Source organism: Rhea pennata, chromosome 5, assembly GCF_028389875.1.
Source record: "Rhea pennata isolate bPtePen1 chromosome 5, bPtePen1.pri, whole genome shotgun sequence".
Classification (NCBI taxonomy): Eukaryota; Metazoa; Chordata; class Aves; order Rheiformes; family Rheidae; genus Rhea; species Rhea pennata.
This window is the reverse complement of record NC_084667.1, coordinates 60459090-60530944: the sequence shown is the minus strand read 5'-3', so window position 1 is coordinate 60530944 and position 71855 is coordinate 60459090. Positions and strand designations below refer to the sequence as shown.

The window sequence follows — 71855 nt, the reverse complement described above, 5'->3', positions numbered from 1 at the left end:
AGCTGATGACATGATTTATTCTTCTGCATACCCCGATCTAAAAAACAAACTCAGTTCTACTGAAATCCGTCAAATTTTAATGTTTGAGATGAAAGAAGTCAAATTTGCTCAGTTAAAAGCAAATGCTTGACTTGTAAATTAACAAATGTGTGGGATTAACAGTGAACTCCTGGGGAGAGTAACACAAAATTTTTTGGGGTTACTGTATGCAGTCTCAGTCACCTGTGAGTCACCTGGCATTGAGTACTGATAAAGGAGGGAATGAACCATTTACTTAGTAATCAGTATCAGTATCTTACTACAGCTCCTTCTTCCTCAGAGCTCTTCCAGTATAAGCAATCTGCCTGGCAGTGCTTACCTTTGCAATTTCACTGAAAAACTTTCAGGAATTTGCCTTCTTAGATTAAAAAAATGCAATGCTTTTTACTTCAGGGCAACTAACAGGAGCTAAATACAGCCTTTAGCTAAAACAGTGCACGTTAGATTTACTGCAGGATAAATTCAGCAAAATTGTACTGTCAGAACTATGTTTTTACCAAAGATTAGTTTGTTCACAGCTTTGATAAAATCAGTACAAAAGCATGTGAAAAACTATTCTCTGAGAGTAGTAATGAATGATTTATTTGGACAAGGTGGCATGTGAAAAAAAACACATAGTGATTCAGAATTTCATACGTATTTTCATGAAAGGCATGAATGCAGCAGAGGGTGTACTTATTGAGTGTGCAGATGGCACAAAGCTGGAAGCAGCAAGAAACGTGCTGCAATAGGAGTAGAAATGTTATATGGTTGCAAAAGATGGCAAACATCACACCGAGATGGATAAACAACCTATAAAATACAGGAAGCAGTCCTTTCACTCTCCTCAGCTCTGCTGAACCCCTAAACTGGAGTACAGAGTCCAGATTTGGCACTGCACTGTGAGGAAGATGAGATCCAATTGGAGACAATCCAGATGAAAGTCAAAGTATGTGAACACCGGTCTGGAAAACAGGCCCTGTGATGAGCAGTTGAAAGGCTGGCGTTGTTTAGTCTAGGAAAAGCAGACCAAAAGTGACACTATAACAGCTGCCAAATATGTAAAAGGCTGCTGCAAATAAAAAAGAAGTAATGTATTTTCTCTAATTGTGGTGGACAGGATACAACGAAAAAAAGGTTGCATCTTTTATGAGACTAAGCAATTGATCTGATAGATGTGAACAAACTTTAAGATCCTTTATTCAGGCTTGAAACAGAAGCTGTGAATAAGCCCAGCTTTGCTGTAACACTGCCTCTAAGGATGTTTACAGTTTTGCGTAGAAGCAGTACGTCCAGGGGGCTGTGGAATCCTTCTCTGTATCCTTGGATGTTTTTAAGAACAGATCAGGCAAATGTGTTTTAACATTAACTATTCTGACTTAAAACAACTTTATTAACTGTGTAAGTCCCAATGCTGTAGGTCTTTTCTGAAGACTTTTGCCCACACACTCAAAAACATACATATCCACTTGTTTAGATGCCTAGCTGTAATACTTAGATAAGACTTAAAAAGCTGGTCAGCTGCCACTTAATTCTGTAAGTTCTTATATTTTTGTGGATGGGAACAGGCAATTTATCCCACAAGTCAACTACACTTAGAGGCAGCTTGTTATACTGAACTGCAAGAGGGATTCTCGCATCAGGTGCTCTGCTTGGTTAGCAGGTCTACCAGGCAGGCAGGGATGGCCCCATAAATTGTACCTGGGTATCGCCACTGAATGGTGAGGAGTTGAGGCTCTCAAATGTGGTGTGACAGACACTCGTTCAAATCTGTGTTTTTCCCCAGCTAGAAACATGAACAAGATCTAGCACGAGGCCTCTAATATCTGACTTATGTAGTGTCTTTCTCTGCCCAATAAATAACAAAACAGATACCAAAATCTAAGGCTTCTTTGTATGCTTTCAGCTGTTTGAGTAAGTAATATGCACAAAATTTAGATGTTATGATGACAGTTGAGAGATTTAAAAACATATTTAAACTGAATGAGTTCAATTTGAGTCACCTCTTCAGCTGATATAATCAGTTGAAGATTCTGCAGAAGGATATGTATTTTAAGAGGTTAAAGGAACACTGCAGTAGAGTTATACTCCTTTATATCTGAGAGAGCGTGGCCTGAAGTCTGCCGAGTTCCTGCTAAAGAACTGTGGCAAACTCACTGAACTCAGGGGAGTGGGACTGAATTCATTGCTTAGCAGTTTTATATTGGCAGATGCAATTAAGAAGCTTTTTTTTTTTTTCCCTCATCACCTTACTTAGAATATTAAGAGTCAGATAGCCTGTCTTTGCAATTGTACCTGAAAGCAATGCTGCTAAAAATCAAGAATGCATTCAGAATCACTGCAGTAGGAGCTGTCACTTGGGATCTTATTTATTAGAACATGATTTTAAAATGCAACAAATAAGCCTCACAGATTCAGGCACGTTTGTTTAGCTCTGTTTACTAAGATAAACAAATACAAAAATGAAGTACATACTGGAGTACAAATACAGTATGTTCCTATATTAAACAATATTTCATTAACAGCATTCAAGCTTCTATTTCAAGTTTCATATAATACTAAGTAAATTCTACATTAAAAGTTGTACTTGTCTGTATTATATGTTTTTTTTAACATTATTACATACTTTAAAAAAGCAAACCAAAGCCAAGCAACACAGCAGTGGCCCAATAACCTTTTAACAAAACAACAATTGTTTCTTATTTCCCCATTGAACTAAGGAATTTTATCCTTTCCATGCTGCTCTTGAAGACTTGAAGCTTTCACTATCACAAGACCAATTTATGCTGATGACATTTCATTATATATCAGTTTGTTACTAACAGCCAGATGATTAAGTCCTGTGTAAGTATAGACAGAACTTTGCCAAAGAAAAGCTCTTGTATTTGACCCTGAATTAATCAACATAAGAAACAGGTCTGGGGAACTGCTTTACTAGTTTTATGTGTAAAGATGGCAGTTATATTGTGGGACTGCTCTACTGTTAGTCAAAATTTATTTGCTATTCATCTTTTAATAGCATTTCGTTTTCTGCTATAGTTACGATATTCATACCAGGTACATAAATTTTCACCAAATATTTAAAACAGCTTTCTGTGCACGTTTTCACATTTTGTTCTTATGAGGTTTTGTTTTGTTGTTCACTCTACTCATCAGCAACATGTTCAAATGTGTATTAGAGTAAGATCTTTTTTTTTTCCATTTGGTTAAAGAAAGCCAAATACTTTATCATCTCCTAAAATATCATATAGGACAGTCTTTGCAGCTGGTAAAATTCTCTTCAAGAATTTATATGCCCTGTAATAGAAACTGCTGCAACAGAAGCTGAGGAAAATAAAGCAGAATAGCTGTTTAATCCATTACAAAGCATGACAAAATCTTAATGTAAACATACATGTAACCACTTATGTTCAAAGATGTTCAGGAACAGCTCGATGGTATCTGAGCTCTTGGAATCAACAGGAGCCTAGCATCAATCTTTTTATTTATTTATTTATTTATTTGGAAATCCTACCTTGATTTAAACTTCATTCACAGTAAAGCTTTTTTAATATGTGCAGCCAAGTAGCATATTGATCTGTCCTCTTAATCTGGACATTTAAGTTTTGGTAACAGTTTCTGACCGTGCCTCATTCTTAATAGTTTTCAATAGCTGCAATCTTTTCCTTAAAATCGGTTCATAATGATGTGTACTTCTGCTTTCACATCTTCTTTTCACTACGGACAGTGAGATTATTGCCTGTACGAGGAGACTGCTGCTGTGTGCTGTCTGCAGCGTATCTGTCAACTGCAGAGAAATGATCCTCAGGCAACTGGAAAAACCAGTTGTCTAAGAGAGCGTATGACTGGAGTTAAGGTCAGAGATTCAAAGACATAGGACTGAGGCCTTAAAGATTTGTGTGCAAGATTACCTCTGTGCACTATGTATTACTAACTCTAAGGCAGATGCCTAAAAAGTTAAATATGTATGTAATCATTGTGGAACCAGGCTGTTCCTGTATAATCCTGTAGGCACAAGCTAATAAGGTTCCACTAAATTTACTCTTTTCCTTATCTCCTTCAGAAAATAAATAAAAAGTTACTTAATTTGCTAAATATATGATTCCCCCTTCCTCAAATATCTCTGGTTTATACATAGACTGAAAAAGTTAAAAATGATGCGTTCCGATCTCATGTTAGGTCAGACCTGGTTTCCTCTATAGCTTATGTCACCATATCCTGATGCAGATAAAAATAGATAGATTAAATGCCTGATTTTCATGTCACTAGTGCAACAACTAGGCTCAGTTTCTAAAATAACTTTTGGAAAATAAACCAAAGTCTAAATTCTCGCTCTCATTTTTAAGTTTATATTCCACGAATTAAATCCATCTTCTCAGAGAAAAAAAAAAAAATACTATAGTCCCTTCTGAACTGGGTGTTGGAAATACAGAAGATTATTATGGTTTGATGCTTTCTTTTTACAGGGTTGATCACCTTTAATCCTTATATCTGCTGAATGTTGCTTTATAATTTTATTTTACCATATATAAATTACTTTTCTATATTTACGACAAAAAGGTTTATTGTTTTAATTTTCAGCTTTACATTAAGCATGTTATAACTGCAAAATAGGTAAAACATTCTCAGTACAGGTTGTTCAGCAGTATTGAAAACTTTGTTTTGATCAGTTTTCAATATATTTATCTATATTTAAAAACATGCTTCTAAAGACCAGTAACTGTTAAACAGAGTTAGCCTGTTTCAGTTACTGGGAAAGACAACCATTTGTTTCGACGACAGTAACGATGAAAAACAAGCACAAGCTTCATAACCAGTATAATATTTCCATAAACTCCACTCATATTTACTTAATGCCTTTCCTGCAATTGTCCTCTGAAGAACCGAGAATCATAACTAAATGTTGTTGACACAAATCTTCATGAAAAGTGAGTGTTAGTTATTTATCAAAGTGTAACTCTAAAATGTTCACATGCAAATGTTAACACCAGGAGTGCTTCCCACCAGCATGGCCCAGCACAGTAGAAGCTTTTAAGCATTTATGTCCGTCTGCACTGTTCTTCAGCAAAGCACAGACTATCATTTAAGCACACATGTATCTGCTTTAAGGAATCAGAAGGAATCAGGAAAGAGCAAAAAACATTGGTAATAGTAACACATGACTCAACTTGCCTACTACAGTGCCACAAGGCAGCTTAAAGCTCAGAAACATGGAACCTTTCTACGTCCGTAGAAGCCTACAAACAACTATTCAGAGCAATATCAGGATATCATCCACCTCTAAGCAAAATGCTAGTAACTTGCTCATTAGGAGTGATTTTTTTTCTAACATCCCTATCATGATCTCTTTTGAATATTCACATAAACTTGAAAATTGATAACCTACTCTCCTATCTTACAATATTTTTCACGACCTGCTTGGCAGCTACAGCAACCACTGCTAAATCACTCTCATTGTGTTACATCATCCTTAACCAAACAGATAAATTCCTCCTGATTACCAAAAGGCAGATTAATAAATCCAGAATTAGTTTTTGTTAAATGTACTGATATTTCCATACTCTCCCTTTAGTCTCTTTGCTTCTTCACCTTTAAGTTGCTTTTTCCTTTTCTCAGACTTTGCAGCTTGTTCTTTTCTTTTTTGATTTTCCTGCATTCAGACAAAATGACAAATAGAAAGTTAAATAAGAAGAATTACTGGAGGAAAAGCTGGTTAAGGCACTCTCAATTTGCAATAAGTAATTATTGTAAATACACCTTATGCACCCTTGCAATGACATTTTTCAGCTGCAGGGGCTTGAGAGCAAAAACCAGAACAAAGTTTCCTGATTGATGCCTTTGGCCTTCTCCATGGCACAATGTTAACAGCAAATTAGTTCATTAGCTTTACCTGTAAGGTTTCAGCTATGAACTGAAATGTATTCTTAGTTAATCCCTGTGACCACACAACACGGTATTAGTTTAACTTAATTAGCATTCTAGATATTTACTCAATAACAACTTTAATATTATATGATTTGTATTCAGGGATTTCTACCAGAAACTTCAGGAACTCGTCACTGTGCTGAACAGCAATCAACAGTTCCTCTTCAGGCTCCCATTAAATTTGCCAGCTGTATTTCTGCACTGTTGTTCAGCAGCAGTCCAAGCTGTATATCTGTTGGTGCCAATCATACAGCTATCAGGATGGCACAAGCCCTGTTGGGACTTATGCAGTCAGACAGGACTCTGGTTTCATTAAACCTGCTGATACTGGGATGCTGTGGTTAATGGAGGAAGAGAAAGAAACTGAATGATTACTCTCAGTAAAGGAAGTCCTACATTCAATGGAGGAATATTTCTGCATTTAGACAAGTAGTGCAGTTGGAGGAGGAGGCAATTTTGAATGACCAGGCTGACAGTAGCAGAACATCAAGATGACAAATGCTATTTTCTTAAAAGCTTATGCAATCCTCGTTCCAGAGCTGCAATCATCAATAGAACGTTGCCATCTCCCCCTGGAAGTCTGACTGCTTCTGACTGCAACCAGTCAGCCACTGAACTGTGGGTTGTAGGAAGATCACTTATTGGGCTTCTTGCCATAGAGTTTTGTGATGTTGTGAGGAAGGTGCTGCTGCATCATATAAAATTTAATAATATTCAGGTGGATATTGATGATTTGGTGCAAAGAGGTTTCTTCATGAGACATGTATGATCTCCTTTGCAGATTTTAGCAGCAGCAAAAGATTTGGTTGTTTGCTGTGGATCATCTTCCACTATTTCCATGAGATGGGCTGATGAAGTCCCAGGAATCATGCGTGAATTTCTTAGAGCTTTTACTGAATGTAAAATATCCTCAGAAAGACTTCCAGACAAATTAAATAAACTTGTGAACATAAATAGAAATAGTCTCTCAGAATTATAGCAGTATTATGGGCTCCAGGTTATGGAAAGTCCCTTTCACTGGATGCCTGGAGAAGGAGAGAAAAGTGGTGCATTATCCCTGACAAAGACAGAAAATAATTCATCTGCCCTGAACAGAGAGTGCTTCTGAAGGAATGAGATACACGTGGTGAAGTCTTATGAAGAGGCTAAAAGCCTTGCATCGTTGTATGCCTCCTATGTGCTTGCCTGATAAATTCCTGCTGTGTTTTAGCATAATATCTTTGAGATATTATGGATGTTGAGAGATTTTTAAAACTGCAGGTCCTGGTAGAATTTTACATTGCACAAGAAATAAAGGAGGCAAATTCAGGGATATATTGTTCTGCTACTTGAGCAGAACACAATGTGACGAAAACAACCCAAAACCTGTTAGGAGTAGATCTATGGATTGAGCAAGCTTAAATTGAATTTTTCAGAGAGAAAAAAAAATATAGCTAGTGATCTGACAAAAGCCCGATGCTAACTGGGTTTCTTCAGCACAAGAAAGTGCACTAAGGCAGAGTGGTAGCAAGGCAGAGGAATGAACATTCACAATTCTGCATCTCTAGGGTTACTAAAGGTAGCTGTAAGAATTACACTAAATGAAATAGGGGTGTCAGTTTTGACTTGTGCTTTGCATTCTGTGGGACATTAGATACTTCCTTGATCTTTGAATTAAAAGATGCTCCCTAAAAATTTTTTACCCCCACATTGTCTAAAGAACGTCTCATTCCAACACCCTGCTGGGGAGCTGGTGCTCCGGTTCAGTTATCCAAGGGAGCACACCAGGGAACTGCCCCTTCACAGAGCTGGCTGCATGGCCTTTGTGAAGAACTAATACTTCCTAAAGCAAATTTTGTGTAGCAATTTTTTTCTCCTTTTTCTAAGATTAGACTGCCTCTTTGTAGGGAGCTCCCCTCTCTGAATAGCTGTAACTGCTAAGGGAAAATCAAATGTCCCCCCCCCATGCTCTATAATTACACAGTGTTTCTTTTCCATGCAGTTTTAGAACTCAGTGTATCTCCAATTTTGTACTGAATCTTTGAGCTGGGAAGCTGTTTTCTCCCCATCTCCTTCCTCCTGCCATCTACTTCTTTAATTCTTTTGATATGTGGAAATGCATAAAGCCCTGGGTAAAGATCAGCTCCTTTTCACTGTGGCAGTTGTGGGGGTCACCTGGGTGTTTGAAGGACATTTTTTCTCATCAGATAGATGGGGAGGAATGCAGGGTGCACATTGGCAGTTTCATTTGTGTAGGTCAGTCTTCATTATTGGAAGGATAAGAAACCAGAAAGAATCTTCAGGGGAAGGGGGGGGGAGAAATCAAAATTTCCTTGGGTAAACCTGGAAACATGAAGCACCATGATTTATCAAAATAATTTCCTTGCTTACTTAATGTGAGAGTGGAAAGACAACATTAACTTTTTCATTAGTACCATCAGAGTTGCTTTACACAGAATACTCAAAAGAAAAGCAGCATCTAAGCCAAATGACACTATGAAGAGATGATGAAAGCATCTGAATAAAATCTAAACAACAGAGTAATAAAAATGCTTAAACTTTTCAGCATGTTTTGAGCACATACAATATCTTTACTACAGTCATAGAAAGTAGAGAAAGATAGGAAAGATATATAGGCCTGATGGAGTTAACAGATATGCAGATGAAATGGTTAACAGCTATGGTATTTTTGAGGTAAGGTGCTAATGAGAAATTGAACCAAAAATAGGATGAAAGGGAGTTTATGTGTTGGGTAGAGGAAAAGCAGCTTTCTTGCAATTTTTCAGCTTGGCTTTGCTTGGTGAACAAGCAGCACCTGAAAAAAGTAGTTCAAATCTCCTTCTGGAGCAATATGGGGATACACTACATAACCTTTATCAGGATTGCATCTTTCAAATAACTTTGGTTGCTAGAGTTGCCCTTCACATGAATTTTTCAGTGTGGCTCTGCACAGATGTTTGTTGATCCATGATGTTCCTGACTCTCTCAATCCTTCACTTCCTGCCTGGATTTTGAGGAACTTTAAGGGTCAAGTGTATTGCCAAAGGATCTATAGTTTGTCAGATTTTTTTCCCTCGCCTATAGCACTATCCCATCATTTCTGTGCCTGGATACCCATACTGCCTGCAAAACTGTAACCCACGTATCTCATAGGAGGGCCAAGTAGTGGGAATATTACAGGATATCTTTTTCGTCTTTTGTCTTCAAATGCTTCCACAGAAACTTCTTTATTTTAACCTGAAACTATGATCTGCTGTGAAGCACCCATCTGTCTCCCTTGCCCTGACATTGCCCAGCACAAATGTCTGCAGAAGGCAAATCCAGTCTTGGGCTCTGCAGGAGTCAGCACAGGAGTAGGTTGCTGTTGCTTTAAAGGAAATGCGTGAAGCCATTACTACCTGGCATTAAGATAACGATAGAGAAAGTACATTACTTCAGGCATGAAGTATGCAGTAGAGGATATTAAGTGGAGGAAGTTTAGTAATTAGGAGGAGCTATTCTACACAACTGATATGGACAAGTTGCTCTTTTCTTAATCCTTGTTGCAATGAGTGTTATTTCATGAGACCTTAAAGGGATAAATATCATTTCTTGGGAAGTAGTTTTGTGGGGGACATAAAACATGCTGATTTGAACTAACTACTGCAATGAAATACCCACATGTAAACATATCTTCAGATCAGGCTTTGCCTATTGTAAGGCCTTCACTCCTTCTATAAAGCCTGTTAGATTGCTCATTCTATCACACACCACTAGCTTCTATTCTATTGACACTGGATTAGTAATTTTACAGTGGCATCAACATCTTGGAAAGTTCTTAATTCTCTGTAGCAAAAAAACAAAAAAAAAAATACATCTTGAATTTGCCCATGTGCTCATTTCTTGCTGTTGACTGCAAGCAGATAAGCAATTACTTCCATTTGCTCCTGGAGCCAGGGTTTAGGTAGCCCAGCTTGGAACAAAACAAAACAAAACAAAAAAACAAAAACAAACAAACAAACAAAGACATCCTTATATGTTAAGAAAAACGCAATCTCACTATATTTTTAAAAAGTCAAATGCAAACCACCTGTAAGGCCTTGAGGAAGAGCTCCTTGAAGGTTCTCATTGTGATAAATAGATCTTCCAAGGACATTTTTTTTCGATCTTCACACAGATAATCAGCAAGTTCTTCCTTCTTCTTTTCAATGTTGGCAAACTCCTTCTCCAGGTCCTTTGAAGCACTGATACTGCCCTGAGACACAGTTTACAATACAATTTATACACATTAAGTAACCTGTTCTGAGCTGCCCAGAAGACTTGAGCTAGTTAATGCAGAGTAATCCTTTTTTAAAAAAAACTGACAGTTAAGATTGGGTCAAAATGTGCAATCCCTTTTTCTAAATTAAACTGTTTGCATTTCCCACCCCTTTTGTTTGGGCCCAAAGTAACTCATTTTATGTTGCCGCTTTCATCAAACATCCATGTGGAAATTTCACTCTGCTTGGGATGGCTGATCAAGAGATTCATGGCACCAGGATTAGCTCCGTTTATCTTTAGTTATATGACCCTGTTTTGAGAAGGGGAAAAGCTAGAATCTAAAGAATATTTGGAAATATATGCAGAAAAATCAGGTTGTAAATTTGGTCACCTCCCCGCCAAAGAACAGCTAGTCAAAACATGTAACTGTACTGCACTATACCCATTTATAGTTGCATCCTACATTTGCTTTTTAAGGCCTTCCTTTCTTTTGCCCACACGGAGAGCTGACTGATTCTCATCTGTTTCCTTTTCACAATACCACATTACAGGCGTGGAAAAAAACTGGGACGCTTCTTCCACTGAGGTGCAGAGGGAGTGTGGTTATGACCTGCTTCCCCCAGAGCTCTGTTTTCGTTTGCAGCCTGCAGTCTCAGTGCAGGAGGAGAGAGATTTAAAGTGTTTGAGAGAAGGAATGGGAACTGTCTCACACCCATTCTACCTACTTGAACAGATTTTCCATGCTGTATTTTTAAATCATCTGTCGACAACAGTAAACGCTTCTCTATTTCCAACAATTTCTTCATATTGGCACCTGCTTCAGCTTGCATAACTTCAAAGTGGATTCTGAAAGACCCACAAAAGGGAAAGGAAATTAAAGCAGCAAGTCTTTTGTTTTCTTTAAGTTAAACAATTATAAACGATATTATCTCTGCAAATGAATATAGGATTAGTTGTCCAATCCAGACCTTGGCTTTACAAGTAATTCTCCTCCACGTTAACCCATTTTAAAGCTGCTCAAACTCCATCTGAGGAAGATGCCCCAATTGCTTTGCTTTTTTTTTTTTTTTTTTTTTTAACACCAAGCACCCACTACCTGCATGGGTAGACTGTGGAAAAATCTCACTGTTATAGTATTTATAATGCTTCTTCAAGATTTTGACATATTTTTATTCATAGACAATTAACATTCGTCCCTCGTGTGCCAATACTGTCTTTACTTAATAGTTCTTTTCCCTCCTTGCTGTTTTTCTCCCTGATCTATTTATAGTCAGAAACTGTATTTCTTCTCAGACTTCATTTAGTTCACATGGAGGCCCAAACACGTATGCTGCATAACCAACACATTTTACTGTTCTGACAGTCTCTTTGCGGAGACACAAATCCAGACAAAAAGTACTGGATCAGCAATACATGACTTGGTGTTTTATGCTGCATCCAGATGTGAGCAGCATTAAAAGGGTCCCTTGCAGGCTCTGCATTGTAAACAACTCTCCCAAGGCTGACTAGCAAAACAATTTTATAAGTTTGAGGGCTTGACTAAACTAGAGGGCAATTACTTTATAAAAAAGAGTATATTAACAACCAGAAAGATTTAGATTCAGAGAAATGTATTTCTATTATCACACAAACCCAGAGAGAAATACAGATTTCAGCACACCATTCATCTTAAATTCTGCACAGATAGCTCATGAAAGCTGTAATGCTTTCTGTTGCATTACTGAATCAACATACTTTTTACATTTAATTAATTTTAAGCAGCTGCTTAAAAATATCGGTACATCTCCAGATTTGCAGTTTACCCAGATTCTAGTTACAAGGAAAATTAAAACATTGTAAGGTTCCAAAGAACTCATAAAAGATTAAAAAATGCTAATTCTGAGTTATAAGATTGGGTTCCTGACTAATTTAGCACATCCTCATGTAATTTTTCTGACCTAACTAGGATGAGTTGGTGTTAAATTCATGAGGCTTTCAGGCACATGGAAGGAAGTCTGCAGGAACAGACCTTTTCTTTCCACCCACGTACAGACTGTGCTAATACTTAACTCAGGGCCGCATGAGGTCCCTTGATCGCTAGTAAATTGTCCCAGTTGCTCCCTCCTCACAACAGGTCTGCACAGGTACCTCCTGATGGGCTTACTCACACATATGACTGAGAAATTTAAGGGAAGATGTTGTTTCTATTGCAATCTGTGGGAGAAGAATCTGGTCTTTGAAAATGGAGGAGTTAACTCCTTGTAAAGAGGAGAAAATCCCACTGAGCTACATACGAGAGGCTTTAACCAAATGGCTTTGTAAATCTCAGAACCATGTGGTCTTGGAAGGGAACGTCTCCCACGCAGCGGAGAAGTCCTGTGACCTTATTATGCCACCATAAAATGACTCTGCTCCTGCTTGGTTCTAAGGAGATTGGCAACTGATACATGACAAAACCAAACAATAATGTCCTACCCTGCTGCCTTGGAAACAAAGTCAAGATCGTTGGGAAGCTGCAACAAATCTGTGTGGCTTCTTTCAACCTCCTAAAATTAAAGTGAAAAAGCAGTTATTTTGTACAATCAGTGAAAAAGTATAGAAGTTTTTCAAAACAGTATCAGGACAGAAATATTAACACTTCAGTTTTGCTTCTTATAAACTGTAGGGTAAGTTTAGCCTTTAGTAAGGAGCAAATATGTTAAGCGAACCTGAGAAAGGAAACCTAATATTAACTGTCTCAACATGTTACTTCATATGTGTTTGATCCTTTTTGCCCAGAAAGCAGTGGCAAATTTCTCACTGTATTTATAGGCATGGAGGCTCGCTCTCCAGATGTGTGTGGTGGCATGCTACTGGAGTTAAAGGACCTTCATTTCAGGGGAACGTATGTTGATGCCAATGCACACAAGACTAACTTAACAGCTATGTCATACCTCCAAAATATGGTGAAGTAGAGTAACATGGCTTTGGTTTGCCTTTGTCTCAGTTAGTCTGAGCAAGGCACTAATTTTAAAACCTCCAGCATCTCCAATGTGATGCCCCTGGAAGGTACAGAAAAGAGAGTTCTTTGTTTCAGTTTCCAAGTCCTGCATTTATATTTTTTGCTATGTTCAGAAATATACCAATTAAAAAGAAAAATTTACTTACATAGTTCAGAAAGTTTCCAACTTTGAGAATCAACTGACAGAAGATTGGCAGTCGGTGACTAGTGAGAAGGGCTGAAGAATAAAAAGGGACATTTTCAATAAATTAAATTAAGTATTCTGAAATAGGATGTTCCTTAGGTCTGACAGCAGTGTTAAAACAATTCTCATCCAAGATTATGTAAAGTCAGTATTATTACGAATTTGAAAATATACGAGCACAAAAATGGTTCCTGTATACTGTGAACAGAAATAAGTAAGATGAACAAAAGTGCAACGAGTAAGTTTCTGTTGGGGTCTCTTTCTTAAACTATGTAGAAAAACTAATTTTCTCATCAAGTTTAGGGTATACACATGTCATCACTGCAAGCACTCATGAGGGAGAACTACACATGAGAAAATATTTAAACTTGTAAGGTCAATAGCCACTGTTTTCAGCACATATTATTACAAGTTAAAAAACGTGAAGGTCCTCTTGCTTTGTAGTCTTCATTAACAAGAATAACAAGAAGCTGTGCATTTTGACAGCAGAAACTGGAATACGAACAACGTTATTGGCAGAGCTAGAACAGAATTCTCACCGAAATGCTGGCCCACAGTGCTGCGGGCAGAATGAGACTGCAGAAAGCTGTTGATTGGGACACAGAGCCAAGAGCAACTATAGCATTGATGTTAAATAACCATGTATAGCCAAATTTTATACATAAATATACATAAAAATGTTGCAATTGAACTGGTCAATAGGAGGTCAATGACTGCTTTAAATTATTGATCTGAAGCTGTAACTCAAGAGCTAGTTTATGAAAGAATTGAGTTAAACTAAAACTGTAGCTAATCTTGTGTGGATGGATTTTATGGAACTCTGATGTGTATCATCAGGGATTATCTGTTTCATAAGGCTCTCTGTTAGGTCCTTCTGGCTGGCTCCATCACAGAGCTATGACCAACATAGCCTGGAGGAAGAACCGTAACAGATTCATTGTTATGGACAAAAGTCTCTGCTGCACACATGAATTCAACTTAGATTCAGACAAAATCTTGGACTGGCATATAGAACCTTTCCCTCTTCTGTATAGGGGACTACTGGTAGGAGTGAGCCAACATGTCTGTTTTATTTAGCTTGATAAAAGCTCCACTTCAGAGCAGAATAGCACAAATTGCAGCTTTGCAGGATGAACTCCAGAAACAGAATCTGTAGCCAGGATTTTAATATTCACTACATATTCAACAATTAAAGGTTAATTTTGATTAGGTTATAGAATATGCTGTTATTGATTCTATTTAAATAGAAGTTTCCCGTGCCTGAGCACTTGACATACACATATCACTGTTGTACTTACTTTCACAGGCTCTCCTGATTGCTTGTGCTTTTGGCCACAGAGTATCCAGCAGAATTTTTGTTTCCTCACAAATCAGCATACATTCAATCCGCAACTGGTAGCTAAACAAAGTCAGGAAAAAAAAAATACTTGCCTGATTAATTGACTCATATTCAGTGTCCAGCGAAAGAATTACCCATTTTAGGCAAAGAGCAGCACCAGCATTGTTATGTTCTCTTTAATGCTCTGACATGAGAGAGTTCTCTCTGAACTGGATTATAAATAAATCAAATACTTAGACATTTCCAAAGATGTCCTAGAAACAAACATAATCTCCTCTTTCAGGAAGCAATGTAGCAATCAAATCTGGTTTTGCCTTCCTTGCATAATGAGGCAATAATTTTTGACAATTCCTGGGTAGCACAAAGCAGGGCTTTTGTTCTTCCTTCTAACTTCTAAAACAGAAATTCTGACTATTTTGCAGTGATGTTTTTTAATAGTATCATTATGGAGCCTCATCATGGATCAATGTTGTGGAAAAGCCATGAAAACATTTTATAAAGTGTTTTTAAAGCTAGTTATAGCTTTGAGAATATTAAAAGCCACATTTTCTCCACCACATTTTACCCTGAAAAAAGTGTCTCTGGCTGCAGGATAGGCAAATAATGAAATTTCTTGGAAACTATTCCTATGATTTACAACATATCACTGTATTCTTTTGAAGAACACAGGTTTCTTTCTGTGTGCCTCATCTGGTTAGGTAAAAATTTGGGAGGTGCCCAAAGCACAGATACTAAAGTAATTCACTTAATGGTTTGTGGGCTGTCTTTTACAAACTGAAATCTCTAAAACAGGGATGGAGAGTATCGGCAGCCCAGAGGCAGGATTCAGTCTGCAACACCATGCAGATAGTAACTGCACAAAAGTCAGCAGTTTTCTCACTACAGCTTACTAATACCTGGGTGAATTTAACAACAGCTTGCCAAAGGTATCTGAAAGCCTTTTGGGACTTTGGGAAGGAAAGGTGTCTCAAGCATCAGTAGAGGGTTGGCAGCTCTACAAATAGCAATCACATGGCTTATCCTGAGGACTGAATGTTAGGAACATCTTTCTAGTACAGGAAACAGAGGACTTAATTCTTATGGATAACCCCTGTAAGAAACACACACCCACAAGTAGAAGTTGAAGCAAACTTCACTTACCTAGGAACTTCCAGGAGATGGAGATAAAATTGATCTGTATTTGCTAGTTCTGATTTTTCTTCTTTGCAAGATTTCAGGCTGTTTATCTAAAGAGGAATAAAATAGTAAAAACCCTGCACAGGTATTTCTAATGCCCTTGTTGCTTCTCATAGAGATGAAATCAGCTTTTCTGAACTTGCGGTATGCATAGGCAATGGGGTTGAGGCAGATGAACCATAAATTACACAAACAAACTGGTTTGCAAGGGCAAACTTGTAAGTTTTGCTGCAACTGGGAGGTCATCCTAGTACATGTATTTGTACAGCATGATAAATCCCTGATCTATAGGCAGGACTTCAGCATGCTATGGTGCACCCAAGTCAGGCAACCCCTTTAGAAAGATATGTCCCTACACCTCTAACTGAAACCTGCTCTGAAAAGCTCTTTATTCAGCCAGGTTCACAAATGCTGATATACTACATCCATTTAATTAAAATAACAGGAATGAAAAGCAGGATTTGGCCCCTTGGTGAGTCTCACAGTGTGTTGTTGCCTAATCTTTGTGTCACGAGGCCACAGTTCTCCTGGAGAAGAGTTCCCACCACTCTATCCTAGGAGGCCATTGACTAAGATGATACACAGGCATGTGGGATCTAGTCACAATGTCTTGCCCTATGAGTGCAAGTGTTTGAAGCTGAGCACTGGGCACACTCTAGATCCAGTAGAGTCAACATGCATAATAAATACCTCATGGTTTTCAGGCAGCAGTTTAAGTAGCTGTTTTAGTATCTCAGCATCAAACTTGGACCCATCCCCTTTGTGAATCATATCAGCGATCTCTTTATTGGAGCTGTGGGAAAGAGAGAAATACCAAGGAGCAGCAGTGTAAGGAGAGGTGACATGGCAAACACAGGAGAGCACAGTCCCACAGCTAGCACTGCAGGAATAAAGAACGTTATTCACACTACACTTGCCTCCCATTGCTTTCAAGATCTCAGTCCTCAGCACAGTGCAATGAAAAAGCAGAGTCTTGGAAGCCTAAAGCAACTATTATAAAAACTTAGATGTGTTTTCTGAGTTTTATGCATCGTTATGCAACAAACCCAGAGGCTTCCCCTTTTAGTGTGGGCATCCAGTGGCACTGAGGAGAGATTTACACCTGACTTTCTACACTGCTTTCAGCAAAGCCAAGGCTAAAACTGATGGCTTTCCTCCTACTGAGAGACATTTAGGAAAATCCCAGACACTTTTACCTCAGATCTTCACCTAAAATTCTGGCAGACAACATATCTTTGAAAGGAACCCAGACGGCTCTAGCTGGGGCTCTGGAAACATCAGCTCCCTGCAGCTACGCGTGCTGAGAGAGGAGGCAGCTCGGTACAGAGCAGTGTCACCGTGCGAAAGGGGAAGCGGGGCTCAGCTGCTGGATCCCGCGGTCTCTAGCTGCTCTCAGGAGAGCTTAACTGCTGCCCAGGGAATCAGGCGGAGAGGAAAAAATAGCAGCCAGCCTACACAGAGCTATTCCACACCATAAAGCAGAGTGTGCAATGGAAAAAGAGGAGGAAAAGGCGGCAGGGGGGGAACCCCTCAGACTGATTCTAATTTATTCGTAACACAAAAGAATCTCTAGGCTGAGTTTTCTTTCTGAAGCCTTTATAACATGAGACATTGCACTAAGGGCAGGGAGAGAGCAAAAAAACTCGTCTTCATACTGCAATAGTTCCAGGGAATGTCAAGATACTTTGTGAAGATACTTTGCCAAGAATTACTATGGATTCACTTCTTTTGCCTTTTTTTTTCTTTTTTTTTTTCCTGTGGGGGTTGTGACTTGGTGGATTTCCCTTTGTTTAATTACATGAACTATTCCCTCTTTATAGACAATTTGTGAATAAAAACTATATACAATTTTGGATCTGAACTCCTGGAGATGTCTCTTTAAAATTAACTAACCACAAAAGTCACTTGGATTTTCCAAGTAATGCTTACTGCATGCAATTGATACTTATGTCAACAATACCCAAGAGAAATACTTTTCTACATGATTTTGTTGTTATTTATAAATATTGCCTCTTTAGGAATTAATGTTGATCCATTTTAGGTTTAGTAACCATTTCCAACACAGTATTAATTCCCTGGGAAGAGCCCGGCACTGCCACATCTTCTTAGTTAAAAAAAAAATTGTCTTCCTGCTAAAGATAGACAGCAGTTGTAAAATCTCTGCTGAAAATATTTCATGTATTTATTTAAAGTGTTTGTGTTTATTCAGATGATATGCTGAATCAGAGGCTGCTCTCCAAAACTTACCACTTAAATTGCTTCAGAAATATATTCAGAAGAAGACTTTTCTTTAGATCTAGGAATGTGATCTGTTAAAGAAGAAAAGGTAAGAAAAAAAAAAGCAGTCAGCTAGAAGTGCATTTGCGTTGATTTTAACAGAAACTTGAGAGCTTTTGTGCATTTGTTGGTCAGATTAATATTTCTTCAGTAATAACATTATCAACACTATTCATGACTCAAACTTGGAGCAATTTACAAAAGTATTTGTCATTAGACTGGTTTTAGGAAGAGAGACAGAGACAAAGGCACAGAAAAGGGAATTGATTTGTCTAGAATATTTCAATTTATAAGAATTAGCACTGAAATTCCCACATCCTCCCTTTATAAGTCTAAGACTTGTCCCTCAGCAGAGGGAATTTAACATGTTTAATCCTCTACCCGTCTAATCGGTGCTTTTTTTGTGGCAGTTTTAGGCACTAGATAGCAAAACATCCTTGCAAAAAAGCAAAACTTTATTATGAAAGACTGACAACAATGAAGAGTGATTAAGCTTTATTTCCTAAGAACTTTGACAGGCTCTACAAAAAGTGAGAAATCCAGATACCTCTTTTGATTTCTTTATTTTTGGCCCTGTTTTCTCCTTAGGTGCAGCTGGTGGAACACAGAAAAGTAGCTCCAAGCTGGCGTAGTCAGGTTCTATGAGCTCCTCGCTGCCACCCACCACCGCAGCCCACATGGAGCGGCTTTCTGAAAGAGAATGATGCTTCAAGATGGGCTACAGAGACAGAGAAATACTTTCAAGTGGTGCAACTTGCGGAAAAGAAAACATTTAGAGGATGAATGAAATACAAGGCTCATTAGCCCTGGACAAATGTTAATTATTTAAGAGTGGCAGCTCCCACAGACAGCATCCCAAAGGGTTGAAGGCTAATTAAACCCGGAAAACTACCACCACATGTGGTTTACTGAGCTGAAGGCAGCAGATGAACTTAATGGGCTGCTCCAACTTCTTTTTGCTGTTGCCGATGGTCTACATATTGCACAATTGTGGTACCTACACAGGGGATGTTGCTTCCAATTAGGTAAACATCGCTCCCTGCAAGAGATAAGGACTCCCAAGCCCAGCAACACTGCCACAGTCATTAGGAATCATCTAAATACCACATGGCACTTCAAAACATGAAGTTATCTATAACACCAGAATTTTTAACAAAGCATATCACTTCTTCTTCCTTCAGGAGAGATTTCGGGAGAGACTGTCACTGAAGACACTGGGAATTAATCTGAATTTGTATCTCATCATAAGGAAGCAGACAGTGGCTCAAACTGCTTTTTACACACTTGTTTGTGTATTTTATCATAGCAGTAAGTTCTTCCAATACTCATTCAAAAAAAAATTATTTTTGTAAGAACCCCTCTAATGTCCTGTTCTGCCATTTTCTTGGCAGCGAGCATGATGAAAAACTCCCACAAGATATGTGGTGTGTGAACAGAGTTTATAAAAACTGCAGCAGAAATGGAAACTGAGTTCAGAGTTTTATGTGAGGGACCTATTCCTTGCAAAAAGTTCAACAGGCCTTCCATATCCCTTTGGCAAGCCACATGTGAGCCACAGATCTTAGTTTTATTTTGCAGCAGTGTGAAAATCACTGATGATGAACTGTGAGTTCATTTAGGAGGAACCACAGAGCATTACTATTCAATAGGTTTTTCCACTCAATGGATTTCAGAGTGTTTTGTAAACCTTAATTACTGCAGATTCATAACAACATTTTAACAAATCAGAGTGAGAGGCTGAGTGGCTAAAGAAAGGTCACTTCTGGCAGCAGAAGACAAATCTGGACCCTTAGTTCTGTGCTTTATCCAAACTATTATTTCCTCCACTTATTAGCCATGGCCAAGACTTTTCAAATTTATTACTAATGACTAATTTTTTGTAGGACTGAGAGAGAGCAATAGGACCATCTGTGCAGCCTGACTTACCCAGTCAAGGTCTAACCCCCAAAATTACAGTTTTTGTTTAGATGTGAAGTAAACGAACCAGCCAGCCCAGTGTTAAAAGCACGTACGTCTCACCACATCAGAGGGGAGCTTCTGCCAGTGAAACACCTTCATCCTCAGTGTTGGTGTCTTTGCCTTCTTGGGGTAGGGCCGCCCGGTGCATCCACAGGCAAGATGGTTGCAGTCGGGATTACTGCACAGTGGAGGTGGTGGCAATGGCAAGGTGTTTATGCCAGGCATTGGAAGGGGCGGCGGGAGCATCTTGTGTCCAGGGGGCAGGGGTGGAGGGGCTGGCAGCAATGGTTGTGGAGCCACCACAGCGGACTGTTTTGGGGAGGGTGGAGAAACACCTTGCTGGGAAGATAACGTGTTCCCTGGAGACTGCTGTGGCTTCTCAGGAAAGCAGGGTGTTGGAGAAAGGCTCAGATTCACTCTAGCATTCTCCTCTTCCAGGTCCATGTCAACTTGAATGCATTTGTTCACTTTCTGAACAGATCTCCTGGGCACTGAATTATGACGAATGGGACACTTCTTGCGTGGTAGTGAGTTCTTCATGGCTTCCCTGGTCCTGTTTTCCTGCTCTACAAGAAAATGGTGAGGTGCATGGATTAGCGAGGTCACTCCCCAGCTGCCAGCTCTTGCTATTTCCCACAAAAAATACAAAAATAACAGTAAGCTTCCATTTAGGGCCAACAGGAGAAACATTTCTATTTACATAGAAAACAAGTGACATTGCACAGTGGTTTGGGCTGGATATGTCAGGAACAAGGCCTCACCATACGGCTCCTTTTTGATTTCCTCTTGCTCCTTCTACCTTTTTGTTGTGACATATAAAGGAAGAAAAAACAAATGCTCTCAGCACTGTAAATCTCTACCTGCCTTCTGGTTGTCTCCCCCCCAACAGTGTCGCTCAGCCATTCAGCCAGATACTTCTTTTAAAGGGGTAAGTGAATTCCCACTGTGGAGGTAGCTACATTTGTTGCTGCCTGAAGGCAGCTTCTCAGACAGCCTGGAAACAGTTACTCATTCCTGAGCCCTGAAGAGCCACATTACCACAGCTTTCTTTGACTGCAGGAGGGTGGGATTTTGAGAGAAACTTTGACCTAGTAAATTAAACAAGCTACAGCTGAGGAAAACTCAGGTTGGGCTGCTCGGGAGCTTATGACCACACAGGGAAATGACAAGTAAGCTTAAAAATAACTAAGATGGTTTTACTTTGTCTTTCAATCAAATTTTCATATAGGATAAATCCTTACTCTTGTGCTGAAGCTGTACCATTTCTCTTAGAGCTTCTTGCAAAAGAATATGTTATATGAAGGGGCTGCAGACACAGTCCTCAACTTGGACAAATGTCCAATTTTAAACAAAGTCAACGGAGTTGATGCAAGTCAACAGAGGCACTTGCAGGCTCGGGAGTTGGTTGTGATTGCTTGACAGAGTAAAGCTTTCTTTTGCAAAAACTTCCATCTCTTATGGACAGAAGACATCCTAGGACATTTAATCTCTGTGGCTATGGTTGATGCTCAGCTAACTTCCATAGCAATCTTCTACAGTGGTAATAACACTGCATGTTAAACAGGGAATAATGAGCAAACTATCAAAATGCTACAAGCAGTACACATTATGTAGCCTTTTTAAAGATCTCAGGGAGGCAGCAACAGAGACCCACTTCATCCCAGCCCTTGCTCAAGCCTTTAACAAAACATACATTAGTAGTACCAGTGGCTTTAGCAGCATAAGCTGTATGGGTACTTTTAGTTTCATGCTGAGTGGAGAACCAGAGACTTATTACATATATACCATTCTTATGTTCCCAAAGGACTAAATTAATACTTACGAGATGGAGTTTTGTCTGCTTAAGTTGTTAAGGAAGTTGCATTAAAACCTACAATTGATGCATCTCTTTTCCACAGTACTCCTTTAAAACATCTATAATTTGATTCTTTTTGTCTTTAAAACTGAGCAGTTTGTTCTGATGATAGTGTCTAGTTCTTAGGATAACCACAGTTAAACTGTGAGCCAATGGCTCCAAGGCAAATTAAAGACATAAAAATTTGGTTTGTGTTTTTAATCTTAATTTAGTAAAAAAAAAGCTTACATGAAATATTAAATCAAAAGAAAATAACACTTGATGTACATACAAAATGGAACCAGTTAAAATTTGTGCTTAAAATAGCTAAACCAAAGACCTGTAATGGGAAATGAGTATTAACTGTACTTGCTGTTTACTTGAATTAATTTGTTTTCACTTTCCATAAATATTTTTTCATACAAATAAGCACTAACATTTTCCCAAAGGTAAAGTAGGCTTACATTTAATTTATGTAAACAACTTAATGTATCCCCTTCAGGACTCCACAATCTTTGTGCTAAACTTGTACAGATGTTTGTAATTACCCTAGCAGGAGAAGTGAGAGATTCAGCACTGTGAAAGAGCCTAATGAGGAATAATCCACTTTTTGCTAGAAATATTAGGAGTAAAATGAGCTGATAAAAAATTCTTATTAGAAATAATCATGTGCATTTTCTTCTGCTTATGTGAGTTAATTAAGCTGTTGTGGGAATCAGTAAAAGCCTATTAATTAGGAAGCTTTTTTTTTAAAAAAATCAAAGAGCTCTTGTAAATTGCTATAGGGTTTGCATAAAGGGAAAATCTTCTTCTTAAATCCTAATGAAATAAGAATACATAAGAATACTTCACAAGAAACATAGCTAATATGCTTTGAATGATAAATAGTTTTATAATTATGTACCTTCAAAGATTGTACCTTTGAGACTATGCAGCGAAATCCATCTCAAATAAATTTGAGACTATGCAGGGAAGATTAAGGCTGTGGTATAACTTCAAGGCAGCTTTAACTTACATTGCTGATAGTGTTCAAATGAACTTGTGGGTATATTAAAGAAAAAAATCTCTGCATGAAACTTCTTCCTAGAATATGCAAAAATACATCTCTGGCAAGAGAATTATACCTTAATACAACCAAACAGGGACTGGCTTGCTAATGACAGGTCGGAGAGCGAGGTAACGGGCTTGTACCATTCGGGCAAGGCAGGGAACAGCAGCCGACTCCATGGGCTAGCCCGGCTCTGAGGATCCAGTTGGGAGTCAATGAACCTCCAATTAACTACAGAGTTGTTTCCACTACTCTGCTACTCTCCTTTTTGTTTTACTATAAAAGCTACTAATATTCAAGGGTTGCCACAATACAGACTTTCTTCCTATATTTATTGATGCACTGAAAATAGACCTACTTCTCACTAGCCTAGAAACGCACGCTGCATTTTGATTACGTAGGATTTATATATAAATATAATGTACATACAAAAGAATTACATATATATAAGACCACATAAGCATTATCATTTTTTGTTTCTAGTGTTGCTGGTGGGCTAATGTGGACTTATGTCATTTCATTTGTAGCTGGAAGTGCATTTATTAGTCGTTCTTGTACTGGAAACGGGTTTCAGGGAACACTTCAGAAAACCTGGCACTTCACCTTGTGTGCTATTTCCAAAGCTTTTTTGAAAAACTGAATTACGAATTATGTTCCTAGGAAGTTTCAAGGTAACTATCAAAAATGTAGGAATGTAAGATGTATAATAAAGCGTAATAAGATGGCTGTTTGCTAAATGGCTAGAAATGGGTGTATAAATCACTCAGGAGGAGGGTTAGTCACTCAATCACATAGATAAATGATTTCTAACCAGAAGAAAGCGATTATTTGTTAGCCCCCAAAAGCCGCACTTGCTACTATTTGAAGTCAGGCTTCTATTTGCATTAAAAACCTGTGTTGGCTTTTCAACAAGTGTCACTTTCTTTTTGTTATTTATGATTGTGCCAAAGATTGAAAATAAGTTGAAGAAATCAAAGTTCTCTGTCCTTCCTTGAAAAAGCGATTTTTATTTAACTCCATTTTGCCATAAGGTTTACCCTCCTCCTTTCAGATACATTCATATGGGTTTCAGGGGCTTTCTGCAGTCAGGGTTTCAGAGAGGTATTAGGGGAATTACAGTTCTTTAAAAGTTACACTCTTCCATTTACAGTAGCAGCCATATATTACAAAGTCACAAAAGAGAAAGAAAGTGATTTCTTGCTTGCTATTAACAGCATTTCTCTTGTGATGTTTTTCATCAACAGTTGTCAAAGTGTTTTGTTTGGATACGATTGCTCCTGTTTTACAGGTGGGGAATCTGAGGCACAGACAAATGACATGCCCAAAGCCATTCGGGAAGTCGGTGGCAAAAACAGGATAATCCCAGTAACCCAAGTCTTTCTGTCCCAGTTTAGTGCTCTGGCGATCGGAAAGCTATTTAATGTTTGCAATCCTGCCAGTAACCTTCTTCCTCCGTACTAAGATTCAGCTACTGCTGTGCCTCAGTTCTCTCATACCAAATTATTGAAAGCAGATGGAAAACGAGGCAGCAGGGCTTGCCTTCTGCTCTGGTGATGTCTGGAGCGCAGATGTGAAGTCTACGTGATTAATGCTTGTGGGCTAGACCCTAGGGATGGTGTTACAGAAAAAGCATTCAAGAGAACTATCTGCACTTTACAGCAGCTGGAGATAAGGCAGGAGCCTTGGGACCTGCTGCAGGTGGAGTTTGAGCCAGTAGAAACTGTGAGGGGGCTAATGTGGAGGGGAGACTGCTGCTAAGACTACTACTAGCTGGCAGTAGCGGTCTTAGGTGGTCTTTGTGCACCTGCAGCAGAGCGGTGAGGCAGATCAGCTTTAAGAAGCCACGTGGTGGTGAGTGTAGAAATGGGGAGGGAGTGTGCAGGGTAGGAGGCTTGGAGAAGAGAGGTCTTAGGACTGACAGAGGGCTATGTAGAGGATAGAGATGAGCTTCAAAGCTGGAACATAGGATAAGGCTGTGTTGAGGAAACTTGATGTTTTTCTGTGTTTATCCTTTGCAAGCTGCTGCCTGAGATGTGGGAGATTGTCCCTTATTCTGAGATCAATATGGTACACTCCTTTCCTCCTGGTAGACTGTGAATGTTCTCCTTCAGTGGAAAACCTACCTTAGGAAACGCAAGGGATTCAATCAGAACTGCACAACCATCACGGAGCTACTGGGCATGAAAGGATGTGAATGATAATGAGCAAATAACTAGCACACTAGAAGGCTGGCTACACAGGACACATGACACTATACATGTTCATAAAATATATCCCTGTATTTCAGCTATACTCTTCAAAACGGAAAGGAATTTCTGCAATTATTTTAATTGGAGTCTGTATATCTGAAGGGATTAGTGACAGGATATACTAGCTTTTATCTTTGGATGTTTATTAGGTTTGAGTCAGGTCATGGTTTGGAAGAGCTTATCATGCGCTAGTTGTCATTTGACTATCTTTAGGTTCTTTTACTACAGAGCTACATTGCCATTGCCAGTCTTGCTAACAGTAGTTATTCTGGGAGATTGTCGCTGCCGTTACAGATATCTGAGCAGACCTGTTCACCATTACTGTCTCAGTTTTTCCCTCTGTAGTCACTGTTCTAGGCATGGCAAAACTGTTTTTCACAGCTTGTCCATAGCTTGAATGTGATGTGACTGAACAAAACATGGGTTGTGATGGAGTTTGTCTTTGGCAGTTCTCAGATGAATTTGCTCCCAGATGCAGTAGGTGAACATAACCTCCATGACTAACGTGTTCACCTGTATTTCATTACTGTGACTGTTAACAAAATATATATTTATAGAGATAGAATTTGCATGGTACTAATTTTATTATTGCTAAGCTTGTATGTTGCACTCAAAGTCTGCACTGCGTACAGAAAACCAGAAATATATAGATCTAGACTTTATGTTTGGACAAATGAAAATTGGTTAATTTTCCTGAAAGGCCTTCCTAGTTTTTTTCCTTTAATTTGAGTTTTATCCTGCCTGCTCCCAAACAGAACAGAGGTATTTCTCAGCATCTGCAGCTATACTGAACGTAAATGAGGACCAAGTAGTACATTGTAGGTGAAAGGCTTTGGCATGGTTTTGGAGGTGCAGAAGTCCAGATGTGCTCTAAGCACAGCGCACAGGTACCTGCACCAGGGCTTGAGGCTGAGCTCAAGCATCGCAGTGCTGGAGCAGCTGATGCATGAGCTAACATTCCTGCAGATCTCACTACAGACTAGTAACCTCCACCAGAGGGTCAACTAAGATTCACCAGCCTGTCTGACAATCTCTGCTCCAAGGATATTTCTATTTTAAGGGCTCGATCCTGCAAAGACCTACGGTGGCTTGACTTTATGTTCACTGGAGGATACACTGACATTGGTGGGCTCCAGAGTACTGTAGCTAAGTCTTTGCATGATCAGGGCCTTCAACAAGAGCCAGGGTACAACAGCAGGAGGAAGCACCTCCACCACGGACACAGTGTGAGTGAAAATTAGAGCACCAGCTTTCTCTAACAGAGTGGAGGTCTCTTTGGTTTGTTTCTTTTCACTTAAGGAAAAAGATTTTTAACTGTGCAGTAAAATGGTATTAATAAGCAATTCTGGTTGGAATCCAGAATTAGAACATAGCTTAATTGTAAGGTTTATTCTATTGAAGAGAAACCATTAAAACAATTTGGGCCCTCATCATCCCCACAAAAGAAAGGAAAGGTGTCAATTACTTTGATTTCTTTTATTCTAAATTTTGAAATATTTTCATTATTGAAATATATATATAAAAAAAAAACTAAACAAAACAAAGAAAATCCCAAACCTGAAAATCTCTCCTCTTAAACATACCCAATTTCTGGTGAAGTGTTTGGAAAAGGCTTTTGCTCATTTCTTCCATAGTTTGGTTTTATCATATAGCCGATGTTTAATTAGGAATATGCAGTTATTTGACAGCTAGAAACTTGTGTTGTTCCCAGGCTTGTTTACATTGTGTACTCCACATGCATTTCCTGTAATATACTGCAAGAATGTTTTTTGAGATGCAAACTCACTATTGGCTTAAATGAGCACAGACCAGTTGAAGGAGCTGCAAGTGTCATTGTTTTTACCAGCAATTAGTTTGTACTTAAAACTATTATTACTGAAAAGTCTTCAGAATCATGAGCTTTACTTTAAAGTTACAAATGGACCATATCCTAGTTGGACATCTTCCTTTGACCTGCTCTGATTCTGCCCTCCTGTTCTTGTTAAATAATCTCTGTAATGGAAGCAGAGTTGCTTTTAAGTAATAATTCTAAGTAAGTGCTGTGCTTTGACCTGCTTATCAAGATGTCATTGTATAGATAATTTAATATAGTTTTCACAGATGATTACAGAACAAAGACCCAGCAGTGGCTCAAAATAACCCAGTTCTCAGCAAGCTCTTGATGGCAGTGGAAAGACAATGCCAAATGCAGTTTCTTTGAAGGCCAAGCTAAGAATGCAGAGAAATAAAATCCCTGGCCCTGTGAAAAGGGTTTTTCTCTTCAGATGCAAATGGGAGTAGCTGAAAGACCAGAGGGAGATGTGGACACCTGCTGCAGTATCTGAAGAAATCAGCCTACCTGGAGTATCAGCAGGTAAGGCTCCCCACGTAACACCAGGGTAGCTTGTTTGTTCCCTAGTCCTAAATCTCAAAATACTTTTGTTCCTTTGGTAAAACAGCAGTGTGGGCTGGAGGAGGCTAGCTGCTAGGTTCTTGATGGAAACACGGAGGTTGGAAAGCTGCTGGGTAAACTTCTTTGACGGTCAGATTTTTGTAGCCTGGGCTCTGATTTAAGAGTAGGAAAAATGGAGTAATGAGAGGGAAAGGACTGATACTTGGGTGATGTATTCTGAGACTGGAAAAAAAGAGAAAAGGGTAGACCTGTAAACGTGATAGTGTTAGTACTGCAAATTAAACCTGGACGACTCACGCAGTTCTGCAGGAAGCGGTGGGTCTCTGCCCACCTCCGCTAGTGGGCATCTGATTTCAGCCACAGTGGGGCTGTGCTGTCCCCCCGGGATCTTGGGAACTGAACCTGCAACACGCCTAGTCTAAACTAATCTTTGCTTTTGTTAACCGAATTCTCAATATACTTGTAACAATGCTGTTGTTAAAAGTTATTAGTGATTTAATTCGTGGTTTAACACCTAACTTAGTCCAGCAAAGTTTTCAGTAAACGGATTACAAGTCCTATAAAGCAAAGCAAAATAAGCTTTAGCCTGAACATTAGTCTAGACACAGTGAGTTACCATATAAAGGCATAGTTATTAAATGTAATAATCTCTTTCACTTGATTCATGTTTCAGCATAGTATCACACCATAGACTCAACATACAGAATTTTAAATTGACAGCTATGTACAAAACTATGATACAAAGTTATTACAAAACTTAATGGAGAACTAAAGCTCTGAATTTTTAAAACACAATACTGCACATTCCCAGTTTTAAAGCAACAGTAACGTGAAACTACCCGTTCTGCAGTTTGAACACAAAGACGTTTAAGTGCAAGCAGCTGAGCAAGATATTCAAACCCAGAGATTTATTAAAGGATGAGCTGAAAATGTAGCTAATAGAGCCCCCTGGAAAACCTCTTTCTACTGCTTTAATAACAGGAACTTGGGCCCTGATTCTCCAAAGATTTATGCATGTATCTGTATGTGAGGCTACTGAAAGACTACTGATATGCTTACATTTAATTGCACATAAGCATAGGTGAAAAACAGACGCTGTTTATATGGCCATATGTTTAATAAAATACATGTACTTTATTTCTATGACTGATCGCCCTTGCTTTAAACAATTGAGAGGGAAAATACATTTGTCTGAGCTGTATCTTGGATCTGCTCCAATATAAATCCTCAGTGGGCGATGAGGGAGCAGCTTTGACCTGTGACAGTGCAACAAGTGCTTAACTCATATCCTTAATTTAGTTGAGGCACTGCTAGTTTAAAAATTTCTCAGAGGGCCAAATGCTGCAGCGCTTTCTTGGGCAATGCTCAACTATCGTTTCAAGAGGAGCCTGCCCTAAAAGCAAGCTGAAAGATTTGGCTTGAAGGAGAGTTTGTCTGAGATCTGACCCCTGCAACCCTCCGCACAGAGTCCCCACATCTCAACGGGCGTCGCTCGCAGCACCAGGCCTTGGCAGAGGTCACATAAGGCACGGGCTGAAGGTGCTCAAGTCTCTAGGGAGGTGCTTTGGGCCTTCAGGAAGGGATTAAAAGCCTGCGTGAGGAGAAGCTTTGCATCCAGTTACAGCAAAGGTGACCGCGAGTGGTGTTTGGGTCCCGCAGAACTTCACTTCCGAGAGACTGGCAGCATTGGGGGGGTTTGTTAGCATTTCACTGGGTCTCGATTATTTCTTCTGCCTTGCTGTGACACCTGCAGGAAGAGAGGGAAATACAATGTATTCACAACTATAAAAACGAAGCTGTGTGGTTTTCGATGTGTGCGTATCAAATGGTCAGGGTGCTATTTGGGAAACCAGCATCAGATAAGTTAAAAATAGTAGATCTAAATTTTTATTTACTTAATAAAAATCTTGCATTCATTTACAGAATTGATTCTAATGAAAGAGTTTAGCCAACTTAACTTTACAGCTAGGCACTAGTTCAGTCCAATAATACGAATCTTGTGTTTTCCGAGTAGAATGTTGCAATATGCTTCTACATTTTACATTACTAAACTTACTACATTTAGAAGCTGATTCTGTTATCTTTGAAAGAGGAACTGGCATCTTTTGCCAGTGGTTTATGCACAGGTGTCATTGTAAACCATTGTGAAATGAAATCTTTATGTGGCATTTCATGCAGTTGTGGGGCATCTGCCCAGCTTGCATATTATCTGTAAGGGCAAGCACAGCTGGGTCCTGGCTGCAGGGAAGAGAGATTCACAGGGCACGAAGGAAATCTCCTGCTAAGATAAATGATGAAAAATTGTAGTGCTGAGTTCAGCCCTGCTCCTGTGCCCATGTATAGTCTCCCAGCTGCTCAGAGGTGCTTCTTGAGGGAGATAGGACTGCCAGGAGACAGGGCTGTATACTGTCATTTTAAGGTCCTGTCCCATGTAATAACTGAATGAAATACCATTTCTAATGACAGACATGAAGGCAAAGGCCATACAGGAAGACAAGCATTAGCCTGATTACATTCCCATGGTCCATTAAAACACAGCCCACAGATGACACCGAGGCTGCAGAAGGGGAGGTGAAACATCTGCTTCTCTAGAATTAAATTGAAACAAAACCCCAAAATGATTCTTGCAGATTTGAAAGGGCTGCGTGTCCCTGTCCTCCCCATGCTGGAGCACTCGAGGGCGCTGCTGGCAGGATATGGCTGCAGCTGGGTGTTGCATCTCAAGACTGCACTTAACTGCTGCCTTCCTGCCTGAAGTTTACTCAGACACTTCACAGAGGTACTGGTTCTCAATGCATCCCTCTCTGTTGCTTTCCTGTGTAGTCAAAGGAGGATTCAAAGCAACTTGTGTCTGTGTTTTTTTTTCTTTCCCAGATGGTATGATTCTTATATGATTCTTTTTCAAGCCTGCATGGAATCCCTCTGCATAAGACATAAATATTCTTACCTCTGCCTCATGGCTACTATTTTCTGCTCTTGCTGTGAATCTTCATTAGGATTCTTAAACAAAATAACTTCCCTTTCCCTCTCAATGTAAATTTTCATTGAGGCATGAAAGAGCCCAAGAGGAGGCCAGGAGTAGCCTGGAGTGCGACTACCCACAACGGAGCTGATTTTCTGTTGCCAGAGGTCAGGCTGCAAGTGCAGGATAAAACTAAGCCTACATGGAAATCCCGCTGGGCTTCATCCGTTCCAGCCTCCCAAGAGGGGACGGAGGCAGGGGGGCCCCAAGCTGCAAGGGAGCAGCGCGGCCCCGTTTGGCTCACGTACCCAGACACGGGGGGATGCTGAGGAGTAAACACATTCCTTTCGTGAAATGAGACCCGGAGAGATTTGGCATTATTGATTCATTTCATAAGAGAGGCCTATCAGAATGGAAAGGGCAACAAGTAGCTATGCGATTTCAGTACAGTGGACATTTTCTTTCTGTTCCTTGCTTTTCTTTCAACTTGCTATAAATATAGGCAAACTTTCATAAAAGTCATGTAGGCAGAACTCCCAAAGTTTTCTTGTGATGAGCGACTGCATGTTCCCAACATCACAGAAGGATGCAAGGGATGTGATACTCGTGTTCTTACTTGAAACCGAGTTTACATGGTTTGCTCCAATTAACTACTTCATGTGTCAAATCGGGATTCTGACATTGAATTTGGCTTTGAGCTGGAGCTAGTATCTTGCCCCAAACAGTATTTCTCCCCAGATCCACTGTTTTATTTCATATGCCAAGTACTCGCATTTGAACAGTGCTACAGCATGTGGCTACCCTGAAAGCAAACCAAACATCTTTTGCAAGAAGTGTGTACTGAAATTGCATCTTTATAGTTTTTAGGAAGAAACTGGATCAAAGCAAAGATTTTGTTTATCACATGAAGCTGGATTCACTTGGTTAGAATAACACTTTTAATTATCTGCAGGGAAAGGCAGGTTGGCTGCTACTGACATGGAAGACAGACACGTGGGATATGACCCTGCGTCGTGGGGAGAGCAGCACTGACTCCACTCAACGCAAGATCAGCCCCTTGGTAAGTAAGAATCAGAGTAACAAATTTGTTTTAAACATATTTGTGATTAGACACAAAGACAAAAAGCTTAGCTGATACGCCAAGAACTGATTAAGTTTGTCCCAATGCAATGGTTAGTTTACAAAAAAATGCCTTTGTAAGTTTACATACCTCATTGTACCACACAACCTTTTTTTGTTTTATTATCTCCAGTATCAGTGTCAATCTCTGCTTTTAAATGAAAGAGAGACACTAAATATATACGATCATGGCAAGGCAAATATAACAACAGGGAACTTCTTAGGATAAGCCCATTATGTAGTAATAGAGAGGTCCTTAAAATGCAGCCCTGGGTGCCTAGGGAGCTATGCTCATTGCCGATGTCAGGAACGCCTGGTGAGGGCTGGGAGTGTGGGGTTTACCCTCTGCTGCAGCTTCCTCTACTGTCTCCTGGGAAGGGCAGAGTGAGGAATTCCTTCCATTCCTCCCCACTTCTGCCGTTTTGGGGAATGGAGGAGCTACGGGGCAAAGAGAGCACCTGAAGCTGTCAGGGAAGGGGGAATTGGGGTTAGGTGGGAAATAAAAAGAGATTTAGGAGAAATTTATCCCCATTTCAGAAAAGCTTCAGGAGAACAAAAGTTTGGGAACCACTGCTCTGGGAAACCACTTATATTTTTGGCTTGTTTTTAAGAAGAAAAAAAAATGGCTCATTTAGAAACATAAATGATTATAGCCCTGAGGCATAGCAGCACTATAGGCATAAGCCCCTTTGCAGTAGATGCTCAGATCATGTTGTCTTCCTCAGCAGTAGGTATTCAAACCCTCCTTTCCTTTTTCCTCTACCTTCTTTGGAAGGAAAAATTCCTTCTTCCACCACTTGCCTGCTATTTGCTTGATCCCAGGATCTTGCAGAAAACAGGCTTTGGACAGTATATTGTATCTATCAAAAGGCTGACAGAACCAAGGGTCTTCTCTATGAGTTAGCTCCTCTATTTTGGGATAAAATATCCACCCAAGGTTGGCTCCAGCTCTGTTGAGTCTGAGGGACTTGGAAATACTTTCTAGGATTTGGGACGGGCTGTGCATGCTGGAAGAGAGCATGGGCGGGCTCCATCTTTCCTATTGGCCATAGTTCCTGCTGGAAGGGAGTAATGAGCATAGGGAAGGTGTGACCTGCTCTTTCCTGAATGAGTGGGCAGCCCATGACACGGGATCAATTCAGTTTGCTGAATACAGTCCTTTTTGCACAAGCGTCAGCAAGACACTATTTTTACTTGTTGGCTTTGTACCTCCATCTTACAGATCAAAGGCCTGATGCTAAGAAGAAGCTCCCTGAAGTACACTTGGGGCATGTTTTCCACTTACTGCAGGCAAAAAGCTTTTGCAACAAGGCTTATGATGGAAAAAATATCACAGCAGTGCTGATGTTGCTGGCATTACGTGTTCATAAAGAGTAGAGAGGGGTGTCATCACTGATTAAGCACCCAGTATTAACTGCTTTTAATCACTGCTCTGGAGTCTAATGGAGCTTTTGTTTGTACATAACCATGGCTTATAGCTATCTTTAGTGCATTTGACAGATGTGCTTACTGCCATTTTTAGTGCATATGTGTAATGGGCTTTTTAATTATTGATTCATCATTACCCTTTTATAAACAACTTATAAATGCCAAAAGAATGAATAATGCTTGCTTTCTTTTTAAACCTTTTTCATATTAAAAAAAAAGAATAACAACTCCATTAAACAGAATTGTTCTGGAGGCAAGTGGCCTTCTGTGGACAGCACTGGACCTCTAAATGGGGAGGAACAGATATATACAAACATACTAGGAAGTCCCCCTGATTTAATTCAGTCCCAGAAGGCTATAAAATATATAAATAAATATATATCATATATATTATATAATATTTTTATATATTAAATATAATAATATATACTTATATATATAATAATATATATAATATATAAATATATAAAATAGGCTACCTGTGTAGCTTTTGCTGTGCCTCTTCTTCTTTTTACGTTTTCCAGATGCTCTTTGCTTTTCCCTATCACTGTAAGTTTGTCCAGGGGGAAGCGTTGCAGAACAGGAAGAATCAGTAGCTGGCTCCTCCGAGAAAGACTTCTCTTGAGAGGTGTCCAACAGTGAGTCTGTACCAGGGTCTTCATTTTCCTTTGCCTTCTCTTTTGACTCTGCCTGATGTGCTTCATCAAAGGGAGTGGACTGTGTACTGCCAGGATCTACTCCGTTCTTGTTTAGCTGGGGATTGTTTGGCTGGATTATCTGCTCCTTAGCTGGCCTGACGTTCTCTGAGCCATCAGGATGGGATTCATTGTCCTGGTCTTCTGAGGTGGACCCATTGAGCTGGTCTCTCTGAACAGTGCTCAAACTGCTGCTCATAAACTTTATTCCACTGCCTATATTGGTGACAGAGAAGGTGAAGGTGCTACTCTTCGCGCTCTCCTGGAGGCTTGCCAAACTGTCTGCCTGCTGCGTGCCTGCTCCTTGCTTGGGCTGACCGGCCCCATCAACTTCCATCAAGCTTACAGATGGGCCTTCAGTTTGGCACTCCGGTGGCAAATTTTCTTCAGTATTTTGTTTAGGTAAGGCCTGGTTTGAAGCTGAGGCATTTGCAACACCTTTTCCTGTCTCTGTTAGCACAGTGGTTGAAGGGGGAATGCTTTCTGAGGGATGACCATTGCTGCTTTGCTTTTTCTTATCATTGATGTGTATTCCTGCTGCTTGTGGATCTTTAGTGCTCTTTCCTTTAAACAAAAAACACATGATCAGGCACAGCTGCAGAATTACAGTTGAAATCAGCCGAGGTGTTTCTGTCACTGGGACACAAACTTGCAGTTGCCTGCACAGGGTACATTGAACCGAAAGCAGCTATGCACAGGCAGGACCATTTTATCATAGAGCCAAGGATGAACTGCTTACTTAACACAGTGACATCTCCTCTTACACCCTATGCGGTCACCTCAGTTGGACTCCAAGGCTCCAGTGCGGCAAAGCACCCGCTCCATTTTCAGCAGGTGTTTGTGTGTCATTGCCGCTAACTGGCTGGCTTCCGTGGAAGTCAATGGAGCTGCAAGACAGGTGCCTGAAAGCCTACGGCAGAAACAGGGAACCAGCTTGCAAGGTCCTGAACCACCTGGGACCCCTGGCTTGATTTGCAAGAGGACTTCAAAAACCCCTTCCCTTCCCCCATCACTCAGGCCTTTTCCAGCCTAATCTTGCCCTTGCAGAGCATCTCAAGATAGCCACAGCGCACAGACCAGGCCCTATGGGGGCCCAGTGTTCCTGTCCTCATCTAATGTGCATTGAATGTTGGTGCTGAGGTCACAAGCTCCCCCCCCCCCCCAAACACACACACACACACAAAAGCTGAAATCCTCTTAGGGTGTCTCTCAGCAAGTACTTGAAAGTCTTGGGATGTGGATCCTTTTGCAAATGGGGTTTTGTAGTCCTTACACCCAAATGTGGACTTGTGGCATGGTACGGTGATCTCCAGAACACTGACAAGCTGTGTTATGAGACTCAGTGGCATGAGGGACTTCATGTGGGGATGACACCACTGTGAGGAGGACACCAATAGGGGTCTAGAAGCATCAGAGTCCCATCAGCATGGTGCAGTAGCTGAGCCATGGGCCATGCCTCTCAGAGGGTTTATCAGTGTGGGCACAAGGCCACGCTGTGACAAATGTATTGCTGCTAATTCAGGAGCAGGCCTGGCAACAGCACAGGACTCTCTGCTCTGCTTCTCCATTGCACTGGTTGTGGAGCCTCCTCAAATAAAATGCCCCAAATATTAATGCTGGAAAGTTCTTGCATGTGTTTTTGGCTCAAGCTCAGAGGCAGATGGGAATGAATAGCTGCAGGCAAAGTCAAGTGCATGTCCTTACCAGGCTGTGTCTCCTCTGGGCTCTCTGCTGGCAAGGTTTTAGGAAGTGCATCTGTCTCATTTCTGTTCTTTGTCTTCCTCAGTGTGAACCCTTTCCTTATGTCGGCCAGCAGTGCATCAATGACACACACGTCCTCCTGTTTCACCACTCCCTTCTTAACTGGGATAGAGAGATGAGTGTTAACAACATGCCCCATGAGCCAGGGCCCAAGGCCTCTGACTCTACCCTGCCCGTACACAGGTACAGTGATGCTATCCTGCCTCTTCTGCCTGCTACCTGCTGCCCTGGTGCAAATGACATTGGTGCAAAAGCACCCGGGTGAAACCTGGCTGTGGACCAGCCCCTGGGACAGGGCCATAGGTCTTGCAGGAAAAAAAAGCCACAACCACGCTCCAGGATTCATAAGACCTAGGGTGCACTTTGGCTTTGTCCCTTACCTGAGTGCCTTGGGCGGTCGCTCAGGGCATGCCATAGCAGCCACCGCAGCTTTTCTGAGTTGAAGTCAGAGGGTTTAGCCTAAAGCCCCAGCCACTACAGACTGGCACATACTCTTCCCTGACCTGTGCCTAGTGATGTCTGCTGTGCCATGACCTTGAAATACATCCTATTTGCTATCCACGTTGGTGGAGCTGTTTTTCTTTCTTTTTTTTTTTTTTTTCTTCCTCTCTCTCTCTCTCTCTTTTTTAAATAGGAACAAAATGATCTTAATTTTTCCTTCCTCTTAGCTTCTTTTAGTTTTATTTTTCATACGTGCCTTTCATTTTCAGCCACAGAAAGGCAGATTTAAGCTACCTGCAATATTTTTGGAACTTCTGCAACCTCTGATAAACTGGAGTAAGCTACTTAAGTGCTTTGGGGATTTTTGAGGAAAAAGTCAAGTGTCCTTTGCTAGATTTGGGATTCAAAAGCTTTGTTAGAAACTGAAAAAGTTCAAATAACTGAAATGTTTCAATCTGAGATTTTTCCTTCTTTGTTCAGTTAGAAAAATAAACTTCTTGGCCTATCTATAACTGTGGAAAGGTAATTCTTAGCTTTGGCTGTAAGACACCTGAATGTCTTCAGTAAGCCAGCACCTGGAAACCCACAGAATAAACTACCACTCCTGGTCTATTAAAACAAGAAAAGATAACAGTTTCTATCAGCTGTCCCAGCCAGTTTGGCATGACATGAACATCTCTCTCTGATGAAACCCTTTCAGATACTTACTGACTTTTCCATTTTCTCCCTTCTGTCTCTTTGCCTCGTCTTCTTCCAGTTGTTTCTTCCTCTTCTCCGCTTTTGCAGCTTGCTCCTTTCTGTCCTTGTTTTCCTGCAGTTAGGTAACAGGGAGCATGAGAAGGTTGGCTAAATATTTGGTAGAAAACCCAATGAAGAGAAAGATGATCTCCTCAGTAAATAAAAATGGATCCTAAGATTATGTACTGTCTTTCCAAGAGGGTTGAGGGAGACTACCGGCTTGTCCAGGACTCTGCCCATTCCTAATAGCAGGTGGCAGCAGTGATCTGTGCAAATCCTCTGAATAGCTGAGGCAAATGTGTAAGCTACTGAAGCAGTGATTTGCTTCAGACTTGTGGCCTTTTAACCACATCCCCTTTTTACTTCTCCTTTCTAAGCTTGTTTGCTCAAGTTGAAGGTAAGCATTAAGTTTTATAATCTTGATACTCTAAAACCTATGCACTTGACTCCAAAGCAACTTTATGAATCTGAAGCCAAAGTAGCATGAAAAATCATAAATCTCCAGAGTGTGGCTCTGAAATGCTGTTGTGAATCTGGACCTTCCTGAGCAAAGGCAATGGAGCTGGTTCTGGCTCTGCCTTTAAGCCCTGGGCACCACCTTGAGAGTGTAACCACTGGGTCTCTCCTGTTACAGGGTTGATACAAGGCAGAGAAAGGCTTTGGCAGGAAGGAATCAGTGGGGAATACTCTGCTGGGGTCTAGCCTTTTATACCCAGTCTGATGCTGTGCAGATGCCTTGGGGCTCAGACATCTATTCACTGGGTGACCTAATGCTACCTACTGAAAGAAGGGATCTGTAACCAGCACCCTTCCCTTGCAGGGCCCAGGTGCCCATCCCACCCCCATCTATCTGAGCAGAGACAGGCATCAGTCTTGGTGTGCACATCGTGTGCACAAATGCCAACCTTCAGTGCTCGGATGAAGAGGTCTCTGAAGGTCTTCATGGTGATAAATACGTCTTCTAGAGACAATTTGCTTGGATCTTCACAGAGATAATTTGCAAGTTCTTCTCTCTTCCTTTCAATGGTTTCAAATTCCTCTTCCAGCTTTCTGGAGGCATCAATGCTATCCTGAAATGCATTTAGTATACACAGTAAAACGCCATCCAGAAGATAATGAGTGAAGGGCAATTAAATAAAAAAATGATGGCAATGTAAGAACTCGGAGCAGGGCTCTAGGGCCCTGCTTTTTAACTGTAGCAGATCTTATGCAGCACGAAGAAACTGAGATGGTGTTTGCAGCTAGTGATTGAGTTGTGCTAGTTTACAGGGGTGGCACTAGGAGGACATGGAAAGCTTAATGTAAAACTTAATCCCCAGAGAAGGGATTTCCTCTGGTGACCCACACGGAGGGTGAACATGTTGCCTCATACAGAGTAAGGAGTTTCACAACAGAGTGCAGAGAGCAGCCCAGGCAGCTCCTTAAGAAATGGCTTACCAAAAAATACCTGGTTCTGGCAGGAGGTGGCAAATTAACATAAATGGATTGTGTGCATTACAGCCTACTTCTAAATCTGAGGGCATATCTGGTGACAAAATTTTTCAGCCTCTCATGAACCTCCTTAGCCACAGAGAGCGTACATTGGCTCTCTGTGTGCATGTGTGTGTGTGTTTGAGGTGGAAGATACATGGGAACTCCGTTCACTGACCTTGATAGGTTTCTCATACTGTTGTTTCACATCGTCGTTTGATGATGAGATCTTTCGCTGAAGCTCCAGCAGCTTCTTTAAATTGGCACTAGACTCCGAGTGTATAATATCAAGATTAATTCTGAAAAAAACACAGAACTCCTTCATTAGTTCACTCTGTAACATCCTCAGCCAACTGAAGACAGAACTTGTCTGAGCTGCTGGCTTGGTTGTTCCTTTCTTTCCCACCACTTCACTAACTGTAGAGCTGTCTGAATCTTAATCTCTGAACTCTTTATGCAGCCTGAGCTCATGAAAATGATACTTCCTCCAGGGTACTTATGAAAAGAGGGACATGTCTATCTACAACTTCAGGTACTGAGTAGATGGATGCCATAAAAAGTTCACCCATTCAAAGGGTTATTCTCCACCTTCATGCTCCCCTCAGTGCTTGACATTAGCTTAGTTTCTCAGAACATGCTGGTTAAACATACTTCAGAAATGCTTCTGGGTAGCTGGACTTAAGAAGTTCCTGCTAATGCAAAAGCAGTGCAGTGTTTGGAAAGACCTGTGAGGTAGCATTAACTGAATGCACTGCAATTTCACCCGAGTGTTGTCAGCTGTAGAAGAACTATTGTATATTATAGTTGTTTCAGCATTCCTCAGCCAAATAAAGATGCTATCTCATTAATGTGCTATACCAGCTGTGTGTGTCCTAATTTCTGATACATTATTGATGTGTATGGGATTTTTTTTTATTTGAAGGAAATAAGATTGTTTTACCCTGCTGCTTTTGAAACATATTCAAGGTCCTTTGGCAGTTCCAGTAGGTCTATGTGGCTGTTTTCTACTTCCTGAAGCAAGAGAAAGAAATGTTATTTACTGTATGCCATTAGCTGAGACAGGAAGCCAGGTGGGAAGAGAAATGGGCAGAAGTGCTGAGGAAGGATGCCTAGCCTACATCCTGCTACTGCTTCCCTCTGTAGTCTGCTTTGCCTTGCAGAACAAAACAGGACTGCACATTCAGAGAGGTAAGACTCTCTTTTATAACTCCCAGGTTATAAAAGCACATATGAGTACTGAAAGATTAGAATTACTCACTGTTCAAAGCAAAGCTGACCTGCCACTATGCTCTGTTCTTATCTTACTGGGGATTTCTTATGCTTGACCACGCATAACTGGAATTGAGAGAGCAAAATATGGAGAAAAAGGAAAAAAAAGCCCAGCAATACAGCGAATAAGAAAACCACGGGGGCTTGGTGGGGATCATGAAAAGGTGGAGTACAGTCTGGTGGAAAAAGCAGAGGCAGTGAAAAGGCAGAGAGGTCGAAGCGGCACAGATCAGCCAAGATAGTGTTGGTAGCCACATGTTCTGTGGTTTGCAGCTGATGATGTGCACAGATTGCAGAAATATGAAAAGAGCAAGTTCCAGCAGTTGTGGTGAAAGATGCTAGAGAGAAGCAGGACAAAAGTCTTTACACACCGAGCTCCCTTTCAGCTGAATAGTGCCCACAAGTAGCCTCTGATAGCCTAGATGAATTGAGTGCTCTGTTTGCAACACTGTAGCTTGCCAGGGAGGATATGAATACAAGTATGATACAACAACCAAAAGCAGAGTAGGAGAAAAGGCTCATCTGTGATAAAATCCTCCCCCTTCCCTATTGCCCAGGACTTGGCAGTGGTACCTCCAGAATATGGTGGAGCAGCGTAATGCGCGTTTGGTTTGCTTTGGTTTCTGTTAGTTTGAGTAAAGTGCTGATTTTAAACCCATCAGCATCACCCGTGTGACTTCCCTACAAGACAGAAAGAAAGCAAATATAACTCCTGTGTCCATCCAAATTACAACCCTAAAGGAGAAGAATAATCCACATATCATTATGACTCAGGAGGAGGACAGGACTAAAGAAATCCTTACGTAGTTCAGAAAGTTTCCCACTTTGAGAATCAGTTGACAAAACAGTGGCAGACGATGACTATTCAGAAGATCTGAAAAACAAAAAGGCCCTTTAACTAAAAGCTTCTGTCAAACCATAATGTTTCCTAAACTGGATTAAAATTGGAATTCAGAATTCCACCAAACTAAATCTGGATTTTTCAGGTTTGCAGCCCAATGACTCAGCCAGAAGAGAAACTCACTCTAAATAAACTCAATTTCATTAGCTAGGCTTCATATAAGTTTTGATGACCTTTGTTTGTCTCTTTCTTTAAATTTGTTCTCTCATTCCTAATGGAAAATAATCTGGAGTTGGTCTCTTCTTTCCTTCTAAGTCATTAACTTGCTGCCTTCTGTGGAAGAATCCCAGATTTATATTGGTATTGGTGAGGATAATTGAGCTAAAATTTTAATCCTAGAAAACCCTGAGAGCCTATTCAACTGTGTAGTGAAACCAGTTCTGACAACTCTGTGAACACCTGCCAGCTGATAAAACCAGATACGCTCGCCTTGTTCTTGTTCTTGCATGGACAAGGTGTTTATCAGTGCATGAAGGATACCATCCCCGTCCTTGCTTTTAAGACAAAAAAGTTGCGGTGGAACAGTTTCACACACATTTAGCTTTGAGGCAGGAACAGCTCTAAGAGGACAAGTGGACTGCTTGGAAGAAACTTTTTGGGGAAGTTTCGATTAATCCCAGCAAGCAATTGTAACACCAGCTGGAGAAACCCATCTTAGAGTTTGGTGGAACCAGCTCTTTAGGACAGGTGGTGCTTGACAGTGCCAAGAAGCGAGTAGGGTGCTCCCTCCGCTGCTGTTGGAGGGCTGGAACCAGTTCCCGGAGAGGCACCTCTGTGCATGCTTCCCTCAGGCAAAGCCTTACTTCCACTAGGTGCATGATCTTGAGAATGAACCATTCAAAATGATTTTATACATCTTTTCCCTGTGCCAGCTGAATTTTCCATTCTGCTCTTTCATATCTGCCTAGCTTTAACGAACTCTGCTGAATATGACCAGAAGCTTTTGCCATGGGAAGCAAAGACCTATTGTATAATTACTCCACGTATTCAGATGCTTCCATCACTACAGAATTTGAGCATCAGCCATTTATAGCCCAAAATAACAACCTTTTTCTCTTCTGGTTCCATTTGTAGTCAGGGAAAACTAAAGTTTTCTGCTTTCTGGGGAGGTTAGGGGTATGCTTTTGTGGCAGCAGAGGAAATCGCTGCATGAGGATCTTCATGTGACAAATAACACTGGATGAATTAGCTATAACAGGGCCAGTTTTGCAGTCTAAATTCGGCTCCTTGAAAGGACTAATGAGCTTCCCATGCTTCACTGTTAAAAGTGTTTCAGAAGAACACAGCTGCTGCAGAAAAACAGGACTGAGGGTGAGGAAAAGTGATTTCCAGCCCTACAAAGGGCTCTGACCACCAGTGGAGATACCTAGAGCCACATCCTGTATTCTGTAGTGAACCAGTGACCAGGCTGCAGCAGGAGGGGAGCTGTGGTGCTGAGTAGCCTCATTGCAAAGCTCTGTATGTAGGAGAGGTTTTCTGGTACATGGCAGTTTACTGTTCTAAATAAGATAAACAAATAAGGTCAGCTCACTTACCTTCACAGGCTCTCCGGATGACTCCAGCTTTTGGCTGAATCATGTCCAGCACAACACTGGTCTCTTCACAGATCAGCATACATTCAATCCGTAGCTGGTAGCTAAAGAAAGAGATTGATTAAAAATTTCAAGGTATTGTGATCTTGGCCGGCGTGGCAGCCTTCTTCCTACATCTCCTGGAAGTGTGGCAACTCTACAACATTGCTATCTACCGTGTCCACATCAAACCTATGCCTTGTGGCTTGGGCAGGGAGGCACAATTTTGCATGGGAACCAGTTACTGCGATGTAGTTTCTGTTGAAGCACAGAGAGTTTCTGTTGAGACTAACCACAGTGTGAGACTGGATTTTCCCTTCTCAGCATTGCCTTAGACCCCCCACATGACTTTCAGTAAGTTACATAGCTTCTTTGGGGAGATCTGGCCCTAGATGTGGGTCAGCTTCTGCTATTTCAGAAGGAGAGAAGATGCTGGAGAAACAGTAGCCTTTCATCCAAGGGTAACAGGGAAGGGATGACCTGAAGATGGAGAGAGGAATCCACTAGATACATCAATCAGTACCTGTCTGTGAGGTTCCTATAAGGAAAATTAAAACTGCAAACCTAGAAAAAGATTGAGCTAAAGTTTGTGGTTAATTCCCTTACCTGGGAATCTGAAGGAGGAGGAGATAAAACTGATCTGCGTTTGCTAGCTTTAATTTCTCTTCTTTGAAGGCCTTCAGGTTTTCTATCTAGTTAGAAATAAAGAATCAAGACTGCAGGACTGCACTGCATTTACAACTCTGTGAATTAAGCAAACCATATCTCTGTCCTGACCTCATGCTTTTCAGGCAGCAGCTTGAGCAATTGTTTCAGAACCTCGACATCAAACTTGGTCCTGTCCCCATTTTGGATCATGGCAGCCACTTCTTCATTGGAGCTGCAGGGATGAGGAGCAGAGTCAGCAGTCACCCAAAGGCCCTTGTTCCACAATCACATGCTACTGACATATGTATCCATGCAAGTGCTCCATGCTTTGCCTAACGAGGGCCACAGTAATCCAAGAGGAAGCCTGTCACAGTGATTAACTGTGGACTTGGAAGATCCACACTCAAATCCTTACTATGCCCAATGTTTTGTTTTTGCCCTGGCCAAATGACTCAGGACCAGAGATTAGTCCTGCAATTTAGATGCTTGTCCCTACATACCTGATTGTCTTAAAAAAAGATCCAATTCTTAAGTTCTGTGTTGGCTCTGTTATCAGTAGAGGTTTGCTCCATAAAGGTCTTTTACAACCTAAATTACCCTATGATTCTGTTTCGTAACTTCTCTGTAAAACGAGATGTAAAGCCTTTTCTAGCTTACAGGAATGTTGTATGTAAAAACTCAAATAAACCCTCAGACCCAGTGTTTTAAAAACAGTATATTATAAGCTGGGAAAGGTTCAGACATTTCAGTAACACAGATTACAAAGGCACAATGGCTGGAATAGATTTTGTGACCTTAAAGACACGAGGCAAAAGCTGTTCAAAGTTTTGGCAACTACCATGAAAACTGGCCATATCTTACCATTTAAACTGCTTCAAAAATATGTTCAAATTGAGACTTTTCTTGGAGTCCAAAAATGTGATCTTCATTAAAGAAAAAGAAGATATTTGATATTAGATGAGCTGTCTGTGGTGATCTTTACTGTATAGAATGAGAACGACCCCCTCACCTCCTTTGGTTCTGCCTTCACTGGTGCAGCCGTTTTCTCCTTGGGGGTTGGTTGTGGAAAGCAAAACAGTTGCTCTATGCTTGTATAATTGGGCTCTATGGCGTCCTCACTGCTGCTACCCACTGAAGCCCACATCGAGTGACTTTCTGAAAAAGACAAGGTATCAAGAGAGTTTACAGGGACAGCCAAAAGCTCCTGACTTTGGGGGCAATATGAGTTGCTAAATCTCAGAAAATGAATGAAATAGTTAAGGACCTTCAAACTCAGTAATAGTGCCAGAATCATTAGGAACAATCTAAACAGTGTACTGTGCCCTTCAGAATGTGAAAATACTCACATTTACTGCTTCACCAGCTAGAGGACACTACTATGTGCTAGGAAGGAAAAAGGCATCTATCCTGGTGGTACTTTGGTACGTACTTGTATGTCTGGTACTTTAAGTCAAAATGTGCTGACAAGAAAATGAAGGAAGAGGCAGACAGAGGTTATAAAACCTCCATCCCCTTGCTAAAACCGCATTCTCCTCCACAACTGGGTTAGCAAATTGGGTTAGCATGAGAAGGGCCTCAGCCATTTCTTTCCTGGTCCAACATATAGTGTTATTTTGGTTCCTTGCATGCCAGCAGAGTGATCAGACACAACCTGGCCATTTTCTAAAAGTGGAACATTCTTAAATTTTTCATTTTGTAATCTAGGCTCCTTATGGAATGCTGGATATAGAGCTACTCGAATTAATGAACTAATCCTGCCGCACTTTTAAAAAGTCTTTTCTTTGAGCATCTCCTAGGTGTGGCTGTAGAAATCTCTACTGCAATAATCCCAACAATGAACTGCCCTTTTGGTTAAAAATGTATTTAGACCTTACCTATACCACCTTCCATAGGATGGTGGCATTGTCTAGGTCAGGGCTGACATTCCCTGCCCTTGCTTTTTCTCACATTTCAGGCTCTTTTTTGGATCCATTAGGAGAGGGAAATGTGACCCACAGATTGAGAAACAAGTCAATATTTCTCGTGGCTCAACTCTTTCAGTGTCCTTCCTGAGTTGTGACTTATGTTGCTTCTCCAAGACCTCTGCTGTCTTTCTCACCATAGCAACTTTCCAGAGTGTTGACCCTGATCTGCACTCTTAGTCATGACTTTCATATACCCAGATGCAAGTATATATGAACTGGGGAACAGATAATTTTGAACCCAGATCAGAGCCTGTTGAAAACCCAAATACAGGGTATGTCATGAAGGATTAGGGGAATCTTCTCATCCATCCCTCTGCTTTTAATTTAAAAGGATTTTAGTTCTAAACAAGCTATTCCAAACTACTAATCTAGCTGGAATGGTCATTAAATATCAGTAGGTTAATGCTATTTTTTTTTTGTTAAGCTTCACAGGTCAGATGTATTAGAAATCACAGCAGCTCTGTGTCTACATGGAGTCAAATAGATTTGACACAGCCAGAGAAAGTGGGAAACTGTTTTGCCCTTGGGTCATCCAAAAAGCAGCTGTGACTTTATGCCAGGGCACTCACCTCTCACTACATTGGAGGGCAGCTTCTGCCAGTTCAGCTTCTTCATTCTCAACGTTGGCGTCTTCACTGTCTTGCGAACAGGCCTGCTGGAGCCAAACTGGCAGCTCAATTGGGTGGCCACAACAGCTTGTATTTGATCTCCTGGGATGGCTGCCATGCCAGGCAGGAGTGGCGGGGGTGGTGGGATGCCCCCCATGCCAGGCAGTGGTGGAGGGGGTGGGACACCCCCCATGCCAGGCAGTGGTGGAGGGGGTGGGACGCCCCCCATGCCAGGCAGTGGTGGAGGGGGTGGGATGCCCCCCATGCCAGGCAGTGGTGGAGGGGGTGGGACGCCCCCCATGCCAGGCAGTGGTGGAGGGGGTGGGATGCCCCCCGTGCCAGGCAGTGGTGGAGGGGGTGGGATGGCTCCCATGCCAGGCAGTGGTGGAGGGGGTGGGATGCCCCCCATTCCAGGCAGTGGTGGAGGGGGTGGGATGGCTCCCATGCCAGGCAGTGGTGGAGGGGGTGGAGGCATGCCTAGGAGTGGAGGGGCTGGAGGCAGATCCATCATGGGGCACGCAGGGGACATGGCTGCCATGCCTAAGAGTGGTGGAGGGGGTGGTGGTGAGGGAGGTGCTGGGGCAGGAACAGCGGTGGGCACAGGGGTAAATGTCTCTGGCGAAGCTGAGCAGGATGAGAGCTGGGAGGACATAATCTCTTCTGCAGCGGGTGGCCCTGATGGAGGTGATGGTGCCTTGGAGGGGTTAGTTGATTTCACAGGGCTCTGAACTGTGCTCGAACACACTTCCAATTCAGTCTGAACACCTTCATTTGTATTCCTGGACAGCTGGTTTTCACCTCCCTTTTGCTTGTTTGGATGTTTCTTGATAGATAACAACCTCTCGATAACTTCTTCAACTGTGTTCTCCTGAACTAAAAAAAAAAGTGAGTGTCAGTGGAGAAGATGGGGCTCAAAGGTTGGTTCATGCTATCCAACCCCTTCATCTCCCCAGGCACCACATTTGGATCTACAGAACTCACTCCCTGGAGTCACTTCACAAAACTGTGCTTTTTCCTTCCATGAAATTTGCTTCCCAGGGTCCCAGCCCAGCTCAAAGCCCATAAACACTGTTTTGAGCATGACTGCCAGCAAGGTTAGCCAGCATCAGCAGCAGGATGCCAACAGAAAGTCCCACTGACTCCCACCACCCAAAGTCCATTGGAATGTCAGGGCTTAACCATCGAAGTGAGGCAGTGAATCCTAAACTGACTGCTAAATATGGACTGCTCTCACTGGCATCTACAGATCCGTGGCTTCACATCAAGACTTGACCTCATGTCGTACGAGAGTTTTGTTTCTGCTTCTGTTCAGCTCTTAGGATGCCCCATAGCTTTTTTCCTGTGCATTTGGGAAGGACTTTTGCAGGTATTGGACAGGGGAGAGAAAAAAAGATGTTAGTGCAAGGCTGGAATTATGTGCCACTCTTATGTCAGTCTTACTGTCATTTGCGAGCAAAATGGCTCTGTTCACTACAGCATCCAGGGACTCCCACAGCAAGAGGCTAGAGTGGTGAGATGGTTCCAGGTGCAGAAGGCTCTGGAGGATGGACAATAGCTGGACGGAGACTGGAGAGCGGCTCACCTGGAAGACAAGGCATTTTTCATTAAGGGCAAGGCTGTGCACCAGACTAGCTCCAAACTAGCTCCAAGTATGTCAGCTTTGCCATTGCATGACCTTGCCCCCACATGAGAGCCTACTTACTTTATTGAAGAGAGATGAAAAGACCTCATGATGATCATTCATGTTTATCCCATCACATATCTTTAACAATTCCTCATCATCTTCTACCTTGAATTCCTCAAATGTGTCACATTGGATGAGCAGATCCTCCTCCTCTATGTCTCTGCAATCGTATAGCATTCATTTTCAAAGGAATTTTCATATTTGCTGATGATTCAGATGATTGTTTTTGTTTTTTTTATCTCTTTGCCTCTTAGACTCAGCCAGTCAGTGTTGAAAGTACCCAACTCTAACTTATTTATAAAGGATCGAACTCCATCAATGTTTCCTTTCTTGAACTGAATATACCTCTATAGTCAACAGATGGAAATGAACATGACTTTTCATGGCATAATCTAGCTCAGTGTATGCTTTGTACGCACATCTCATTGGAGCTATAACAGCAGCATGCCATTTCCACCCTTTTGAAATTTGGCCTTGTTTTTCTTTTGTCAAGAAAAAGAAAAAATATGCAAATGCTGTTTCTGTTTGAAGACTTTCCTCTCTGCTATTCAATATTAAATAAAAAAAGAACCCTAAAACCAAGCTTTTCAGTTCTCTTGAGTACTCTCAAGGCAGGAACTCTACCCCTGCTAGCTGGTGGTATTGGAAACATATTTTCTCCCATCGTTTTTAAAGGAATGGAGAAATTCAAGTTACATGGGTAACCACAACTAACATATAATGTATTTTATAATTTACCATGGGTGCTTCTAACAGAACATCCTTTTTAAATTAGGAAATTGTGAAGATAGATATGTCTAGCTAGGCATTAGTGAAGTGCCTTAGCTGCATCTTTCCAGGACAAAGATCAGCTGTGAAGCAGTTTTGAATACACCAAGCCATTCAGTGAGAGCATCAGTTCAGGTTCAATTTGAAATGCTGCCTCACCAAGGCCATTGCTGTGCCATGTTCTGCCTGTGCCCAGAACCTCTGCCAATGCTATCTGTGACAACAGCTGCTGCAGGAATACCGTGGCTGGTGAGAATGTCTTAATGTTGGCCAAAAGCCTCTGGTTCCCACATAAAGTGTGCAGGCTATCATGGTCCACTCCATCTGGGTACCTTTCACTGTACACCTCTGAAGGCTGCTAAGTGTTACGTTTCCATAGCTACATTACTGTGAATATCATTTATAAAAGAAAATTGAAATGGTGATCCTTACCTTAGCTTGTCTAAAATATCCAACAACTGAAGCCCTGAGAACAAAAAAGTGTCTAAAATAAGTCAAATGAATTGTGCAGTTGTATGCCTCTTTCTCCCACAGAAAGAAATGGAGCAGAGGCTCATCAGCTCAGATAAGCACATTATGTGAGATAAATCCTAGCTATGGTGCTTAGCATCCCAATATTCAAGTAATTGGAAGTGATCCTGAATCACAGGTAAACCTCTGTGGCAAAACTGAGAGGCTGCAGGGTGAAGAAATCTCAGATCCTGTTAGGAGGAGTTACAATGTATGGAAATGTGCCCCCAAAAGATGGTTGGCTACAAAAACATATTGAAGATGCTCAAAGAATGGAGTTCTGTTGGGATGCCAGAAGAGATCAAAGCTACAGGAAAGCAGCAAAGAAAGGTTAAATAGATCTGGTTAAAAAGGTTGTTTCAGAGAAGAAAAGAGTCAAAAGCCAAGAGGTTTTAAAAATTGCAGTTTTGCTCCCCATCCCTCTTTAATCACTTTATCGATGCATTAAATAAAACCATAAAGCTGCCCTGTTTTTGGAACTAATTTTCTTGAAGAAAGTTAGGTGCAACAAATATTCTTACCTATGAACTCGTTTCTGATTTGTGTTCTTGTTCTTAGCTCTTCTTTCCCCAATATTATGGCATTGATAGCACTCAGCAGTGTCACCATGTATGGTACGTTATCTGTATTTGAGAGCTCATTCATTATGACACTGAATCGATACTGCTGGTTCTTCACACTCTGTTAATAACACAAGTGACATTTCTGTTCAGACAGTTCAGAAACTTCTTCCTCTAAATGAAGGCTCTCAAATAGAATTAGCATCTTAAAATCTCTGTCAGTTTATCCTGCTGAGCCACAAAATAGGAAGATATGGCTAAAAGTCACATTTCCCAGCCATGGAGCGGTGTCTGGTCAGCAGAGAAAGTCAGTGAAACTCCTCTCAGATCCCTTTTTGCTTTCTGACAGCAGATGAACAAGCTGGATTTTGGGCCAGTGAAAACAGATGAACAACCTGGATTTTGAACGCCACCTGGATTTGGGACCAGAAAGCGGCACCTTATATTTGGTTAATGTGGTGGGACTTCTCCTACCAGGAAGGACTTTGTGGTTGGCAGGAGGCTGCCTGTAGACAACTCCCAGGGCAGCACTTTGAATTTCTGCTGACACAGAACTAGCCAGGCCAACATTTCTACAAACTTCATAATATAAATCCCTGCCTCTCTTACCAAAATGATGCAAAATGAATCGCATTGCTATTCCTTTTCTGTGGGACATGGACCTACCTGCACGAATCAGACCCCAAGTGAGCGTTCACACATACTGTGACGCAGCAGTACCTCCTGCTGCAATCCACCACTTGCCTTATAATGGTCCAGGGCATCCAAAGCCAAAGTGTGGCCATCTGATGAATAAATGCACAGTGCAGCCAGGAGCTCAAATACTTGCTTTTTGACCATGACATTAGTTGTGTCAAGTGCTGGGGAATGGGAAAACAAAAGAGAAAAATAATTTATAATGGCAGACTAATGTTCTGATTCTCAGTGTCTTCTTGTATTGGGTTATGACAAGTGGTAGAAAAAAGATTTAAGAAGTAGTGCCACAGTACATGGAAGAAGGCTGCAAGTCTCCAAGCCCTCTGAATTTCTCTCTCTCTCTCTGTCCTTGGACCTTACAAAAGGTAAATGGCAAATGTCTGCTGACAAGTTGAAAGCTGAGAGGCTGTGGACTTCTCATACCTGCCTAAGGCGCAGGCAGGGTTTATCCTTACTCCTCAGGGAGCTAAGAAGACATTTGTGTGGAAGTGAGCCCACCTATATAACAGAGTGGCAAAGGTAATGTCATTTCAAAGCAGTATTATTTTAAAGAGGAAAACAATCCATGTTATTATTCAGTTTCAATCAAAAACTTGCAAGAAGCCTGTTAACACCTTTGGGTATATAAAAAGTGACAGAATAGTGGGATAACTGTAAGATACATCTGTAAAGTATGTCCAGTGCAGGGTGAGATGATAAACAGCAGAAACTTTTCCTGCAAAGTCTCCCCCTGCTTGTGTGGTGGGTGAAAAAAAGAGGTCTTCTTACCTTGAAAGAGTTTTCTGACATAGCCCTCATTGCTGACAATGTATTCGATCCCTCTGTGGGAGTTCATCACTGCTCGCACACAATTAATGCAGGTGAGCTGAAGCAAGGCATCAGAAATCCTGGCCACTCCTCGCCCAGATAGCCTGTCCAGGGCCTCTAAGAGGAGGTCGAGCCCACAGAGCTCCAGGAACTGGACCATCCAGGCATCGTCGCTGTTCTCCAGACGCTTCTTCAGCCCGGAGTAGTTCACCACGGAAGGCATTTGTAGGAGGCGGATGCACAGCTCTGGCTCTGCATTTTCCAGGTTGGCCTCTGACTGGTCTGTCTCCTGGGGCCCAAGTTTCTCCTTCAGGGCAGCCCATTTTTTGTGGGCACCTTCCTTTTTGATGGACATTGTGAACAGTTTATCCTGAAAGGATGAAAAAAGACAAAATGAGAATTTATTTTGGACGGACCTTTAACTCTTGGCAGTAGCGGTTTTTCTCCCAGTGATCGGGACCTAAACCATAGCCGCAGCAGATCTCTTCTTAGGCCAGCTCTCATGTATGTGGGGCACACACTGGTCCTCTGTTGAGAAACTGAATGTATTCCCCACTTAACCATGCACATTACATTCAGACCCTGAAAACTCTGTAGACAGACTCTTAGCACATCTAAGCCATCAAATACAGCTTTAAAAGTAGCCAATTTACACTAGTCAATAGCCTCTGCCTATTTTCATGCAGTGAAAGGACAAGGTTGGAAATGGCATTACCAGCTCTGAACTCCTTATGCCCATTTAACCTCTTTAAAATCTTACCACGCCAGTGGGGTTGTGCAGTTTCTAAGTGTTTGTAGTGGGATGAAGTCATTTTGAGCATATCCTGCTCATAAGAGCCTCTGATTACTGCGTTATTTTTGCTTTTTTTTCTTTTGACTGATGTGGAGGTTAATTTTATCTCTTAATCTCTTCCTGTCTGCTCTAACAGCAAATATGTTTGCAAAATGTGGTGCTTGTGTGCGATAATGTGAAAGCCCAACAGGTTGCAAGTGGACGAACTGCAACGGGGGGCTATTAAAACAGCAGTACATCTGGTCAAAGGCGGGCAACAGCTTTTTCGAGGCCCATCTCCCTGGGGGACATGGTCCGTCTCGGTCATTCTGTTCGCAGCAATGAACGTGAGGGACCGATGCCCCACAGAGAAGTATCAAAACCAAGTTAAATTAATCCTGGGTGACAAACTATGCATGAGGTAGGTTCTTCATTTTTAGCCCTGTAGTAATGAAGATACAGAATGTAAGCGCTTTTCACATATTTTAAGCAACCATTTCAAATCCCAGGTGCTCTGCTGTCCTATACAAGCAGTATAACTCCAACACCTGCCTCCCTGGCCCCCAAGCCACATGCCAGCCAATAGCACCAGACCCTGCGATGGCTCATGCGTCCCCAGCCAGGCGCTAACGTCATCTCCCCTCCTAGCCGCACCACTGTAACCCTCCCAAACACAGGGCTGAGGAGCCCCCAGGGAGGTCAGGAGAACTTGAGGGCTAGCTGGCTAACATGGGAAGACTCCTCTCCTGCCCTGTCCCCTGGTTGCCACCTCTTGGCCACAGGACTCAGCTCAATCATCCTAATGCTTCCCTGTAGACAGATCTATCACATGTCTCTCCTCTTTTTGCCACCCCTTTTGCAAAGAGAGGACAACAGAACTTCTTCATAGCACCAGTCATGGTAGAGACAGCAATGAGGTGTTGGTATTCCCTGTCCTATGGCCTGCCTGCCTCTGCTATAGGTAAATCCCAAGGCAGCTAGAAGCAGACAGGTCTGGCCAACTGGTGGCAGAGCCAAACCAAGTCTCCACCTCCTGTGACTTTATTACACTGCACACTAGTTGAGGGTTTCCCTCATAACCCCAACTCCAGACTCAAGGAATTATAGGAGAATCTTGCTTTCCCTTATAAACTCTAGCATCAGTTGTTTCTAGCCCTGCAGAATGTAGGGAAAGGCTTAAAAATCCTGACTGAAAGTCTCTGAAAGGTTTATTTGCCAAAAGGCCAAGAAAAAGGACTAGTCATTTACAACTATTCAAAATAAACTTCTTACTCTAAAGACTGCCTTGCGATTTTTACTGAGTGTTTCAAGAGGTACTCACTGCTTTCTTGCAACAGAGGTGCATGCCCCATGTACTGGCTGAGGTTTTATGGTTTATTAGACAGTCTCATATCAGTAGTCACTGCCCTGCCAATCTCCACATGAAAAGCTTGTATAATAATTTGCAGTAGATATTTAGAGCATGATATTAGAGGTCTAAACAAGTCTCTTGGAAGGATGCAAAGTGCAGGCAATGGACTATTCTGAACAGTTAGAATAATTAGCCCCCGGGGGAAGGCGATGGGTGAAACTTTTTGCCAAGGGCACTTAAGTCACAGCTCAGGACAATAAAGGCTATGTTGAGTAAGGGTCAGAGAGGGGGTGAAGTTAGAGGGATGTAGTCGCAGAAAATCCTCATACACTTTTACAGAGCTGTGGAGAAAACTTTCTCCAAAGTTTCCCTTTGCTTCAAAGGGGAAAGAAATTCTTGGCCAAGAGCCCAGCTGTGCACTGTTTTGTTGATTGAAAAAAAGAGAGCTGGTCAGGCTCATGATGGAAAAACGTGAAGTTGCGAATACAGCATTTGAAGACATATCGTACAGCTTAAAAATAATTTTAAAAGGACCATATATATATATGTGTGTATATATATATATATATATAAAAATAGAAAACCCCAACTCCTACCAAAGTATTGGTCAGAGTTTCTAAAATTCGTCACCACTGTCGGAAACCCAGAGCACTTACTCACTCTTGGCAAAAGTTCTGTTGGAGTTGGCCACTCCTCCAGTTGCTCCTCTGTGCCTGAGCCCAGGAATTTGGGTTTGGCTTGAAGCAAAGGAGAAATCCTCCCTCTCCAGCACAGTGAGGTGTGCTGCCCCCACCATCACAGCCCTGGGGTTGTGGCGGCGACCCAGCCATCTCGCCTCAGCAGATTTATAGTCAGAGGGCTGGACACACACTCCGAAAAACTTGCCGTCAAATCCTGCCCTGTGCCAAGCCCAGCGATGGGCTTTAGTGTCTGCGGGGGGGGTGGGGGGGGGGGGGAGGCACAGGCTTCGCGGGGAGACGTGGCGAAGTTCTCCCAGAGGAAGAAGCAGAAGGGAACCACAGATCCCACGTGTGCCACATATCCCACAGCATTTGCACAAAAGGAGAAAACAAGCCTTCCTCCTGCCCTTACAGATGAGCTGGGTCTCTGCGGAGGCTGCGATGGGACATCAGCGCGGCACGGGGGCTGCGGCGGAGCCCCGAGGACCAGCTGCACGGTGCCGGTGCATTCGGCAGAGCTTGGGGCCGTGGGAGATAGCGTGGGAGCAGAGCCCACGCGGCTCTGCTCAGCTCTGGGACCATCAGGTTGAGCCAGACCTGGTGCCAGCAGAGGCTCGGGGATGTCTCTTTAGCACCCTGCCTTCTCCGAAGAGCCCGGACCTCTCGGCCTCCTGCTAGCGACGAGAATGGAGAATTGACTGTCCCGGATTTTGTATCCCTGTGCTGGGAACGGGCACAGAGCCACGCGCTTGCACAGCGGGCCGAGCCCGGGCGCTTGGCCCCGTCCCAGCCCTGACGCACAGGGTGGGACTTGTCCCTCCCCTCTGCTCCGGCACAAGCGAGCCTCTCCGCTCTCCCCAAAGCGAAAGCGTGCACCAAGCCGAGAATCCGGTTTTACGTAAGCCCGGGCTGCCGGTTTTAACCCTGTTGGTGCCCGGAGGAGCCTCTTCCCCCAGCCCCATGAAAGGGGCTGCACAGATGGCCCCGGGGGCGCAGCGGACTCGCGCCCACCCGGCCGGAGAGACCGTGCCCGAGGTCTGGGCCACCCAGCAGAGGGGCTGCACAAGGAGCTGCTTTCTGCAAGCTCTCTTTCAGCCTGACTTATTTTCACACCCAGTAAATCACTCTATTATTTGCACCTGACTAAACCTTCCTTATCAAACTTGATAACATAGTGGGTTGGCTTCCCCCCCCCCCAGTTATGCAAATACTCGGTTGTATACAGTATCACTTACAGAAAGTCATAGAGATTGTAATAGCATTATTGCCTTTAAGTTCAGTCAATTTCTAAAAATTAAGCTAAATCGGTGCAACGGGAGACAGGAAATAACAACACGGCATCCTGTTTGCTAGCGTATTTGTTCTAAATTATCCCTTCCTCGCCACCTGCTCTGTGCAGATGTGAAGAGAAGAGAAACAAACCCAGGCAGGTACATCTCGGGACAGTAGTGGCTTGTGGTTTTGCACCAAGCTGAACAAATTTGATTGATTAAATATTCTCTCCCACAGAGAGTGTACTCTTTCACTGGGGAAGAAAAAAAAAAGATTGCGAATGTATCTGATGAGAGCAGTACTAAATAAATGGAAAGAAAATAAATATGGAGGACAGCATGATACAATTCTGCAGATGGTGTGATAAATCTGTTTACAAACACAGTTATGAGTGATACATTATGAATGCAGCATTTTTCTATATTTTCTGTGAAGCACAGCGCAGCAAATCCACCCTAATATATCCTTAAAGGGCCAGTAGTTTTCTGTTTTATCTCTGACCACAAGGGCGTATTAGCAGGTAAATGGTCTAATCGGAGTGAGACATATCAGAGATTAAAATGGCGCGCAACTATTTTGCTCTCTCAGAGTGGTAATTTAGCATTATGCTGGCTGAGAAAAAAGAAGTGCCCTGCATACACCTTGCCTCGGCATCCAGCTGGGCTTGCAGTGCCCATGGCCTGTCCCTGGCTAAGCTGCAGGGCTTTGGAGTACATGCCGCTACTGATTCCTACAGCTCCAGGACACATCCTGGTGGCCCGTCTGTATGACCTGCAGTGGGGACACTTGCAGGCCACAACATCCACTGCAATCAATGCAACCCTTGCCTGATAATGCTTTTTGTCCCTCAAGGATGGCTAAGACTGATGGAGACTGGTACCTAAAGAAGTATCAATGCAAAAATACTGTGGAGCAGCCCAGTTTAAAGAAGTTCCTTTGGGAAATGTAAGGTCATCAAAAATGCTTGTCCTCTTGCACCCATGCAACATTGTGGTCCATGCTACCAACTTTCTGGAGCATTTGTCCTGCAAAGCTGTGATGCTCCCTGCCTCCATCCAAGGCAGTTCTTTAAACCTTCTTTTTCCTTTCTCTCCAAACACAAGGTGCTTTGCTGCAGTTTTCTGTGCTCCACCAAGTAAAAGCTAGCTCCTACAGAGATGACATCCACGGGAGACAAACCAGGGCATGTCAGTACTTCCTCCAACCTGGGAAGTTGTGCAGACCAGGGCTGTACAGCATAGCATTCAGTCTAACTTATTGCATGCCTCAAGGATGGCATGGGTCACAGCAAGGACCTGGAAAGGGCACCTCTTACCAGCTAAGTATAACTGAGTGTAGGGGAAATGGAGGTGAGTTACAGGGCGCAGGTGTTCTGACCAGTGGGGGCAGGCCCTGAATCTTGAGGGACCATAGCCTCCCCCTTTCTGGGCTGCAGGATGGGGGAGCCCAGGGCACCAGCAGCTCCCTACAGCCCTTTGAGAGGCTTCACAAGTTGAGTGGACCCCAAGCTCACATGCTGCCTTCCTGGCTCCACGGTTCTCCGTTTCCCCCAAATGAGGCTGTCGCTGCACACTGCTGGCCCCATAGAACAGCTCTTTTTTGCTGCTCGGGCCCTCCCTCCCTTCTGTGCCTGTTTATGGTATTCAGGAGGCTCTTCTGCTTGGATGAGTGCTAATGATAGGTTTTGCTTCTGGGTAGCTCCAGTTTTCGCTCTGCCACAGGGAATACGCAGCGCCTTTGTATTTTGCAACATGTCAGACTACTCAGTCACTAAAAAGGAACAACATCCTGGCTTTGAGCAGTCCAAAACACTTCAAGAAGGCTGATGGGTTTGTTCTTCCTATCCTCTTGCTTTCATTTGTCCTACTGTGTTTTCCAGTGCAGCATCTGAACGGCACGCATGTATACAGATTAATGAAATCATCCTCCTGCACACTGAAAGAAGGGAGAGGATTTCAGAAACCAATCCGACCCCTTGGCGCGGGACCGCTGGTGCAGGTGGAATTGCTACGTGCAGGCCAAAGCATGGTTTGCCCAACAGACAACAGCCAAGCCAGCCGAGACCCAGGCCCCGCAGTCTAACCCCTGCCCCATCCTTCTTCTGCCACAAACAGTAATCTCGGCTGCCTTCAGATCTCGCTGTTCTTGACCCCCAGCTGTAAGAGAGGGGAGAACTGGCGACTTACTATTAAAAAGAAATTAAAAGGTCTTGGAACGAGTGCCAAATCTTGTTTGGCAATACTGAAGAAGCTGAAGAAGTCTCCCGCAGCCTGTGCTTCATCTCGGCTTTGCCCACCAAGAAGGCAAAAAAGCAGCCTGCGTCGGCTGCGTTCTTAAAGCAGAGGCAGCGCTCTAACGTTACAGGTAGCATTTGTCTTCTGCAGAGCAGGGAGCACGAACGCAGACTACGCCGCGGCCGCCCGCGCGGCGCTGTACCGGCCGTGCGCTGGCTCGTGATGGCACCAGGGCGCTGGCAACAGCTTCCTCTGCTAGTGAAAAGGACCTCAGTTCATAAAAAAGGAAAAGGAGCGTGGCCATACTTACACCATGCCATGGTATAAATGTACGTGCGTTATAGCGGTTTAGCTTATTCTTGTAAAAAGGAAGGAAGAGGAGCGTGTTGTACTGAGTCAGTCCCATCCACCGCTACTCAGTCGCCGTGTGCTGGCACGGCTTCTCTCGCCAGCGCAGGAGTCAACTACGCTGCCGCCTGCTGTTTTCTACAAGCGATAACTACGTCCATTCAAAACGCGCTGGTAACGCTGGGGTTGCAGCAGGATTACCTGACGACCCAGGTGAAACCAATCCCCATGCCTTCTTCCTCCCCAGTAAACATGCAAGTAAATAAAGTGGGCTGCTGCAGGAACTGGATACAGACCAAGCTAAAGGGAGACACTTATGGATGTTTATGTTAGGATCTTTGGTGACATCTAAAGCCCTTATTTATATTTAAAAGTCGTACCAGCTTAACTTTAAATGGGTTTGAAAAACACCCTTAGTTACAACAGTCACGCTGGCTGAGGACAGTCAATAACCAATTTACCTTACCCCAGTAAGCTAGGTTTAAATCGAATCGATGCTGCAGTCAGACCTGCACTTCGGAAACGGTGATCGTGGCCCAGGTGAAATGGCAGGAAGGGACGTGTGAATCTTCCCTCTCCACTTCAGTCCAAAGTCAGCCAAATTAAAGAGCTTCCCACGGTGGATACAACCCCATGGCAGTCCCCACAGGTAGCCTCAGGAGATACCACGGAGTTAAGCGTAGTGGGACTCTAGCCCGGACTCCCCTGAAATCCTTTGGGTGCAACGCGGCTCCGGAGCAACCCACCGCCCTGCCCCGCAGCGCGCAGGCACACGTGCCGGCGGAGGCGGCTCCCAGCTACCCGGCCGTAACTGCCTTATGCCCTTGGGCATTTCAGTGTGCAACTTTTTCAGTGCTGATCTGGTGGTGCCACAAAGAGCAGAAACGGTCCATCACCCAGCAACACGGGAAGAGCCCCGGTAACTTCCTAAGATTCCCGTAGTTCCTTCTCAGTGGGAAGCTGCCATGCAAACGCACACTACGAAAGCCAAAAAGCTGCTTTTATTGCACCTCCTCAGGCTGCCAGGAGGACAGAGAAACAGGGCAGAGGAAAGGACTCCTACCTCAGAGCTGAAGCCAAATCGCTCTCGCCTCTCCCGCACGGAAGGATCCGTTCAAAAGAGCGATGCAAACTTTCACTTCCCAGCCCAGCTCGTTTTCGCCCTCCGGGCCAAGCAAGCTTCAGTCCGTACTAACTCCCTGAACGTGTGTGTGTGCTATTTGCCCAGTGTAAGACAGCTCAACAGGATGCCGGTGTCTAATGCTACGTAAATAAGAGACTTCCAAGAGGTGCCAGCAAGCACCTTTTCCGTAGCCTCCAGGAAAGGCGTCCGCGTGTCCTTCATCACCCGCCTCGGGCACGGAGGTTGGAAGCACGGGGAAGGCTGCAGGCTTAGGCACCGCGTCCAGCGGTGACCTGCTCCGGCCACCGAGCCGGTAACGGGAAAGCAGCCCGGACTCGTGGTGACTCAGCTCAGGGAACTGATGTGGCAAAGAAAGGAAAAAAAATAGAGAAAAAGCAAGAAAAGAGGAAGAAGGGGGTAGGACGGAGAAGCGGGGCGGGGAGGGGAGGGCAGGCACCGGCGGCAGCTCCTCGCACCAGCCGTGCTGCTTTTGCTGGCTCCGGCGCTCCGTGGCACCGGGGCTTTCGGCCGAGAGCAGTTTCAAAAGCCAAAAGGGCCAGAACTGCTTAAGAGAAAGTCCACAGCTGGAAAACGCAGCCGGTCATCCTCTCGGGAGGCGTTAACCGAAAGCCAGTTGTTATTAAATGGGGAATATTTCAACACTGCGTTGCACTGACAGTGGCTGGACTCCCGGTGCCGCCTCTTTCTTACTCCACGAGGCCTTTAATCTGACTTGAACAGACCCAAAATTGGAGCCCTTGGCAACAATTTTCCTGCCTTCGTGGGGAAACTTGACACTTGCGCGCACACAAGCACAGCTCCACCGCCTCCAGCCCTGCTACCAACACATTCGTTTGCCCTTCAGTCCAAAACAGCTAGCTTTTAAGAGAAGATTTTCCCCACGCACTTTTAAACCAAGTTTTGCCTTAACCACTGAGCGTTCAGGGAAACAACTCCGCGCGAGTCTCCGGCCTGTTGCTGGAAGCCGTCTGAGTGTCTGCTTATACGATCCGAGATAAACGTTAATTCACGATGGATTTTACATCAGCAAATGGGTTTCACTCTGTTACGTGCGCTCCTGAAGCGTAATCCGCAAGTCCCAGGAATCAGATTAGCAACTAATTTTCTGAGAAGTAGAATGAGGCTCACAGCAGGCTGGGGGGGGGGGAGGCTAAGGAAAAGAAATCCTGCAAAGAAAGGACTGTTGATGTGGCAGATTCCAGTGCTCTCAATCACAGGAAGAGATTTAAAGGGCTATCAGCTCCCATCACGTTTCACTTGAACCCTGAATCTGTGAGAGATGCCAGAAACGTTTCTGTTCGTACAAAGGCTGCCTCTTCTGCTACATTAAAATAAAAAAGCCAGAAACAGAAAAATCAAGCTAAAAAGCTGAAATACAGCCCCAGGGCTGCAGCTTCCCCTTGCAGGCCCCCAGGCACGCGAACACAAGTGGCACCGGGCAGAGTCTGGGCTTGGAGCCTGCCTCCTGCTTGCAGCTCATGGGTGGGCTGCGCTGCTTCCAGGTGTTTCCAGCCCTGCCAGCGCAGCTGGGCCTGCTGGCAGGCTGCGCTCGGCGTCGCGTCACCGCGCGCGGTGCAGTGCCAGGCTGTGCCCCCGCGAGAGAACGCTGCTCTCAAGGCGGGTTCAGTGTGGGGACCTGCTGCATCCGGCTGCGCGAGCGCATCCTGCTCCTCCCCGCGGACCTCTGCTCCCAGCCACGTTCGGGAGATGCGACTCTCTCCAACCACGGTGAGGAGAGGCTGTTCACACACCTGAGGGTCCAAACCACCCTGCCCCTGGCTGTCCTTTGCACTGGGGTGGAAATGCAACTGCACTTCCTCCTACCAAAGATGTTCGCTTTGCATGGAATGACCGGAAAGAGCACGAGACTGTGGACATGTCTCTGACCGCTTGGGGCATAGCCTGGGAAACAAGGGGAGCCTGGGTTTCCTCTCCATGAGTGTGTGCCTCTTTCTTCGGAGGGAGGCTCGCAGCCCCACGGAGACAGACTGGATGGTAGTGGGGAAACCCAAAGACTTGTCTCCCAGGTGAGGGCTGAGTGCTGTCCTCGGGAGCAAAGGTTTGCACTGAAACACCTCAGAGTGCAATGAGGATCCTTTCATGGCTCCATCTCTCCACCAATGAGGTTCTACCAGAGACGTTGCTTTCAGGCTGCACCGAGAGGGCTAATTTCCCTCAGCAAATTAGCATCCATGTTACCCCAATTTTCTAGCACATGATTCTGTGGCTCTCTGAACAATAAGTACATTAAAATTAGATGGGTTAAACCAAGAACTGAGAGTTTAATCCCACTTAAAAAACAAGAAAACCCAAGAATCTCAACATCCAGCATTGCTCTGCCACCTCCAGAACACACCGCAATCACTTGCCTGAATACACAATGGGTCCATGAAATGCAGGAATACAATTAAATAGAAATAAATACGCCTAATTTGCCTTTAAGAATTAGATTATTCTTAATTATAGCAATCAGTACCCTCTTGCCGCTCTATGTTTACGTGACAAATCAGCTCCTGTGCCCATGGTTTTTCTTGTAAGTCGAGTCTCAAGGCTTTTAGACACGAGATGCCCAGCTCATTTCTGGTTGGCAGAGACAGATGCCAGCCAGTCTGCTGCGATGGCGGTGCTCTCTGCAGGTGATCCTGGCTGGAGCTTCTCATCCATGGTCAAATACGGGCACAGCCAGTGTTCGAGAGCGATGAAGTGAGTTTGGCAGTGTGAAGACATCCTAATGTAGGGAGAGAGTGCAACCTCCCTGCCACCCACGAGGAAGGGAAGGACTTTGTCCTTTGCAGCATTGCGCTGTCCTACGAGGAAGGCAGGAAACTCCAGAATAGCTGCTGGGGAAGCAGATGGGGTGTGACAGGGGTGACTCTTGCCAGGCATGATAGGGCTGAAGAACAAAGTGAAATCAGCAGGTTTGCTCCTTCCTGTGCAAGTGGAGACATTGGAGCAGCCTCAGAAAGTCACGGGAGCAAAACAGGGAGCTGCACAGCTGGCTACTCACCAGCTAAATTACTCTACTCCCCTTGCATATAGAGGAGGAGATTTTACCTATCTATGTTTTTGACAACCCTCCAGCCTACTTTTCACAGACCAGCTCTCTGGTTTCTTTTGTACTAAGTACATTCACTTTAGAGTCTGCTACAAAGAAAACAAAAAAAACCCCAAAACCAAACCAAAACAAAAAACAAAAAACAAACAAACAAACAACAACAAAAAAAAAAAAAAAAAAAAAAAACAAAAACAAAAACAAAGCCAAAACCCTCTGAAGTAGTCTTTATCTGATGGATACTACAGATAAAGAAAATAAAGGACTTTGCTAGTGCCACACATGCACACTTCCTGGAACTGTTTTTTATTTAGTGGGATAGATCTGCATTAAACATCTAACACACCAGCTTGACAGCTCTTTCTTTCGCTAGGAAATTGCTGCAACAAAAGCCACCCTGTTTTGGGGGAGGTGCTTCCAGCTGGGGAGAAAGTTCCCTTCACAGTGGGAAGCTGTGCTTTGTTTGCACACAGGATGACAACATTTTCTGCAAAAAATCTAAATTACATCAGCAGTCCCACCTGGAGCAAAGGGCACAGACCCATTCCTCGGTTTCTAAAACACAGGCGTGCTCACACTGGCTATCAGAGGCTAAGCAAAGAGGCTGACCGTTATTCAGTTCATTTTATTCTGCAAACATATATATTTATCTGAGCGAAGGCTGCAGGGAAACCACTTAGGTAGTGCCGAGATTAAGGCTGCCTGGACAACTCGAATGCCGTTCCGGTGCATGTAAGCAGAGGGATGCAGCCTCCACTTCACCCTGAGCAGTTTTCCACAGTAACCCTGTTGCATTCAGTGCACAGGTGCAGGAATATTCCTGTATTTGCACTGCTCTCTGCCTGCATCCCTGCCCTATTCACGGCCCTCACTGACCGCATGGAAGACAAAATTATCTGGTGACCAGATTTTCCAGGTGCTCTTCTCCACTGACTTGCAGATGAATTAACCAGCTTTCATGACACCTTCCACAAATGAGACGATGATATCAGGCCTGTCTAAAAGTTGCAAAAGTGAAGCTGAGAGAAGAAAAAGAGCGGCCACCACTCTGAGGTGCCTCAGATCCGATTTTTCGCGGGGCTTCACATCCTCCAGTGCACGTCGTGCTCAGATGTGGGCCCTGGTACCCAGGTACTGCTGCAGCGGTGTCCTGGCCCCAGCGAGCAGCCCAGCATCGCGCAGAGGCAGCGGCCGAGGCCACTACAGACCAATCTGGGGCCAGGCTCAACCGCCTGAGGTCGAAAACTGTCCGTTTTCTTCCTGCAAGCTGTTTTCTCTATCCCTGCAGCATACAACTGCATTTCTGCAGCAGGAACATGGCTGTGTAATCAGAAGTAAAAAGACAGACTCCACATTGCAGATGCATTTCCCCAGCACCGGGGTTTTCCTTCTCACTTGCAGCGCTCTCTTCTTGGAGACCTTTAGGTGGGCTCTCTTTGGCTCACGGAAAACGTGCCCAACTGGCATTTGTGGCAGCCCGGAAGATATCCATGTCAGCTCCTCACAGCTTCAATCTCGAATTCCCCATGCCATTGCCTGCTCCTGTTCCCCTTTGGGGGTCTCCCATTTTGGGGAAAACCTGTCTGGAGCACAAACCTTTTGAGCCCTGCCCCACGGGGAGATACTCAGACAGGTTGCTCAAAGTTTTTAGCGCTATTCCTTCTGCATGTGCGCAGACCCTCCATGCTCGCACAGGGATGCAGGTCTTCAGCAGGCATTGCTGCTCCCTAAAAACTGGTGTGAAGTAAGAGGTCTGCAGAGGGAAGGGCTGCACTTGCCACTAAGCCAAAGAGCTACTCAGATTCGTATCTGCATTTGAGGACACCTCTGCTGAAAACGGTTATGGAGACAGCAGAACACCCGACCGGCACTTATGGAAGCGGCATTTATTCCAGGATCAAGCAGGCTGCAGACGTGACTCCCTCCTACGAGATTTGCTTTTCCATTTCAGCAGCTGATGAATCACTGTGGCCGGTATCTTACCTAGCAAATGGCCCACAGCAAACATGCTGAATGTTTCTGCTCAGACAAGATTGATCATAGCCACAATCGCTAATGACGCAGGCAAAGGCGATGCTGGGCTGTTGGGCTATGCACACACTAAGGGGATCAGACCTTCCTCTCTGCCATTTGCTTTACTGGGAGCTTGTTTGCATATGGACATAATATTAAGAGCAACCAGAGGACGTGCTCAGTCGCTAATTCCAAAAGTTATGCATTTGAGCTGTTTAAAACAAATTCTTGCACAGAGCAGATGCCTGGCTTGGTGTTATTGCAAAACTAATCCACACCAAAATTCCTTTCAGATTATTTTCTCTATTGCTGAGTGAAACAGTCTGAAGACAATTTAGAGTTAGTTTTAAATGCAGTAATTCTAGCCCATTGACTAGCTTAACCCCTCACTTTGCTACAATACTCGTAGCAGTTGTTTTGACAGGACGTAAAACTGTCACTCCTGGAAATTCTCTTTGCAGTTTTAACCCACAGTCTTTTAATCAGAGTGATGGGGTTTTAAAATGGTCCAACCATCAGAAGGTTTATGATGAGATATTCTCACGCTGGAGGGAAAATGGCTTTGCTAAAAATAGTTTTAACTTACAAACAGGGTGTCTTACTAATAACACTTCAATCTCCCTTAGTACTTCTCATGCAGTAATTTAAATCAACAGGTAGCTGATACTATTCTTTTACCTTTGCAAAGAAATTGGTTGTTCAGTCATACCCTCAGCTGCTATAAATTTGCATGGCTCCAGTGAAGCCCAAAGAGCTGTGCTGCTTTACATCTGCTGAGCATGTTACTCTCACCGATCTTCAACAGAAAGATCACTGAACTCACCCAACATATAAATATACAATTAACATTAGGGTAACATTTTATAAGTGACTCATATCTACACTTATGGCTTGCTCCAACACTTGCTTGCGGGAGTTATCAGAACACAGGTCTGGGAATTGCAGGCTTGTAAAACAATTCACCTTTGTGATAGCCCTTCCCCTCTGGCTTTCTCATAGATAAGCAGAGGCCACATTTAGGGCTTGGTTACAGTTGTATATTCAATGCATCTGCAGTAATGGAAATAACAAAAACCAGAATTTGTCCCTAGGCCTCGAAAAGAAGCCTCAGGACTGGATAAATTCAAAATAACTCAGGAATATTGGACAGTTTGTTCTGAAATTTGGAACCACAGTCCATTAGTGCATAAACAAATGAATGGAGCCAAGCGGGCTGGAAAGCAGCCTTCAGAAGAAGAAACGGAGCAATTCAGTCAGGCTTTGTACACAAGCTACTGAGTGCTGCATCGTCATGATATAAAGCAAAAGGAAAAGAGTTACAACAAATATCAGGGAACAAAAATACTTGTCTCCCAGTTCACCTTCAAGGCAGGTTCAAGTTTGCAACCATTGTCATATAAGTCAAGACAAGTTAAGGAATGTTTCATGAATTGCAGAGCCCATTGCTGAAGTGCTGAAGTGCTGGGTAAATATTGCAACCCACATTATTTTTTTCTCCCTGCAAACTTTTTTGCTCCAGCCAGAAGTATATTTATTTTATGGCATTGCACATGCAGCTGAAAGTAAGCGGACCAACTCTAAAGGACGTTTTTTAAAGGACTTTTTTTAAAGGACTTCTTCTTCTTTTTTTTTTTTTAATAGCAGAAGCAATTAATCTGCTTCAGGGAATGAATCAGCCATTTCTGAGATAGAAATGCACAAAGGAGGAAATTGTGGAAGTTTCCTGAGGCGGGAGGGAGGATTACTCATGCCAACAACCCGCTGGGAGGCAGCGGCCTGCAGTTTGCAGCTGTGTCCAGCAAAGGGGGCAAAACCTCGGTGTCGGACCCAGCAACCGGGGCAGGGGCCTCCAGTACACCCCAAGGCTGGGATGAGCTCTGCGCTGGCCAGCAACGCTGTAAGGTGGCCACAACAGGCAGGCCACCTCGCCGGGAAGCACTAAATGAGCTTCAGCAAAGTGAGGGTGTGACAGTTCATATCAGTAAAGATATGAGCTGAGAGACAAAATATAAGAAGTTGAGCCTGAGGTTGAACATGTAATGGTCTTATGAGAAATACCTTGCTGGAAATCTCTTGGTGGAAAGAGATCTGACTTGCCATAGCTTGGTTTCCTGTTGGACTGTGGGGGGGGGGGGAACCACTATTCACAAAAAATGGTCACCTTATACTATAGAAGCTCATATTTCCACCTGGGGCTGGGCTCTGTCACAAATTATACTAGAGTTTAACTCTTCTTTTTTTGGGGAAGGCTGTGAAATGACTTAACAGAAAAGCATGCCAGGCAGGATGGATGAGAAGCAGCCAGTTTCCAGACAGGGGAAACCAGCACAACATAAGAAGCACAGAGATAGCTGCCTTATTAGAAATAATGCCATTTAACTGTCAGACAAGGGAGCGTAACAAAGTTATTTCCCAGCTCCATCAAGGCAAACAGACCTGCTAACTGAAGTTAAAAAAAAAGAAAGAAAGAACTCCCCCCCCCACCTTCATTCATTGCATTGGGCAGCAGCGAGGGATGCTGCCCTGCCTCCTCGCTGCTCCCGGTGGGAAGAGGCACCTTGTGAGGGGCCCTGCTGCTCTGGGAACACGGGGACCGTAACCTCCTCGGTCCTAACGCATGCTGCCGAAGGCTGGAGGAGAGGCTTTTCTCCCCCCGCTTCATGTGACCTATGCAAGGGCAGAACCGTAATATTTTCCATTTTAAATTACAAATAAATTCAGAGTTTTTATGACTGCAGGGTGCCTGCTTTCCCACACTTTCCTGGAGTGATCTCACTTCACTCCAAATTCCTCTGCTGTCCTTGCTGGTTAAAACATGCCTCAGCTCTCCCAGCTTGAAACACGGAGACAAATGAAGTCCCGAGATGGCTGGAAGCACTGAACCTCTAGCCTGTTGTGCCTGCTGCCATCAGCAGTGTCCTGCTCCGACTTCAGCATTAGGCCGCAGCTCAGGAAGAGCAGAGCAACAGCAGGCTCTGCAAGGCGGATTTTGGGAGAAGTAGGTACTTCTGCAGGTTGAACCTGCAGCTATTCTGTGACCAGCCGCTCAACCTATTGACTGGAATTTCCCGCACGTTCCTTTCAGGGCTGTCCTGCTGGCACAAAGAACTGGCCGAGGACACTTGAACGAAATACTCTAATGGAGCTGCACAGCAAAGAGCAAATTCTTCTTCTGCCCTGAAGCGTTCCTCCAAATCAATACCATATACATTTTAGCCAAAACAAAATAATAGTCATGATAAAAAAACAAATGGGAAGTCAATGCAACATAGCACCACCTGGTGACATCTACTATAACCATAGCAAGCTGAACACTGCACAGGCCCTACCAGTTCTAAAATTTGGCAGCTCTTCATCTGCCTTTATTTATTTATTTAATGGACAGTACTGGAATAATGTCCCTTCCAGAGGGGAAGTAGGGTAGTGAAAACATTTTGCAATGGATTGAGTGACTCCAGTCCTGGGACAGGTTTTCATCCACTGTGTCCTGGTTCTCCTTTTGGCTTTGGAGGTCTCCTTTATTAGCTCAGTAGGTTTCCCAGGGTGCCTTGAAGTATACCATGAAATGCTACAGTGGCTTTTGCAAACGCTATTGCTAGCTTAAGATTTTCACTGACCTGTGGCTTCAGCATTTTCCACTTTAAAACGTCAGCTCAGTTATCAAATTGCTAGAAACAGCTGAATCTGGGCACAATACCGATTAGTTACATCAAATAGAAAAATCTTTGTCCTACTAAACACAGACCCTTTCTCTGAGCTTTTTGTAGATATGAAAGGCTATATTGACAAAATTGCAACAAATGTTTACCTGCCACCTTAGACAACCAATTATTTTTAACTGCAAAGCTCTTGTACATCATATGCTATGACTCAGGGGCTCAAGAATTCCACACACCTTCTTCCTATTTGTATCTACATTCAATCTCATAAAGTTGGCTCCTTGTCTACCACTGATGACATCTGGTAGCAATTATAAGGCTTGTCTGCTGCTCACTATAGTTATTTTTTCCTAGGAAAAAAGAACCAGGCAATACATGGCCTTGACCAGAATCCTTAGCTGTATTGAGAGATCACACAAATATAGCAACCTTTTTTTTTTTTTTTTTTTTTTTGGGGGGGGGGGGGAGGGGAATATTCCCTTGTTGTTCTTCATTTATATTCCTACAGCACACCTCCAAATCTGGAACAACTGGAACTCTGTGACAAAAGCCATGCCTACACTGATACTAGCACCACTAGCAAGACGCCACCATCTATTAAAAGGGCAAAGCCAAGGTTCAAGAACTGATGTAACTTTTTTATTTTTCTTAATTTAATCTCAGCATCTTGGTTGGATACTTACAGCATGGAACCTGAGAGCTTTCTGTATAATTAAATACACAATTGTTTTTCTGTTCTGTTGCAGTACTTTGCTCTTTCAACACTTTTTCTAGCAACTTGGAGATGAAGGCAGCCTCAGCAGCACAGCACTTAACAAACATCCATATGATAAACTGTTACACATGCAATGCTGAGAAACACTGAAATACTTTTGAGTTTGGTGGATAATACCAAAAAGATTATAATAGTCTCAATCAGAGTCTATTCAGCCTAGTCATTCCAGCCCCATTGCTCTGAGCGTTATCAGGAGGCCCTTCCTCTCGCATTGATATTGAGGGAGTATCAGACTGCAAGGCTACAGCTAGCATCTGCAAAATATTTAGCTTATTTTCACCTTGTCAGATAAAAAGCAATGTACAATTTTAATAAATGGAACAGAGGATAACTTCTTGTGATGGTTTGTTTGCATGTACCAATTTGCAGTATTTTGTACCAGGCAGAGGTGGATTTGTTTAGTGCTGCTGCGCGATCCTGTGAATTGACTCTGTTGATTTAGTGGGTGGTACTTACTCTGAGTCATTACTGAAAGACCTTATTGCAAGTGTTAAGAACAAGGATACTAAGCTGGGAGTTAAATCTGAGAGCAGATATTAGCATCAAATTTGTCTGAAGTTCCCCTGACTGTTTAGGGTCTATGAACACTGTTCACTGCGCAATCTGTTCCAGTGTGCTGCCCTCCACTGCTGAATTACTCCCTTCTTCTTCTCATGGCTGGTTATGGTAGAATGCTGAGATTAAAAATCCCTTGTCAATAGGATAATTGTTGCAAAAAAAATAATTGAAGAAATTGAAGTAAATGGGGGGGGAAATAGGGGCAAAATGTAACATAGTTTGCTTGGATAAGAACAATTTTCTACCCCAATCACTCTGGGAAAAATAGTAGGCATGTCTGGCACACAAGAAAGGGGGGAGAGTTCAGCTTTATGCATTCCACTAAAGCATCACAGACGTAGCCACTTGATACGTAACTCACAAAAAAACGGGGAGTTAAGCTACAGAAGATGAAAATTTACAATGAACTGGATACCAATCTAAAAAGTCCCATGGAATGGGTAAGTCTGAGTTTGGCCACTACCAGAAGTCAGTGAGACCTCATCCTACTTCTCTCTACATCACACTTTCACGGAAAGAAGTGCGCTAGTAGGAAAGAGTTGGGAGAAGATCTCATCAATGCAGAGCATGAGGATATGCTATAAAAATGGGATTAATATGAGGGGTGGAGTAAGATCAGCTGTGATAGCACAAAGTGAACCTCCAACACTCAGGGGCGAACAACCGGAGCTCTGGGGATGCTGTGAGTGCGTCAGCGCTGAGCTTTGCAGAGGAGAGAGGAAAAGTCCAGTTTCCTGCTCTGATCACAGGACGGCAGGAGCCTGCAAGGGAGGTAAGCTGCAACGCCAGCCAGGTGAGGTATTCATTTCTAGATGAGGTGTCAGAGCATGAGTGTCTCTGTCCAAGGCACTGGGCAGACCTCCAACGCTTGCAGCTCTGCTCGTTCACGAGGAATGTGGAGCGCAGCAAGCACAGAGCAGCACTGCCAGGGGATCAGCTGGAGTCGGCATCTACTCGACAAAAGCAGGCTACAAGTTTTGGCTTGCTTGGCACTGCACAGTGCAGAGAACATAACTACTATTTCTATACATATAAAAGCTAAAACCACCAGACTGGGAGAACTAACAGTCGTTCGGTAAGTATAAAGTGAGAGAAAGCTGAATATTGGTACAAATTTTATAACTATCAGTTCAGTGAGGCTCTGAAACTTCCTCTTTGCAGAAGACTAGGAACAAATGAATTACAGTAATATCATACAGTGCCTGGATTTGCTGGCTTGCGACGTCTCTTCCTGTCCCACATTCATATGATCTTTTACAACACAATCTTGTGCACTGCTTTTGATTTTGAAGCAAAATTATTGGACAACAGCCTAGAATGGCATTATTGACTTATAACGAGACCAAAAAAGAATTGCATATGCTCAAAGCTTCCTGCACCTCTCCCTCCTTTCTTCCTCCCCCAAGTTTCGGCAGCTGCCTCCTTTATGTAGAGGAAAAATAAGCTTAAGTAGATCAAAAAGAAATGAGATTACTGGCCAGACAGTTCAAATTGTGAGCAAGTTCAGTAGACCAATTTCAGCTCAACTGCAACTCTGCTGACTCCAACTTTTCTTTTTAACCAACTTAGGCCAGAAGTTTCTGTGCAGAGTACCAGGGACTCAGATGTGTTTCACAGCCATTTATTCAGAGAAGTTCCTCGGTCTGAGGAATCTGAGGAAAAAGAGATACAGTTCACAGCGATGATCTGATACTAGGAAGGAGTACCACAAACACCATTTTGTGGTGTTTCTGCCAAGATCAGTGTATCTGAGCACTCCTCCATCTCCCCCAAGCTCTAGAACTTGGCTCATGTTGCCGATGTTGCAAGATGCCACTTCAGCATTGCAGAGCTATTGAGTAAAAGGGAGATGAGGAGCCACAGAAGTATGGAAGAAAATCTGGGGAGGATTTTGCAGACCTTGACTGAAAGCCACCGGACAAGATAATCTTTCAAAATAAAAGTCTGAAATTGGCCCAGCCCCGGGACCAGACACAGCTGCTGCAGGCTATATGCTAGTAGCCATGCTCTCACACCCAGTCACGAAAGGACCACGTCCTGCCTACACATCACGTCATCACCCCTGTACACCACATCTCACCTGTTCTTTGTATCATTGCACCTGCACTCCAGTCCATGTCCCATCTATAGATTATATTGTCGCACCTCCAGTCTGAATGACGTCCCACCTCTACAGTATACTGTCACACCTCCAAAATGGATCATATACCACCTACACAGAGTATTGTCATACCTCCAGTCTGGACCATGTTCCACCTATACAATATATTGTCACACCTCTAATCTGAACCACATTCCACCTATACAGCATACGGTCACACCTGCAATCCAGACCATGTACACCCTATACAACATATTGTCACTCCTGCCATCTGGACCACGTCCCACCTATACACAGTATATTGCCACTCCTGCAAGCCAGACCACATCCCACCTGTACATCGTACCGCTGCACCCGCAATCCAGACCACGTCCCACCGCTACGTGGTATCGCCGCACCGCGACCCAGCCCGCCGCCCTGACATAGCGCGGAAAGCTGTTCAGCGGCGCACTGGACTCCAGCGGTGGCACTTCCCCGACGGCCCCGGCCGCACCGGGAGGCCGCAGCGGTCCCCGGCCCCCCGGCCGCCCCCTCCTTACCCAGGCTGCCTTCCTGCGGGGGCAGCGGCCGCCGCGGGCACCTCGGACCCTCCCGCAGCCGCCGCCGCCGCCGCCGCCGCCGCCGCCGCCGCCGCGCTCGCCGGGCTCTGCCCGCCCGCCGGAGCCGCCCGGTTCCGGGGCGGAGCAGGGCGGTGGCGGCGGCGGGGCCGGGGCCGGGGCCGGGGCGGTGCGGAGCGGTGCGGGGCGGTGCGGGGCGCTGCCCTGCCCCGCCGCTGAAGTTTGGCCCCGCGGCGCCGCCGATGCCGCCCCTGCGCGGGTCCCGCGGAAGGGACGGGCGACCCCGGCGCAGCGCGGCCTGGCTGCCCCTTCCACTGCCACGCGGCTCCGTGGGCTCACTGCGGTCACACACTCTCCCCTGCCAGAGGCGTGGCGCGGCCGCCGTTCGGCTGCTCCAGGGCAGCTACACGGCCGCTTGAGCGCGGCGTGAGCATCCTCGCTCTGAGCCCTGGGCTGCCGCGCCGGCTGGCTCACTCCACTGTCCGGGCAACAGGGCTTGAATCCCCAAACCCGCCTCCTGGGGCCAGGAGGTGCCTGGGGAAATCACAAAACCTGGGAACAGACTGCTCCAGAGATCAGAGATCCAATGCAGTCAGACCTAGTCTGGGGACCCTACGCCCGGGTCTGCTGTTTGCCAGCAACTAAAGTGTTTCAGTTTCTACATGTGCCAAAAGGAGAGAAGGACGTCTTTACCTTCTGCAAAATGCTCCAAATCTACAGATAAACAGTGAAATGTTGGAATTAAGCCTGCCCATTATCAGTCAAATGGGAGAGTTTGGTGGAAAAGTTTACTTCCATTTATGGGTCAGAAGTGGGGTCTCCTACAGGTGCTGAGCGAACCGGACTCAGTTCTGGTTTCAAGCAAAGAGCCAGTAAGCGGCACTCGGCTTTGCGGCCCGGGCTGGAAACGTGGCAGGAGAAATCAGGGGTGGGGAGAGGGGGACACAGTGTTTTTGCAAAGGGCTGCTGCAAGCTGACGAGACCCAAGCCTTAGACTTTCCAGTTAGATTGCATGAGACTAGAGGATAGTTGCAGGACAAGAACACAGTATTGAGCATCTTAGAGATCTCAAATAGGAAAATGAGACTTGGGATTTTACTGTTTTCTCATAAAATTTTCCACTGTTTCTAGTGGGAGAAG

At 43.5% G+C, this 71855-nt stretch overlaps 1 protein-coding gene across 5 annotated transcripts; it reads right to left on the bottom strand.

The window, feature by feature from the left end:
- Positions 1-26668: 26668 nt before the first annotated feature.
- INF2 (inverted formin 2) lies at positions 26669-70778 on the bottom strand. Of its 5 annotated transcripts, none has more exons than XM_062577064.1 (23): positions 70698-70778; positions 50161-50569; positions 49441-49556; positions 48658-48817; positions 48059-48092; positions 46877-47018; positions 46615-46756; positions 45136-46047; positions 43612-43757; positions 43464-43525; positions 42732-42834; positions 42561-42646; positions 41919-42019; positions 40286-40356; positions 40056-40163; positions 39154-39224; positions 38392-38512; positions 37649-37813; positions 36714-36816; positions 35508-35666; positions 33588-34367; positions 31772-31831; positions 26669-29346 (listed from the first exon to the last, which is right to left on the bottom strand). In XM_062577064.1, exons 2-22 carry the CDS (start codon positions 50552-50554, stop codon positions 31773-31775), a joined length of 4035 nt encoding a protein of 1344 aa, XP_062433048.1. In that variant the 5' UTR covers positions 50555-50569; positions 70698-70778; the 3' UTR covers positions 26669-29346; position 31772. The 5 variants fall into 5 exon arrangements, with proteins under 5 accessions (XP_062433048.1, XP_062433049.1, XP_062433050.1 ...); XM_062577065.1 differs by having other exon boundaries at positions 31772-31828; XM_062577066.1 differs by lacking the exon at positions 31772-31831.
- Between the last annotated feature and the right edge of the window lie 1077 nt (positions 70779-71855).

Excerpts from the sequence above, each read along its gene's own strand:
- INF2 (XM_062577064.1), bottom strand. The coding sequence starts at position 50,554 with ATGTCCATCAAAAAGGAAGGTGCCCACAAAAAATGGGCTGCCCTGAAG. Across the intron at positions 40,357-41,918 it reads CATCCGGAGAGCCTGTGAAG|ATCTTCTGAATAGTCATCGT; the intron begins GTAAGTGAGCTG and ends TTTGTTTTTCAG. Across the intron at positions 35,667-36,713 it reads GGGAGAAAATGGAAAAGTCA|TTAAGAAGGGAGTGGTGAAA; the intron begins GTAAGTATCTGA and ends TCTCTATCCCAG.